At 33.7% G+C, this 72,089-nt stretch overlaps 1 protein-coding gene, 1 long non-coding RNA gene and 2 pseudogenes across 6 annotated transcripts; all 4 read left to right on the top strand.

Annotated features, from left to right (window-relative positions):
• The first annotated feature begins 2,296 nt into the window (after positions 1-2,296).
• LOC118031521 (receptor-like serine/threonine-protein kinase SD1-8) lies at positions 2,297-8,104 on the top strand (annotated as a pseudogene).
• A 6,767-nt stretch (positions 8,105-14,871) lies between these two features.
• LOC140956172 (uncharacterized) lies at positions 14,872-66,265 on the top strand. The gene is made up of 2 exons (XR_012171258.1): positions 14,872-14,980; positions 66,012-66,265. It is a non-coding gene; the product is annotated as an uncharacterized lncRNA (long non-coding RNA).
• Positions 25,226-37,489, top strand: LOC118031468 (G-type lectin S-receptor-like serine/threonine-protein kinase RKS1; annotated as a pseudogene).
• On the top strand, positions 40,295-43,526 carry LOC140956169 (G-type lectin S-receptor-like serine/threonine-protein kinase RKS1). Of its 5 annotated transcripts, XM_073412677.1 has the most exons (8): positions 40,295-41,687; positions 41,777-41,794; positions 41,887-42,018; positions 42,109-42,149; positions 42,241-42,451; positions 42,519-42,756; positions 42,852-43,002; positions 43,112-43,526. In XM_073412677.1, exons 1-8 carry the CDS (start codon positions 40,424-40,426, stop codon positions 43,418-43,420), a joined length of 2,364 nt encoding a protein of 787 aa, XP_073268778.1. In that variant the 5' UTR covers positions 40,295-40,423; the 3' UTR covers positions 43,421-43,526. The 5 variants fall into 5 exon arrangements, with proteins under 5 accessions (XP_073268778.1, XP_073268779.1, XP_073268777.1 ...); XM_073412678.1 differs by lacking the exon at positions 42,109-42,149 and having other exon boundaries at positions 41,887-42,032; XM_073412676.1 differs by having other exon boundaries at positions 41,887-42,149; positions 42,241-42,373.
• Positions 66,266-72,089: the final 5,824 nt, after the last annotated feature.

Here is a 72,089-nt window from a genome sequence, read left to right as displayed (position 1 = left end):
GAGATGAATTTAGATTAAGATATTAAATTACATAGAATAAAAAAATTTATCCAATTGTATTTATTGAACTTATTTATTTATTTAAATAAGTAAAAGATAATAGAAATAGAAACACAAATGAAATTAATTGACTAAATCCACACCCTAAAAAAATATTATGCAAGACCAAACATATAAAACATATTATTTAAAAATAAATATTTTTATTTTGAAAAATAAAGTTTATTTGTATATAAAAAAAAATTATAGTAAAATCAGAATAATATCTTCAAAAATAAAACATAAGCAAAAAAAATAAACAAAAAATCTATCCAAAAAAGCTATGTAAAACTCATAACCTAGACCATGAGATTGAGATAAAACTCATAAATGTTTTTTTAAAAATAATCACAAAATCAATATTAAAAAAAAAATATAGAACGATAAGATTGTAAAAGAAAATGAGAAAAAAAAATGTCGAACAACATTAATTTTTCAAACTCGTGACTTGGGTCGTTAGACTTGAAGCACTACAAATGGAAAAAAAATAAAGCCAAATCTCTAACAAATCAAATGTTGAAAGATAAAATCAGAAAAAAAAAAAATCAATCACTCAAAAAGATCTAAAAAAAATTAAGTAAAAGAATGGAGGTGAAAATAAAATAAAAAATTAATTAGAAGGAAAACAAAAATTTTCAATTGGACGGTTATATGGAATTGAAAAATAGCTTTAATAAAAGGGAAAACAAATCAAAAGAATAAGGGTTGAATTAGAAGAACTAATGAACGATAAAATTAAAAGGAAATAAAATTTTAATAAAAGGGCCAAGAAAATAAATTAAAAATAAAAAGAATGAGGACCAAAAAAAAAAAAACATATGAGAAATTTTATTTAAAGGACTTAATTGAAAACAAACAAAACTTTTATAAAAAAGAGTAAAAATGAATAATAATAATAATAATAAACAAATATGGACTGAAATTGATAAAATTAAAAACAAAGAACTTTAATTGAAAGATGAAATTGAAAACTAATAAAATTTTAAAAAAGAGCTAAGAAAATAAATAAATAATAAAAAAGAATAAGGACTGGAATGAAAAAAAAAACATATGAGAAATTGTAATTAAAGTACTAAATTGAAAACAATTTTTGAAAAAAAAAAATTAAAAGAATGAGAACCCAAATTCAAAAAAAAAAAAGGACAATTGTTATCTTTTTTTGGTAAGAGAGAGAAAATAAAAGAATACCATTAACAACAATTCGATCATTATATGCCGTCACATGCAACACAATAAGAAAAATAACATGGCGGCGCTTTCAAAGACATGATAAAAGATCATGTTTGAGCACTAGATGGTGTCACATTCGCTACTCAAATAGCGTGAACGTCACTCACTTGTTGATACATAATAAGCACGTACCAACAATTTTATTAAATAAAATAAATATAATTTAAAATACCAAAACACCTCCCTCCCGTGACCCTGCTAATTAAAAAACAAAATAAACCTTGTGTGAAAGTACAAGAGTATGTATAATACAATTTTTTTTTTTTTGTCTTTTCCATAATCAATAACGTATTTTAATTGTATAAGACTACGGAAAAAACCAAAAACACTCTTGAGAAAAAAACCACTACTTTTTTGATCCCAGTCAAAAGTATGAAAAGTAAAAAAAGTATGCTTACTGTTTAACAGCCTATGAAAAATAAAAAACTTTAACTCAACAATTCTAAATTATATTGATCATGAAGTAAAATTATATTTTTATTATTAAAAATTTTAAAAAACTAACATATAACCCAATAATATTTTATTGACCAATGAACCAATAAAAAAAAAAGCTAAAGCATCCCCACTTTTGTAGCTCTTTTTTTTCCACCCAAAAATAAAAAAATAAAAAAAATAATTTTATTATAACAATTCACATTAAATTATATCTAGCGTTACAATGAAGCATCCATGCCTTATATATATTTTTTAAAATATTATTATTAGATTATATTTTTGAGGAGTTGAGAATGAAATAGTAATTGCTTTTTAAAATATTTTTAATTTAGAAATAAATTAAAATAATTTTTTTTATTTTAAAAATTATTTTTAATATTACTACATTAAAACAACTTAAAAAAATTATAAAAATCAAGTTGTCATAAAACATATCTGTAACACAATTTCAAGACAACTCTTTTGTCTATCTTAATGTAAAATAAATAAAAAATAAAAAAAAATGCGTTCAACTCTTGTCTCTTATTGGAACACGTTCAAAGAAGATATAAAATAGACCAAGACTTTAAAGAAAGCAAAAGGGTAAACAATCAAGTAAACATGCATCCAAGTCCAAAACAGTCTCTGCTTTTTTCTCTTCCTATCAACCATTACCAAATGTCTTCAAGATAAAGAAAGCAGAACAGCTCAAATCCAAATGTCTGTAAGAACACACAAGAGAGAGCAAACAACACCAAAGTGAAGCATGGAATCTATAACAACAAGACACCATTGTTACATCACCACTTTGTTGTTCTTCACAATCCTTTCTTTCTGCACCTCAAAATTTGCCTCATCCTTAGACACCTTAACAGCAACAGAATCTCTTGTTAATGGCCAAACCCTCATCTCCACAAGCCAGGATTTTGAGCTTGGATTCTTCACTCCAGGCAATTCAAGAAACTGGTATGTGGGGATATGGTACAAGAACATACCAAGAACTTATGTCTGGGTTGCTAACAGAGATAACCCCCTCACAAACTCCTCTGGTACCTTCAAAATCTTAAATCAAAGCATTGTTCTTTTTGATCGGGCAGAGAATCTCATATGGTCATCCAATCAAACCAATGCAAGAAACCCAGTTATGCAGTTGTTAGATTCAGGAAATCTAGTACTAAGAGATCAAGAAAGTGACAGTGGTCAGTTTTTATGGCAAAGCTTTGACTATCCAACTGATACTTTATTACCTGATATGAAGTTCGGTTGGGATCTAAACACAGGTCTAGACAGGTTCTTGAGTTCCTGGAAAAGCAGTGATGATCCTGGTACAGGTGATTTTTCTTTCAAGCTAGGGTATCATGGATTCCCTGAAGCTTTTTTATTGAAAGATCAAGAAAGAAAGTATAGAAGTGGACCATGGAATGGACAAAGATTTAGTGGTGTGCCAGAAATGGAGCCTGTTGATTACATGAGCTTCAATTTTATTACCAATCAAGATGAGGTATACTATTCCTTCCACATATCGAACAAGAGTTTATATTCAAGATTGAGTGTCACTTCATCTGGGCTTCTTCAAAGATTTGCCTGGGTTCCAGAGACACAACAATGGAGTCAGTTTTGGTACGCGCCAAAAGATCAATGTGACTATTATAGAGAGTGTGGTCCATATGGTATATGCGACTCAAATGCTTCACCAGTTTGCAAGTGTATGAAGGGTTTTCAGCCCAAGAATATTCAAGCGTGGAATTTGAGAGATGGGTCAAGTGGGTGTGTCAGGAGGACAGATTTGAATTGCTTGAAAGATAAATTTTTGCACATGAGGAACATGAAATTGCCAGAGAGCGAAACCACATATGTAGACAGGAATACGAGTCTCAAGGATTGTGAATTGATGTGCTCAAGGAATTGTTCTTGTACTGCTTATGCTAACTCAAATATCAGCAATGGAGGCTCTGGCTGTGTGTTTTGGACTGGTGAACTCTTTGACATGAGACAATATCCAGGAGGTGGACAAGATCTCTATGTAAGATTGGCAGCTTCCGACATAGGTATGTTCATAACTCTCTTTGGTAGTTTAGTTTCTACCACTTCCTTTTGTTTTACTATTATTATTCTTCTTAAAATCCTCTAATTTCTCATAAACTGTTGAGCTGGGATGTCAAATGTATATTATTTGACAAGGAATTGTTTCACATAATCAAGTTAAACCACATATGCGACATTAACATGAATTAGATTCATGGATTTATTTGTTTTTAAATTTTTTTCCAAACTAGTGAAATACATGAATTTAGATTATCAAAGCTGGTGTATGCAAGAAATGGTGTTAGGTCAGAAACATTATAAATCTCTCATGTTAGGTAATAAATGGTGGGGATGCGAGGAAACTACCATTGCATTAGTGGGTCTATGAGTTTGCACTTACCTTGTAATCCAAGACTGGTATTGTTGCCTGTTTTTGAAGACCAAAAAGGCCAAAGACATCTTGTTCAACTCCCAAGTGAACATTGACAAGAAAAAACCAAATTGTATTGTGCCACACATGTTTTTTGTTTTAATTGCAATTAATAATCACATTGACATGGGTATGAACGAGTCCTTTTTTTTTTCCCTAGCCGTCCATTATTTGGTATTTTGGATCCTACCGTTCAGTGGGATCCACTTGTTTGAATAGGTCGATATCGTTACTTGCCAGTTTTGATGGTCCCTGGCAAAAGGGGCAAAAAAAAAACCCTTTAGAATCCTAGAAAAAGAATTAAGTATGTTTAATTTTTTGATATTAATATATATTTAAATTATAAAAAATACCTAAAATACCTAAGTTTTTAGTCTATGGAAGCTGGCTTGACTTGAAACCGAAACCAGAAAGTTTGCTAACAAGTGTCTATAGTGGCTAGCCACCATCGGTTATTAGACCATGTTTAGGATGTCGCTTAAATTGGACGACGACGGAGTTGGCTGCGATAGTCAAGTTTTTTGTATAATTGTATAATTGTAATGGTGAGAATATATAGCTGTCCCTTTTATGAAAGCTCAGGTAATAATAGTTGCTTAAGTAAGTGTGTTATCCCCACCTAAAAAAGGCAAATCTGTGATATGAAAACGAAAGAATTTTTTTAAAGCATATTTATTAGATGCAACCTACTCGTGAATTGATATGTTAAGTTTTAACTTAAAAAAAATATATATTTAAGATGTTATTTTAGTAAAAAATTCAGGTTTTTCTATTAAGATAGGGTTTGAGAGTGATAACGGTTGTTTTTTAAATATTTTTTATTCAAAATATATCAAAATGATATATTTTTTTAAAATTATTTTGATATCGACATATCAAAACAATTTATACACATTAAAAAAAAATTAAATTTAAAAAAAAAACGTTTCAATTACTTACCCAAAACAACCTAACTCTTGCTCATTCAAACCTCGAGTTTGGAGTTTGGTGGATTATGGAGTTGATGTGCCAAGCTGAGCTTTCTTACAGCATATTATGGTCAAGGGGGCCCCATTTGATCGGTTCAATAAATCCCAACACTCAAAGCCCGGCATTATTGACTTGGGAGGTTCATACTGAGCCAGGCTTGATAGTCCTTTGCATTCCCTTGCTTTTCAAACTTGAGATTAATGTTAAATACTTTAGGCGGGTATAATTATTGATTTCGACCCCACAAGCTGTTTTTCCTTTCCATAACGTCAGCCTTGTAACCTTTGTAGATGCTTAGAGCTGACAGCTACATATGAATTGTAGGGAAGAACATAATATCTCAGTTGTTTAGGCAATTTGTGTTCCTGGATTTAGTTGAGTTAGGTTGATGTCCCGCCACATTTCAGGGTTACCTGGCTAGAATAATTTGGAAAATGTTGTTGTCCAAACGTATATTCTGTTCAATTGTAATCCCATCTTGCTCATTTGCTAGGAAATTGCATGCTCATAGTCAAAACAGTGAATTGTTTAGGATCTGAGTGTAACCCCATGTAAATTTGGCCCTTGCGTTGCTGTGTTGTGAGGAACTTCTTTGATATATGGCCTTAAATGACCTTAAAGTGAACTGTATATGGCTAGCAGAAATCACGGCTACAATGAAGCCTTTTCCCACTGTGGAAGAAAGCAACAGCAGAAAAGCAAGTAGGTGACCAACAAAGGAGCCTTGTTTCCACTCTCTCATGCCCCAGAATTGTAAAAAATTACTACTTGTTAGTCAGTGTTAGGTCAAGTGTTCACATTTCTAACATGGTCTTAACTACGTTGGTGAGAATTTGAGGGTGTGATGGATTTAGAGAATGTTAAAGTGAGTATCATACGCCTTAGAGGATCTTCAAGTCAAGGCCACGAACACCCTTGACATTAAATTGTGGAACTTATCTAGGTTAAAACATAAACTTGGACTTACTAATTTGTTGTTTTCAGGTGATGGAGGCAGTGCTGGCACTATCATTATTGGCATTGCTGTTGGCATTGGCATTTTGATATTAGCACTGAGTGGCTTTTCCATATGGAAGAGGAAGAGATTGCTGAGTGTATGTAATGGAAATACACCACAGAAAGGTGACATGAAATTTAATTTCAAGAATCAGTAAGGAAAAGTTTTGCATATCTACATAGCTGTAATAAATTTATCCCTCTTGCATTTGTCTTCCTATGTCCAAAACCAGGTCCTCAAGATAGAAGCCAAGATTTCTTGCTAAATGGGGTGGTTATAAGTAAGAAAGACTACACAGGTGAAAGAAGCACAGATGAATTAGAACTGCCACTGTTTGATTTTAGCACAATAGCAACTGCTACGAACAATTTTGCTGACGAAAATAAACTAGGAGAAGGTGGTTTTGGTCGTGTTCACAAGGTAAATTCTTTGTAATGATACCCTAACGCAGTAAAAAAAGGAAGGAACAAATTTCAGTAGCTTTAATGCAGACCAATCATTTGATCCTGACAGAAAGTATGTGTGACAATGCCAGGGTAGGCTAGTAGAAGGCCAAGAAGTAGCGGTGAAGAGGTTATCGAAGAATTCTGTTCAGGGAACAGAAGAATTCAAGAATGAGGTAAGGTTAATTGCAAGGGTTCAACACAGAAATCTTGTTCGACTGCTTGGTTGCTGCTTTGAGAAGGATGAGAAGATCCTTATTTATGAGTTCATGGAAACAGAAGCCTCGATTTTGTTCTTTTCAGTTAGTCCCTTCTAGCCTTTGGTGTTTCTGTGCATCTCATAGATAGGATTTGAATTGAAGCAACTTAATTTGGTAAGCATATTTTACAGACAAGGCAAAAAGCTCTTTACTCAATGGCAAAGGCGCTTCAACATAATTTGTGGATTGCTAGAGGACTTTTGTACCTGCATCAAGATTCCAGATTTAGAATTATCCACAGGGATCTCAAAGCAAGCAACATTCTACTTGATCATGATGGACTCCAAAAAATATCAGACTTTGGCATGGCTAGAATATTTGGTGGAGATCAAATACAAGCAAACACCGTGAGAGTAGTGGGAACATAGTAAGTACCTAAATACATTTTCTTTAAACTCATTTCAAGGCCGCAAACCTCGCTTTCCTCTTTTTAGCTGACTGCTGTATTGTTATGTAAGTGGTTATATGTCTCCTGAATATGCAATGGATGGACTATTCTCAGCAAATCTGACGTTTTCAGTTTCGGTGTTTTGGTTTTGGAGATAGTATGTTGGGGAAAAGAAACAGGGGGTTTATCATTCATTCAGTGAACTTAACCTCTTGGACATGTAAGTATCATAAGGCTGCAACTTATATGGTATTCAGTTTTCTTTGAAAATGAGAAATTAGTTATCAACGAAAAATTGAACTGGCAACATTGCAGGTGTGGAGGCAGTGGAAAGATGGGAAGGGATTGGAAGTGTTAGATACATCAGTTGGCAATTCATATAGCCCTTGTGAAGTTTTGAGATGCATACAAGTAGGCCTCTTATGTGTCCAAGAGAAAGCAGAAGATAGACCAACAATGTCTTCTGTAGTGTTGATGTTGAGCAGTGAAACCGCAACAATGCCCCAGCCTAGAACCCCTGGTTATTGCCTTGGAAGGAGTCCTTTCCAAACCGATTCATCTTCAAGCAAACAAGATGAATCATTCTCTGTAAACCATGTTACAGTTACAGTGCTAGATGCTAGGTAAAATAAATTGCAGACCTCTTCTAGCATAATTGTATAATCATAGATTTTGGTATACCTCACTAGCTGTTGTGATTTACAGTTTGTGTATCAATGCATCTTCTTTTGATAACTAGTTTGGAATATTCATTTCTAATTTATAGTTCATACAAGCTATAAGCTACTTTGGAAAGATTGTTTTGTCACAAGTGTATATATAAATTGACACACAGACATGAAGTTATGAAATGCTATAATTTTCCTGTCATGACTTGTAAATCAATAATACAAGGTATTTCTGAAAGCATCTAGCACATTCATGTTTCTTGTCAATTTTTGTATGCTTCATAAGTGCTGTGATTCACAGTTTTTTTATTATTACCATAGGCCCAAGATGCTAAATTACATTAAAACACTCTCCAATTTAACACAAACTATCGAATGATTAAAAAGAATCAACAATTTATTAGAAAATATTAGATTGGCTGAATGATCAAGAAAGAGTCAAAAGCTCCTAATCTTGGCAGGACAAAAGAAGCAAAAGAAGAAATTAAGGGCAACAATTATACCTTTCCATTTAAATCAGTGGTGTTATCTCCAGTGCTTAATTTCCCAGCTTCTTCTTCAAAATTACATGGCTTTGCCCGTACTTCATCATTATCCGGCATACTTTCATCCCACCATTGATTCATCTCCTTCATGCTGTCCTCTTCTTCAGCCACTGTTATTCGCCATAAATTCCAAAACCCAACAGCTCTAATCATCTTAGAGAACCACAAATTATCTCTGTTTATATCACATCAGAAAGGAAGGACTCCATGGGTGTTTTGGCGCCAATTGATAACAGGAAGTAATTTAGTTAGGTTAGGTGGGCCTATGAGGGAGGTTTGAGAATTAATGGGCTTTTCATGGTCTTACATGGTATGCAATGGAAAAGTTAAGTGAAAGTGATTCCTTCTCTTTTGTTAATGGGCTTTCCTAGGCACTTCAAAATTTCTCAAAAAAAAAAAAAAAAAGACAAATATCACAAATAAAAAAAGCATATGATTTTCAAGTTCCAATTACAAACTAAATATGTGACCCGTGATCCGTTATATGTTAGATCAAAAAAATTGAGAAAAAAAATTCAATCAACACAAGCATGTTTTAAAAAGAAAAAAAAATTAATGTTAAATAAAAAAAAAAGCAAAAAATAAAAATAAAAAAAAATGATGCCAAACCATGCTAACTTATTAAGTTTATAAACTTGATTTCATTTGACCAGAAATAATAAATTTGAAAAAACTTTAAAAATTTAATTTTTTAACTAATCAAATGTTGAAGGATAAAAAACCAATTATAAATAAAAATTAAGAGATAACCATTTAGATTTTGTTAATAGTTACAATTATACTAAAGTGATTAGATATAAGAATGAGAGAAAAAACACATCTATGTTATCCACTAAAAATAATAAAAATATCTCTTTTTATTTTTTAATAAAAAATTATTATTTTCAATTTCAATTTTCTTCACATTATATCTTTTTTTATTTTGTAAAGTACGAATTGATAACAGCCTTTATTACTATAATTTTTTTAAATAAGCTTTTTTTTAATAATCAAATTCTAAGAAGAAACCGAAAAGATAAGCAAGCTTGGATTCCAATAACATGCTAAGGAAAAAATTTGTATTCATAATTTTTTGTTTGGGATGAAATTCATATCATGGGCCTAATGTCCTTTAACACCCATGTAAGTAAAGGCTTTAAGCTAGCAGGACTCCCCTCAGGAATATGGTTCAACAATGTTTCTTGATCAAACAGTTGTTGGGTGGCCAACAGGACTCCCCTCTCACTGATTTATCTGGGGCAGTCACCATAGTTGCAAACGGAAGCATTGTCATTTCTCAGAACTCAATGAAGCACATTGTCTTGTCTTCCAATCCATCCACAACCTCAAACAAATCCAATCTTACAGCTCCTGAGCACAGAAATTTTGTTCAAAGATATTTGAAAGAGTTTGAAAAGATTGAAAAAAAAGAAGTGAAAACAGAATGCAGATTTTTGCTTTGAACCAGTGGAAGTTTTTTACTATTTTATTGAACTGAAAAATATCGTTGATTGCTTACTTGTTTCAGCAATCTTTACACGTTTAAATAGACTTGAAACAAACTGAAATTGCTGGTTTGTAGCACTACAATGTGCCATGTTCAGCTGACCACTAACATAAATGTACCATGTTCAGCTAACAACATAACTGACTCCTAAAGACTAGTTCACGTCCTGAAGACTAGTTCACGTCGTGAAGACCAGCTCTAGTCTTTTATTTCAGCAGAATTAAAATAACAAAGACAGACAATACTAAAATAAAACAAAGGCAGCAACTTAAGGCATAACTCCAACACTCCTCCTTGCATTAAGGGCTGCATACTCCTATCAGCCTTGTGAGAAATTCGAACCTGTTAGCAGGAAGTGCTTTGGTAAACAAATCAGCCATTTGATCTTCAGTCCTGCAATAAAGTAGCTTAACATCTCCATTTTTCTGCACCTCTCGGATAAAATATAATTTGATGTTGAAATGTTTGGTTTTCCCATGAAACACAGGATTGTTAGAGATTGCTATAGCTACTTGATTGTCAACTGAGATTTCAGTTGCTTCTTCCTCTTCCATATGTAGATCACGCAGTAACTTTTGAAGCCATAAAGCTTGGTTAACTGCAGCTGTGGCAGCAATGAACTCTGCCTCTGCAGTTGATTGTGCAACAATGCTTTGCTTCTTGGATGACCATGAAAATATTGCTGAGCCTAGATTGAAACAAAAACCAGAAGTGCTTTTCATGTCATCAATGAATCCACCCCAATCACTGTCAGAAAAGCCTTGCAATTTCAGTGTTTTACATTGCATAAATTTAACACCAAAACTGCATGTTCCTTTGATGTAATGCAGGATACGTTTGGCTGCCCTCATATGTAGCTCACTTGGACAATGCATAAACCTTGATAGAAGGTTTGTTGCATAAAGAATGTCAGGTCGGGTTGCTGTCAAATATAGCAAGCAACCAATAAAGCTTCTGTACTTTTCTTCATCTACCCTGGCAGTCCCATCCTCTTTGCTGAATTCATCCTTCTGATTCATTGGAGTAGTAGTTGGTTTGCAATTCTCCATTTGGAATTTCTTCAAAATCTTCTTCGCATATTTTTCTTGACCAATGAAGATCACTCCTCTGCTTTGTTTAATCTCCATGCCAAGAAAAAAACTCATGAGTCCAAGGTCACTCATTTCGAAAGCTTGCATCATGTCCTGCTTGAACCTTTCAATTTGCTGCAAATTACTTCCAGTTACAAGTAAATCATCAACATAGAGGGACACAATAAGAACATCATCATCAATTTTCTTCACATAGAGGGTTGATTCAGAAAGACTTTTCTGAAATCCAAACCCTGTCAAGTAGTCATCAATTCGGCCATACCAGGCCCTTGGTGCCTGTTTTAATCCATAAAGTGCCTTCTTCAGCATGTACACCTTGTCTTCTTCTCCTTGAACAACAAATCCAGCAGGTTGTTCAACATAAATTTCTTCTTGTAAATCGCCATTGAGGAAGGCTGATTTTACGTCCATCTGGAACACTTTCCAGTTTTTGTGTGCAGCAACAGCAAGCAACAATCTGATGGTGTCCATCCTTGCTACTGGAGCGAATGTGTCTGAATAATCCACCCCATACACTTGAGCATACCCCTTGACAACCAGCCTTGCCTTGAATTTGTTGATGGAGCTGTCAACATTTAGTTTGGTCCTGAAAATTCACTTGACGCCAATAATGTTCTTGTCTGCAGGTCGATCAACAAGTTCCCACGTATGATTTTTTTTCAATCATGTGTATTTCCTCCTTCATTGCTTCCTGCCATGCTGGATTCATCTGCGCATCTTCATAATTTTCTAGTTCACAAACAACCACATTGCTCTTTTGATTGATTTCTTCAAGTGATCTGGTGCCTCGTACTGGTGATTCATCAATTGATTCATTTTGCAGGGGAGTAATAATTTGATCATCAAGCACCGTGATCTCTTGTGTTTCATCCCAGTTCCATTTGTCGTCTTCATGGAACTGCACATCCCGTGTAATTGTAATCTTCTGGGTTTGAGAGAGGTATACTTTGTAGGCTTTAGAAATTGTGCTATAGCCAATAAAGATACCTTGCATTGCCTTCTTGTCCAGCTTGTCCCTCTTAATCTGTGGAATGTGAACAAAACATGTGCTGCCAAAAACCTTAAGAAAACTAAGTGAGGGTTTGTAATTATACCACACTTCAAAAGGAGTTTTTTCTGTCAAAAGCTTTGTTGGGAGACGATTTTGCAGGAATACTGCTGTGTTAACAGCTTCTGCCCAAAAAACTTTAGGCAAGTTCTTCTCATGTAGCATGCATCTAGCCATCTCTATTATGTATCGATTTCTTCTCTCACTAACCCCATTCTGCTCTGGAGTGTAAGGGGCTGTGAGTTGATGCTCAATGCCTGCTTCTTCATAATAAAGATTGAATTCTATTGATGTGTATTCTCTGCCATTGTCTGAACAAATTGCTTGAATTCTGCAGTTGCTTTGATTCTCCACATTCTTCTTGAATCTCCAGAAAATTCCAGCCACCTCTGATTTGAATTTCATGAAATAAATCCAGCACATTCGAGAGAAATCGTCAATAAACAGCAGGTAATATTTACTGCCATTTAATGATGGTGTGTTTAGAGGACCAGCCACATCGGTATGAATCAGCTGCAGCTTTTGGGATGATCTCCAAGTTGATCTCGGAAATGATTTTCTATTCTGCTTACCAAACTGACAAGCATGACAGTTCAATGTAATTTTAGTAAATGAAGGTATACCTCTGACAGCCTCAGAATTCTTCATGGTAAGCATCCTTTGTTGATGGCAGTGCCCCAACCTTTTGTGCCATAATGTAGTATAATTGAGTTTTGTTGGGAAAGCATTATGCTCCTCCTCAAATGGCAGAAACGAGAAACTTTTGCTCTTCATTCTAACTTGTAGAATTTTACACCCAGCAGCATAAAAAATACAGCAATGTTGATTTTCAAAAATCACCTTCATTCCTTTCTCAATTAATTGCCCCACACTCAACAAATTCTGATCTATATTAGGCACATAAAGAACATCTGCAATTGTTTTTGTACCTGAATTTGTTGTGATGGCAATTGTTCCCTTTCCCTTCGCTTCAATGCATTCACCATTTCCAATTCTGACTTTTGCAGCTTCTGTAGGCTGCAAATTTCGGAAAAGACTTTTATCAAAAATCATGTGGTTGGTGCAACCACTATCAATTAGCCAATGGTCCGAGGTGGTTTGAACCGAGAAGCATGCAGCCACAAACATCTGATCCTTATCATCTTGGTTCGCGACTTGAGCATCTTCTTCTTGTTTTTGATTTTTGAATCTGCAGATTATTGCCTCATGTCCTAGCTGATTGCACTTGCTGCACCTTGCGTCAGGCCTCTTCCAGCATTTGAATGGTGGGTGACCACTCTTGTTGCAGTGTTGACAAGGTGGAAAATTCCTTTTAATAAATTTTCCTTTGTTGTAACCTTGATTTGGTTTAATGCTGCCTGAAGCTGCGTTCTTCCTGAAGAACTTCTTCTTGTCATAGTCTGCAAATTTTGCTTGCAAAGCACCTTCAATTGCATGATCCTGCCTCATAAGCCTTCTCTGCTCCTGAGCTTGTAAGGCATTTAGCAACTTTGTCAATGTAATTTTTGACAGGTCTTTAGTATTCTCCAATGTTGTAATTGAAGCTTCATACTTTTCTGGTACTGTGACCAGAAGTTTTTCAACAATTCTGGAATCTACAAATGATGTTCCCAGCAGCCTGACTCTGTTAGCAATCCCCATCAATTTGTCTGAGTACTCCTTTATAGTCTCAGAATCCTTCATCCTTTGCAGCTCAAATTCACGTATCAAGTTTAAGCTTTGCATTCCACGAATTCTTTCATCTCCTGCATATTCCTTCTTCAAGTAATCCCAAACATCCTTTGCTGATTGAAGTGACATGATCCTGGTGAAAATGGTTGTGGAAACAGCAACAAACAGACATGCCTTCGCCTTCGATTTCTTGGTCTTTCTCTCCTTATGACTTTTGATCTGAGTCATAGTTGGATTATTAGGCAGTGGTGGCACCTCATAATCCTCTTCAACAGCTTCCCACAAATCTAAGGCTTCTAGGTGAGTTTCCATTCTTACTGCCCATAGTTGAAAATTCTCTCCATTGAAGATTGAAGGAGAAATATGGGTGAAACTTGATTCAGAATCCATCACAGGCCCTTCAAGAAAATTGCTCTGATACCAATTGAAAGAGTTTGAAAAGATTGAAAAAAAGAAGTGAAAAACAGAATGCAGATTTTGCTTTGAACAGTGGAAGTTTTTTACTGTTTTATTGAACTGAAAAATATCGTTGATTGCTTACTTGTTTCAGCAATCTTTACACGTTTAAATAGACTTGAAACAAACTGAAATTGCTGGTTTGTAGCACTACAATGTGCCACGTTCAGCTGACCACTAACATGACCACTAACATAAATGTACCATGTTCAGCTAACAACATAACTGACTCCTAAAGACTAGTTCACGTCCTGAAGACTAGTTCACGTCGTGAAGACCAGCTCTAGTCTTTTATTTCAGCAGAATTAAAATAACAAAGACAGACAATACTAAAATAAAACAAAGGCAACAACTTAAGGCATAACTCCAACAATATTGGCAGTAACGATAGTTCAAACAACTATATCTGGCAGAGCTTTGATTATCCATGTGATACTTTGATACCAGGCATGAAGCTAGGATGGGACCTAACAACTGGCCAGAATTGGTTCTTGACTTCGTGGAAAAGTCTTCAAGATCCATCTGCAGGACTTTATACCTATAAATTGGATATCAAGGGGCTTCCACAGGTACATCTTCACAGAGGATCAGATATAGTATATTGAAGCGGGCCATGGGATGGTGTCATGTGGGATGGTCTCAGGTTGGGAGGGGGTCTTCAAATGAAAGGTTACCAGATATTCAAGTCTATATTCATCTATAACTCAAATTACATATACTTTAGCTTTGACAACAGCGATAATAATATGATATCACGGTTCCATGTTGACAGTTCTGGCATGCTTAATTACTTCACATGGAACCAAAAATCCAATGAGTGGTTTCTAATGTTCTCTTTGCAGAAAGATCTTTGTGATGCATATTCAAGATGTGGTCCAAATGGTATTTGTAATGAAAACCAGGTGCCCATTTGCCATTGCCCAACTGGGTTTGTGCCAAAGGTGACAGAGGAATGGTATTCAATGGATTGGTCCAGCGGATGTGTGCCAAGAAAACCACTGAATTGTAGCACAAATGAGGGATTTATGAGGTTTCCAAACTTGAAGTTGCCAGATAATTCATATGCTATGCAGTCTAGTACAACTAGTCAGGAGAACTGTGCAGATGCTTGTCTGAGGAACTGCTTATGCGTTGCTTATGCCGCAACTGAACTTATTGATTGCGTGATGTGGTTTGGGGACTTGTTGGATGTTAGAGAATTCAATTACGGAGGGGATGAACTGTATGTTCGGATGGCTGCTTCTGAACTTGGTGTGTTCTTGTTCTTAACACAAAGCAGACTTTGCATAAACTTTGCATTCACTCATGCAAGCTTTAGATACTAAAATCACAATGTAAGATACATCATTCTTTCTTTATGCATGCTTTGGTACTAAAATCACAATGTAAGATATAGCATTCTTTCTTTATGCATGCTTTGGTTACTTTTATTTCGTTTCCTTGCTGGTCCTAGTGAGTGTATGCTCCATGATTTAACATGGGCAAAGAAAATTTATTAAAAGTTGTTTTTGGGTGCCCACATAGATCAACTTTGATGATATATTCCCTTTTCTTTTCTGAACACAGGCATTAAACTTACCATCCTGAAATTTTAGTATTTATAGGTCACTTTGCTCTGAGACAGTACAAAGTATTTGTAGTCGGTGTATTTTTAACATGCCTTCCCAGTTTGGGAAGACAACCTCTCATGTGAACGATGATATGAAAGCTTTTGCTGGGCTCTACAAACTAGGTCCTCTTTGAATGCGAAAGAATGAGAACTACAGGTACACTAGATAGCTGGTCCTCTGTTTATAGGAACAAGACCTTAAACTAAGATTGTAAGATAGTCTCTGCAATGACCAAGTGGTTTAGTCAGTTAGAAGCACAAATTGATTTCAAAAACAAACTGATGATTCTTATTTCTTACTTGTGGATGCATCTAGAAAGCAGTGCAATGGACAAAGTGACACTGATCATATTCTGGGCCTCAACAATTTTAGCGGTTCTTCTGTTGGTTTTAGTTGCCTTGTACGTTTTATGGAAGAGGAAGTCTGGCAGAAAGATAGGTAAATATTCAACTACTTCTGTGTTAGATAAACATTTTTTTTTCTCATCTTAGTTACATTTTTGTTATCAGATGAATGACTAGTTTAACAGAAACTAGACATAATAAGAAAATGATTTGTGATGATTAACAGGACTTTAATTGTGTTGCTTCGATGTTCCACCTGCCTTTGGTAATCTAGTGTTTTTTTTTTTCTTTTCTATCCATAATAGATGTTTGATTTGCACTGTTATGTGTGGAATAACTTTTATTTTTTTAACCGTACAAAGAAAAAGAAGTCATGGATAAATCAACCTTCTTAGAGATCATAGGAGATTAATTTGATTTTGAAGGTGAACTCCTATGATTGTTTAAAGTTCTATTGAAACTAGTTGTAAGCTCTCTCATAGCAAGATAAGCTAATTTCTCCATCTTTTTCCAATAATCCCTTTGCTTTATATTATTTATTCTAAATAATTTTTTAAAAAACAAATTTAAAAATCTCTATTGATGGATTTACAGATGGATATAGTCCATCGGTATTTTATAGAGAGTTGAAAAATATTTACTAGAAATGCCATAATCATCGACGTCTTCACGGACGGATGGAGTTTGTCGGCATTTTACCTAGAGCTAAATTTTTTTTATTGGATATGGCACTATCACCGATAGAATAAATCCATCGGTATATTTCCAGCGGGAATTTTTTTTTTGCACGCATTTTCCGTTTGCAAAACCATCAGCAAGTTTTTTTTTACCGACAAAGTTAGCGATGGAATGTGGGATTACCAATGAAAGGCATGCCGATAGACACTTCCCGTCAATGATTTAGTCGGTAAAAAATTTACCAATGGAGTATGAATCTTACACCAACAGATTCGGCCTGTTAATAAAACTATGAAATCTTGTAGTGTATAATACATGCTAATATTCATTTTAAGATAAGTGAATATGGTTACATAAATCAAGTATAGAAAAAAATAGGTATATCAAATGTATCATATCAAAATAGGTATATCAAATGTTTCTGTTAGCATGTGGAGCTTGTTGAGTGTTCCTGCTTTTTCAGTTTTGGTTTGTATGCCTTGCTTGTTTCGCAAGGTTTTCCTTTTAGTTTTAATTCAATGTCTTAGATGTTACACTATTACCTTGTTTTAATTAAGTTTGGATTTTGAAAATGTAATGAGTATTATGGTTTAATGTTTTTGCTGTAATTACCAATGAGAAGTTTTGAATTATTATTTGGTTTCATTTGTTTCAAATAATATAATATTTCTGAAGATTATGAAATGTTACATAATTTTAAATAACATGTTTTTTTTATATGTTCGTTAAGAGGCTTAGTGTAGGTGGGATGTCTTTTTAATACTGTTTTTACGTTGCCAGTCATGGACCCGATATTCGGGTCGTGAGAAAGGTGGTATTAGAGCCTAGTTTTGATAAAACCTCGTAATTAGTTTTTGTTAAAACCCCTGTAATATATGGAGCTTAAGATCTATCTTGTCTTGATGTTATTCCTTTTATAATTCTTCAATGTTGTGTTTGCTATGTCATTCTTAAAACTCTTTTATAGTTATGTTGATATACATGAGTTCTTTTATGAAATATGCTGAGAGTTAGATATGTAGTTAATACCAACCATGACGGTAATGATTAGAAGGACATTTCTATTGCTCAACTTAGGAATGAGAGGTGCAAAAGGTGGTTATGAACTGGTATAAATCTAAGAGGAGTGAAAGGGCAGTTAGTTCTCCACTGATGGCATGAAAGGAGTTCTAAAATGTTTTTGGAGTGTTTTTTGCCGAAAAGTGTGAGGGATGCCATATCATATGAATTTGAGAAGTTGGTTTAGGGTGACTTGATTGTGATAACATATAAAATGGAGTTCAAACAGCCGTCCAGATTTACTAGGTATTTGGTACCAACTAAGGAGAGGGAGATCAAGAGGTTTGTTCAGAATCTTAATAACTACCTATTCAAAGTTATTAGGGCTCATGAGTTTAAGATGTACCCGACCATAGTGGATCATGCCCGAGCTATTGTGGTACAAGAGTTAGAGGATGAATTATCAGTGGGTTCGACCAAAAGGCCCCAAGGTGGCAAATTAGTTTTTTTTCCAGCAATGGTCTGATATAGGTCCTAATAGCGAACATGGAGGTTGATAAGGCCAGTTTAGACAGTCCAAGAATTTCTCATAAAGGTATTGTCAAGGGAAATAATAGACATAGTATAAGTGGAGGTGCTAGAGTCAGAGTCAAAGTATTGTTCAGTTAACACCATAAGGTTTAGATAGGAGGCCTTAATGTCAGTCTTATGGATCTAGGCATTATGCCACAGTTCATTATTAGGTAGATAGAGCTTTGTTTCAGTTGCGGACAAACTAATCACTTATTGAGGGATTGTCCAAACAGGCGGTTGTCCACGCCTGGTGTATTTGTATCAGTTGCATCTCCTGCTCAAACTCAATCATTAGCCATTTTATGTTTCAAGGTGGTTGTGGAGCTGGTGGGCGCAACTAGTAGGGCCGTGGAGTAGGTGGTAGAGGTTTTGCACCAAATATTCAGAGACAAGCACAAGTTTTTGTCCTTACTTAGAAGAATGCCCAAACATCCAACACTGTTATCTCAGGTACACTTCAATATGTTCTTTTGAGGCTAGAGTTTTGTTTGATATAAAGGTAACTCATTCTTTTGTGTCGTCATATTTTGCTTGAAGGTTTACTAAATAACCCATTTTGTTAGAGAGTCCTTTGTGTGGCTATCTTTTAAGATGAGGTTATGTTTGGGGAATATATTTGTGTTGATTGTGAGGTTGAAGTGCAATGTAGAAAGCTATCGGGTGATTTGTTAATTTTAAAAATAGTAGGCTTTCATGTGATATTAGGTATAGATTGGTTGTCAAGGCATCATGCCTCAATTGATTGTTGGAATAAGACATTGGCTTTCAAGCTTGATGAGGAGATAAAGTTTGCTTTTCATGGAGATAGGTTATCATCTCCATTGAGTATTCTCTTGGCCATCACGAGAAGGAATAGTAACAAAAGGGTATGCAAAGGTTTTTTTTTTCGGCTTATGTGCGAGATGTGAGCATGAAACCTCCTAAGGATGGAATAAGTTTTGATGGTTAAGGAATTCATCGATGTTTTTCCCTATGATTTACCTGGACTACCTCCTAATAGGGAGATTGAATTCTATATTGATCTAGTTTCGGGAACAAAACCAATATCTATAGTAGCTTATATGATGACACTAATAGAATTAAAAGATTTAAAAGATCAGATTCAAGATTTGTTGGATAAGAGGTTTTATCTATCATAGCGTGTCTCCATGTGGAACACTTGTTTTATTTGTAAAGAAGAAGGATGGGTCGATGAGGATGTGTATAGACTATAGGTACTTGAACAAGGTCACTTTTAAAAATAGATATCCACTCCCTCACATTATTATAGCCGACTTTCATCTCTGTTCGACCAGTCAGTCTCATAGTCAGGCGGACTTAACCATTACGCTCATGAGCAGAATCCTAACTTGAGCTTACCTTCGCACACCTCCGTTACTATTTAGGAGGCATCCACCCCAAATAAACTACCCACCTCGAAGTGTCCCGCCCCAGCCAATGTTTCTCAAAGATTGATTTGCGTTCAGGATATCACCATTTGAGGATTAGGAAGGAGGATATTCCTAAAACTACTTATAGGACTCATTATGAGCATTATGAGTTCTTAGTGTTGTCTTTTTGGGTTAAGGAATGCACTAGTGACCTTATAGACCATGATGGACATAGTTTTTAAGTTGTTTATTGATAAGTTTGTTATTTGTGTTCATTGCATGGTATCTTGGTTTATTCAATGGAATGAAGAGGGAACATGAAGAGCATTTGAGATTGGGTGCTTCAAACTTTAAGAGATCATTAGTTTTATGGAAAGTTTCTCACAAGAGTTGAGTTTTGGTTTAGAGAGTGTTGGGTTTCTGGGACATGTAGTGTCTAGAAATAGGATAGAGGTTGATCCACAAAAAATGGAGACAGTTAAGTAGTGGCCTAAAACTGATTACGGTATCTGAGATTGAGTTTGCCTGGGGTTTTAAACAGGATTACTACAGGAGATTCGTAGAGAACTTTTAATGAATTACTGCTCCATTCGACTAAAGGGGACACAGAAAAAAATGTCAAGTTTTCAATGGTTAGAAAAATATAAGAAGAGTTTTCCTAGAGTTAAAGGAAAGGTTTATTAACAGCTTTTAATTTTGACATACCTTTAAGGTTTGGTAGTTTTATCGTGTACTGTGATGTATGCAAGAATGGTTTGGGCTATGTTTTGATGCAGAATGATTAATGTGATTACTTCGCCTCGAAAAGTTGAAACATGAAGCAAAATTACCCCACTCATGATTTGAAGATAGTTGCAATAGTGTTTGCCCTTAAGATTTGGAGACACTACTTGTATGGGGATACATATGAGATTTTCATATCATAAGAGTCTTTAGTATATCTTTTAGTAGAAGGATCTGAATTTGAGACATAGAAGTTGGATAGAACTGTCAAGTGATTATAATTGCACGATTTAGTATCACCCGGACAAGGTGAATGTTATTTGTTGATGCCTTGAGCAGAAAATCTATGGGTAGTTTTGGCTCAATATTCATGAGATGAGGAGACCCTTGATTAAAGAGTTACACAGGGTTATTAGATGAAGGTTGTCAATTTGAGATTTATGAATCAAGAGCCTTTTTTTTGCTATTTTCAGGTTAAGTCAAACTTGATAGACTAGATTAAAAGTAACTAAAATAGAAGGATGATATACCTTGCAAATTGAGATGAATTGGAGTTAAGGGAGAGCTCCGGGTTTTATTATCTATAAGGATGGCGTTTGAATTTGGTTCCAGGGTTGTGTATTGAATTTGAAAAAGATGTTGATGATGGATAGCACACCAAACTACCTATACCATACATCCTGGTTCTAACAAGATGTATAGAGGCTTGAGAGAGTGATAATGGTGGAAATGGTATAAAGAGGACATTGCCGAGTTTGGTATCTCGATGCTTGACTTGTTAAAGGGTTAATGGTGAGCATTAGAAACCACACAAGGCTTTTGCAGCCATTGTTGATTCCTAAATTGGAAAATGAGAGAGATCCACTATGGACTTTGTGCTAGCGTTTTCCCTCAAAGTTAATAGGGCTACGATTTGATTTGGGTAGGTAGTTGATTGTTTGACCAAGTCAGCTTATTTCTTGGCTAGTAAAGGTGACTTATGGGTTTGCTAAAACTAGCAGAAATTCTATATTAATTTGAGATCATAAGGTTGTATGTGTGCCCGATCTTAATTGTGTCTGGAAGAGATCCACAATTCACTTCTAAGTTTTGGGTGAAGTTTCAGAAGCTTTTGGGACTAACGCTCAGTTAAGTACTACTTTTCATCCTCTGACCTTAGGACAGTCCAAGAGAATTATACAAATTCTAGAGGATATGTTAAGAGTTTGTGTGATTGAATTTGGTGTCAGATGAAGCAAGTATTTGTCTTTGGTGGAGTTTGCACATAACAATAGTTATTAGGCGAGCATTGATATAGGTTCTTATGAGACTTTATATGGCTGGAAGTGTGGATCACATGTATGTTGGTATAAGGTTGGTGAGAGGAGATTAAAGGGTCCCAAGTTAATACATATTACTTTAGATTAGATTAAGGTGATCCGAGATAAGTTTTAAACAACTCAGAATAGGCAAAAGAATTATACAAATAGAGAGGTATAATCTAGAATTTTCAATGGGTGACAACGTGTTCTAAAAGTTTCCCTAACTAAAGGAATATTCAAATTTGGGAAGAAAAGGTTAGTTGATTCCAAGGTTTATAGGACCCTTTGAGAATCGTTGGAAAAAGTAGAGGCAGTGGCATATTGGCTTGCCTTGCTGCCTAATCTATCCTCAATGCATCTAGTGTTCCATGTTTTGATGTTAAGGAAGTATTTTTCTGATTCATTTCATGTGCTGGAAGTTCAACCAGTTGAGTTGAGGGAAGATATGTCATACGAAGTTCATCCGATGGAAATAATGGATCGATAAGGTGGAAAACTTCGATCGAAGGAAATCATATCGGTTAAGGTTGTGTGGAGCAGACACCAGCACGAAGAAGTGATGTGGGAGCTTGAGGAGGAAATTCTCAACAAGTATCCATACTTGTTTGAACTTGATGGTAAGATTTCGGTTCTTAAAGTTTAAATTCAAGGATGAATTTTGTTTAACATGGAAAGTATTGTAAAACCCAACTTTTGGCTCAAATCCAAGCCCAAGCCAGCTTAAACCCAACTTAAGTTAACCTAAATATATAAGAAAAAAGTTGTAAGAGAATCTTTTTTCTCTCCTCTAATTCTTATTCTTGTGGATGTTGTGACCCTCCCCTTATCAAACCAAGGATTTTAGTTTTTGATATTGAGTTTTTAGGTTCAAAAAAGGTGGAAGTAGCAAGTGGTTCTCTCTCATGTTACTTTTGATTATGATTTGTTTATGGAAGAATTAAAGAAGAAATTAGGGTAAATAAGGATTTAAAGTTTATATTGTTAAAGATTGATTCATGATTATTAGAGGTTTAAAGTCAAGTAATGGATTTTAAGTGTGTTGTTAAAAATAAACATTTGTGAGTTGATTTGTTTAAATTGATTTTTATGTGTTAAGAAATTCATTTCAACCCTTCTAGAAAATCTGGACAGAATGGTCTTGAGGTTGAAGATGATGAAATTTTATTTTGGTCATTGATTTATAAAAAATTATAATTTAGTCCCTAAACTTTAGAAAAAAAATTATAATTTGACCCTTAAATGTATTTTGAGATTCTGAGCAGTGTTGTTATGAGGTTAAGGATGATGAATCTCGGTCTGATAATTGATTTGGAATATTTTCAATTTGATTCCCTTAATTTTGGGAATTTTACATTTTAGTCCATGAAATTTTAAAAAATTACATTTCGGTCTTTTGGTTGTGTTTTGGACTGAACCAAGGATGGTTTATAGGTGAAATTTTCAGTATGATTATGTATGTAACAATTTGCGTCCCTCTAATTTTTGATAAAATTATGTTTTTGGTCCTTATTTTGAAAAAATTATCGTTTTAGTCCTAAACATAGGAGACTAAACCTGGTTTTTGTTTCATGCATTGGAATCTTTTAAATTTTGTTGTGTTTTTAGCACATTTCGTAAATTTATTGTACGGTTCTCGTAACGATCCTTTAATAGTTTTTTTTTCGGGTCTTTCATATATATAATATTCTTTTTATTTCTATTATTTCGAGTGGAGTGAGATAATCTTTAATATGCATGTAATGTAAATAATTATGTACAATTTGATATATGATGAGTAGCAATCTAGTTAATTTCTTGAATATTTATATATTGTTGCTTTATTTTCTGAATACTTATATATTCTTGAATTTTACACTCGTATTTTTGAATTAACTAAATTTTATTTCATTATGATATATACTTTCCTTCGATGATTCTGCAAATAATTGAAAGTATTGTTTGATATAGAATTTTATCAGTTAATGTCCATGCTAACAGAGAGTAGTTAAAACTATGTGCAATATAGTATTTTGTATAACCTTAGTTGGTTGAGAAGAGATTATTAACCCTGTGGCGATTAATCCTCCTGAAGTGGCCACCTTTGGGTATCATCTGATCTCTGACATGTTATTTTCAATTACTTTATGACTATTTGCTTAGTATATATATGTTTATCCAAAGATAAATCGACTTGCAAAACTGGTTAATATCTAAAATGTGTATTAAATATTATTTTTCTTATTGAGTTGTTTGAACTCATTTTAAAAAAAAAAAATATTTATTTTTAAGGGTTCTTTAGTTTCTATTAGTTAGTTGGAGCTTGTTTGAGTGTTTTTTCTACTCTTTAGTTTTTGGTCTATAATGGCCTTGCTTGTTTCACAAGGTTTTTTTTTTTTAGTTTTTGATTCAATTATCTTTAGATGCTCAACTAATTTACCTTGTTTTAATTAAGTGTTGGATCTTTGCACAATGTAAAGAGTTTTAATTACTAATGAGGAAATTTTTAACTATCATTTGGTTTTATTAGTTTTGAAAAAATATAATATTTTTAAAAATTATAAATATATTTTATATAATTTAAATAATTTTTATATATATATTTTCTTAAAAGATTTTAATATAAAGTGAAGATGTTTTTTTCCAAGTAACTCTTGACATCGCTAGTTATGAACGGAGATTCATATGGTGACAGATTAATTCCTGGCCAATTTACATCCTCTCCCAGGAACTAACTTTTTACTGTTGGAACATGACAACCAACAACCCACCGAAAAGTTTGTCTCCACCATTTCTCTTACGTTTGAAAAGGGTTTGTCTAAGAAATTCAGGAGAAGAAATTTTAAAACTAAAGTCACATTAATTGCAAAGTTTCACGGCATTGAACTTGTGAAGCTTCTAGGCTGTTGCATTCAGGGCGGAGAACATATGTTAATTATAGAGTTTTTTTAGTAATAATATATAATTTTTCATGATAATTTTTAATTTTTAAAAAATAAAATAAATATTTTATGATTTTAATTATCACAAATATAAAATATTAAAATAATAATTATAAATTATGGTATTGATTTTATAGGAAAAGCAGTTATAGTTTTAAGGTTCTTTTTTGAGTGGAAAAAAAATGTTTTTATTTTCAACAAACAAAACATGTTTTTCAATTTATATTTTTTAAATAAATTTAAAATAAAAAAATAATTTTATTTTTTTATCACTAAACACAATTATTGTGTCTTATGTGGAGTACATTTTGGTATATCTAGTATTGTGGTAGCGGTTAATTTTTTAAATATTTTTACTTGAAAATAATATAAAAATATTTTTTTATTATTTTTAAAAAATATTTTTAACATAAACATCATCTAAAACATGAAAAAATTAATTAATTTTAAATAAAAATAAATAAATTTTGCTACGCAATACCAAATGAGGGTGTAGTATAAGAAGGACTAGACAAGTCATGGTCTAGATCTTGAAGGCTGCAAAGAAAAACCCATGAAAAAATGCCTAGTCAAGCGAAGTGGATCCCAAAATAACTTCTCTTGTCAGACTTTTCTGCAAGCAATATTTCACTTGTCCAAAAGCCAAGGTCCAGTTTGCCTCATCATGGAAGCTGAAAAACTGTTCCTGCTTTGTTCTCTTATAATGCTCCATTTCTCATCTTGTACATCGCAAGACTCCTTAAAGACCAACCAAACCTTTAAAGAAGGTGACCTTCTTATCTCCAAAGGAAATATTTTCGCACTAGGATTTTTCAGTCCTGGCAGTTCTAGCAATAGATATCTTGGAATTTGGTACCATAAAGTACCAGAACAAACTGTGGTGTGGGTTTGCAACAGGAACGATCCAATCATTGGTTCTCAGGATTCTCTTTGTAAACCAATTTGGTAACCTCGTTCTCTATCGTAAAGATGACCAAAAGCTTTTAGTGTGGTCTGCCAATGTTTCAGTGGAAGAAAATGATACTTGTGAAGCTCAACTCTTGGATTCTGGGAATTTGATATTGGTCTGCAAAAGAAGCAGAAAGATTGTATGGCAAAGCTTCGATTATCCTACTAACACAGGGCTACCTGGAATGAAACTGGGGCTGGATCGAAGACTAGGAAATGATCGGTTCCTAACATCATGGAGATCAGCTGATGACCCTGGAATTGGAGACTTTTCAATTAGGATCAGCCCAAATGGCTCGCCACAATTCTTTCTCTATAATGGTACAAAGCCAATTACTAGAGCTCCCCCTTGGCCATGGAGAAGTCAGATGGGCACATTCAAAAGCGTTTTTGTAAATGATCCAGACGAAATATACTGTCAATCAACAGTTCCTGATGGTTATTATCTGGTAAGACTAATAGTGGATCATTCAGGACTTCTAAAGATGTTAACATGGCGAGAAAGTGATGATCAGTGGAAGGAATACTGGAAGTCCCCTCAGTTACAGTGCGACTATTATGGATACTGTGGTGCTTATAGTACGTGTGAACTTGCCAATTATAATACATTTGGATGTGCCTGTTTACCTGGGTTCGAGCCCAAGTACCCAATGGAATGGTCTTTGAGAGATGGGTCCGGTGGTTGTGTCAGGAAGCGGCTACAGACATCCTCGGTGTGCGATCATGGAGAAGGGTTTGTGAAGGTGGAAAATGTAATTCTTCCGGACACTTCATCTGCAGCTTTGGTGGACATGAGCAAGAGTCGTGCAGACTGTGAACTGGAATGCAAGAGGAATTGTTCATGCTCTGCATACGCAGTCATTGTGATTCCCGGAAAAGGGGATGGTTGTTTGAATTGGTACAACGAATTAGTAGAGATTAATTATGTTAGGATTGAAAGTCATGATCTGTATGTTCGTGTTGATGCATATGAATTAGGTACCCTTTTTCTTCTCCGTAACAATTTCACTACAAATATTGATTTATATGAGCTTTTCAATGTTTGCCACTACTCTAGGATGTAGTTAATATGCTCTGTACTACATGAAAGAAACCATTGATATTGATACTTATTAGGTGCCGAAGGGGACAGCCTTTGCCATGTTTCCATAGGAGAAGGGACTGGTTTTTCCTCTGTAGTTAATCGTTATTGTTTTCATTCCCATGCAGCTGGTAATAAAAGGAAGCTAAATGGTTCTCGGGAAAAAACGATGCTGGCCATTTTAGCACCATCAATTGCATTATTGTTGTTTCTCATTAGCCTAACTGCTTATTTGCGGTTCAAGAAGAGGGCAAAAAAAGGTAAGACAAGACTCTCTAACCTCTATCTGGATATGACTTCCCTAGTCATGTATTTATTCTGCTCTGGTTATGAGGAGAAGTTCACTTTTTGATTCATGAATGGCAAAACAACCAGGTACTGAGCTGCAGGCAAACAGCAATTCTACTGAATCGGAATGTTTCAAGCTCAGCACCATAATGGCGGCAACAAACGATTTCTCTCCAGCTAAGGAACTCGGGCAAGGTGGTTTTGGCTCGGTTTACAAGGTAGAGTTTCTCAATTCTTAATTGTAGTTTAGATGCTTAATATGTAAGAAAACTTTAATATGCCAAGCGTATAAACATGGTACAAAATTAATAGGATACATATCTCGTGTGTAATGATTGATTAAGTGTTGAGAAAATTGCATGTCAATAAAAAAAATCTTTTAATTCATGTTAAGTCTTAGAGTTAGTATATAGATGGAAGACACAAGACTTTTCATAAAATTTTTTTGGCTAGACTATGGACCTTTTATAGATAACCTAAATTTTTACTCCTCCATCTATCATGGATATGCTTGGCCTACTGCTAGAGTTCAATGAGTTCTAAGCATTAGTTATCACTTAATTTAAAATCTACATGATATATAGGTTATTTTAAGAATATTTTTCTATCATTCTCCCATTTAGCCCATATGACAATATCTTTATAGAATTCAAAATATATAATAAATAAAAACACATATTTAAATCAAGAATACAATATATAAATCATAATTATCGCATTTTATAATCAAGTATTTCCTTCCATGCATTATAATATATTGTATCCTTAAAATAAACACTTAATGCTCAAATAAATCATATGAATGATGTAAGATCGCACATCGACGGGTGAGGGATGTGTTGCTGGCCTTATTAGTAGTGCTGGTGCTAACATGTTGAACGCGTCTTGGGAAGCCAGGCCCCACGGCGGGCTCGCTTCTGCAAGGATAAACCCGTGCGGGCCTGTGGGACCCAAAGCGGACAATATTCGGTGGGAGGGCCAGGTTCCGCTGCGTAACTCTGCCGAACGCGTCTTGGGCAGTCAAGCCCCACGGTAGGGCTTGTTTCTGCAAGGACAAACCCGTGCGGGCCTGTGGGACCCAAAGCGGACAATATTCAGCATGTTGGGCCGGGCTGTTACAAATGAACTTCCAATAAGTTATGTGAGGGTCCAACTTTATATATCCCAATAAATATAGAAAATAATACTTTATGTGCACAAAACATCAATTTAATATCTAAGAATAATAAAAAGAAAAATGTCTAGACAATTAGCTAAAAGAAAATAAAGCCACTTAAATGTCTAGACACTTAAATCTCTCTCTTTGGTTTTTTTTTTGTCTTACTCTTCTTATTTATATTTAACAAGTTTTGTGCAATTATCAAAATCTCTCCCATTTATTTATACCTAATATCTACTCATTCAAGGGCATTGTTGCCATTTTTTATTAAAACCTTTCTTTTCTTTCAAAATATTACACTAAAAAAGCTGAAAGGAAATGAAGAAGATATCTATTCAAGAAACTATATATGCTTTAAAGTTGAGGTTATGGAGACTTTTAGATTAATTTTAAAATTTGGACTTATTTTGGATTTGAAAAATTTCTTCTATGTTCCACCATTTTCTAGAAATTGGATTTTTGTTTCTAAACTTTGTAATATTGGTTATGGATTCTTGTTTGATGAATTTTTTTTTAATATTTTAAAAACTAAAGTTTCTACTAGTGGTGGAATATTAATTAATGATTTATATAAAATTAATCTAGACTCTACTTTTGAGCTCAACTATTTATCAATGCATGTTTGATTCGATAATTAAAAGGAGCAAAATAAATGAGAATTCCTCTATGTTTTTGGCATAGAAGATTAGATCACATCTTCATTGAGAGAATTAAAAGATTAGTGAATGATGAAGTTTTAAACATTTTTGATTTTACTGATTTTGGTACTTGTGTAGATTGCATAAAGGGATAGCAAACTAACAAGACCATTTAAGATGCTACGAGAAGTTTTGAAATTTTTTAAAATCATATGTATTGACATTTATGGAGCAGTTAATACTATATGCTTAAATGAACAAAGATATTGTTGTAGAAACACAAATTTTTTACCAATCAAATTTCACCAAGTGTTATTTTATTTTTTAAAAGAAAGGATAAAATAAAATTGAAATAAATGACATGGAAAACAAATGAGCCTTCATATATTTCTTGGCCAATGAAAAGTTGACACTTGGGATGAGATATTCAAGATATCTTGTCTTAAATATAAGATCCCATCAGATATCTTGTCATAAATGCAAGATCCTGTCAATAAAGACCAACTAATAAAATTATGCCACGTGGCATTGGAAAAGGACCTGAGAGCCCCTACAAATCTCTATAAATAGAGGGCTCAACCTAAAGGCAGGGGATTGGATTCCTGGAGATACAAATTTTCTTCAAGACAAGCTCTTCAAGCAAGGAAGCTCTCTCTCTTTCTCTTCAAGCAAGGAAGCTCTCTCTCAAAGAGTTCTCAAGCCTCCTTCATCTACGCTTGAAGTCTAAAAAGAACAAAGCTCTGTTGGATCAAGCCAAAACGCCCCATAAGAGTTCTTCAACAACACTTTGAAGACAAATCAAGGTACTCTTCAAAGCATCAAATCACAACATCTCGCTTTGCAATACACGCTCAAATTCGCGTTCTTGCAAAGCACAAATCTTGGCTTGATTACTCAAATAAATCAAGTCACCATACATCAAATCCAAAGGAAGAATCAGAGGATTGCCATATTCTTTTGAAAGAATATATTACATAGAGATTGTACTCGTTCATATATTTAATAAAATCATATATTTGTACACGTGTACTTGTTTAATTTCAGGTGCATAAAATTGTGTCTACAATTGTACCTCATTTATTGATGATCATTCTAATAGATTTATGCATCTTTGTCTTTTATTGAATAAAGCCGAAGCATTAGATGCTTTTAAGACCTATAAGGTTGAGGTGGGAAAAAAAAATACTATAAAGATTGTAATGTCAGATAGGGATGGAGAGTTATATGATACATATATAAAAAAAGGATAAATATAAGGTTCATTTGAAAAGTGCCTTAAAGAAGATGGCATTATCGCACAATATACAATGTGTGACACACTACAATAAGATAATGTAGATGAAAAAAGGAACCGTACCCTTATAGACATGGTAAAGAACATGAATAGTACTTTTAATCTACCATTATCTTTATGGAGTTAGAATTAAAGATTGTTGTGTATATTTTAAAATAGAGTTTCATCCTAAAGTTGTGTCTAAAACACCTTTTGAATTATGAAATGGATGGAAGCTCAATTTAAATCATACAAATGTATATGGTTGTCTTGTTGAGATAAGGATTAATAATCCTCAACTATAGAAATTAGATCCAAGAACAACTAGTGGATATTTCATTGGTTATATAGCGAACTTTAAAGTCTAAAGGATACATGTTTTATTGTTCTTCTAAAAAAAAATACATGAATAGTTAAGGCAAAAAATGCTAAATTTCTTGAGGATCTTAATTTCAATAGGAGTGATTTTATTAAAATGATAGAATTTAAGGAAACACAATATTTAAATGAGTTGCATAAAAATAAAAGAAAATTAGTTATTGTTCAAAAAAATTATTTAGATAATTTTGAACAACAATCAATTTAAGGAAAACCAGTTCAAGAGTAGTAAACCCACATGAGAAAATTTAATTAATAAGTTCTTTAAGAACAAGGTGACCAACAATTTTTGATGACTATGTTGTATATTTTCAAGAGTTTGACTTTGATGTTGGACTTAAAGATACTTCAAACTCATTTTATGGAGAAAACTATACTCTAATACAACATCTAGGATAACATCAATATGGCATGCATATATACATAATAGAAAATTAATAGGATACATGATTCATTAAGTGTTGAAATAATTGTTCTAAAATCTTTGTGGGTATTAAGAATAAAGAGTCTTTTAATCCATGTGAAACTTTAGGTTTACTATGTGGATGGAAAACACAAAACTTTTCATAACTATTTTTTTGGCTGGATTAAGAACCCTTTATATAGAACTTAATTTTTGCATCTCCATTTATCATGGATGTGTTTGGCCGTCCAATGGTTTTTAAACCTTAATTGTTATTGACATATGAATTGCCTTAAAGGTATTTTTTTGCCATAATCTTGTAACATGATTTTAGGGTCTGCTAGCTAATGGACTGGAGGTTGCAATAAAAAGGTTATCTAGAAGTTCAAGACAAGGAACAGAAGAATTTAAAAATGAAGTAATGGTAATTGCAAAGCTTCAACACAGGAATCTTGTGAAACTTCTAGGTTACTGCAATCAGGATGGAGAACAAATGTTAATCTATGAATACTTGCCAAACAAAAGCTTGGACTCGTTTCTTTTCGGTAAGTCTTTTTGAAGTATTTATTGCCCTGATTTACTCTAGTTGTCAAAATATTATACCTGTCTGAAAAGTAATCCTTTCAACAGATGAAAGCAGAAGATTGTTACTGGATTGGCGAAAACGCTTTGATATTATTGTTGGAATAGCTCGTGGGATTTTGTATCTTCACTAAGACTCCAGGTTGAGAATCATTCACAGGGATTTAAAATGTAGCAGCATTCTACTGGATGCAGAGATAAACCCAAAAATATCAGATTTCGGAATGACAGATATTTGAAGGCAACCAAACCGAAGATAGGACAAGGAGAGTTGTAGGAACATTGTAACGACCTTTGCCTAAAACAAAGACCGAGTGACAAAGTACTATCATTGATTACCAGGAATTCTAAACTTCAGACTCTTGTTTTCCTGATTCAGTGGCTATATGTCGCCAAAATATGTCGTGTATGGAAACTTTTCCGCAAAATCAGATGTTTTCAGTTTTGGGGCCATGTTGCTAGAGATTTTGAGTGGCAAGAAGAACAATAGATTTTAACAAAATCCTCCCTTGACCTTGAATGGATATGTGAGTTATAAGAGAGCTTTTAGTGCTCTTGGTTGAATTTCAATGTTCACAATTTTAGATGATTTTATCAACAGAATCCTGCTCTCATTTCTTGTATTCTAATTATTTATATGTGTTAGAGTACAGTGCACTCATCCTCAATCTGTTAGTTAGTTAGCTCTTAGTTAGTTAGTTAGTTAGCAAAGTTAGTTACATGCAGTTAAAGTTGTCACAGCTGCATGTATAAATATATAACTAACTAACTAAAGCAGATCAAGACGTATGAAATAATAGAAAGCAAAGATTCTTTCATTTTCTCTCTTTCTTGTCTCTCACTCAATCTCTCTGCATATACAACAACATATACATATTAACATGGTATCAAAGCTCTTAGCTCACACTTGATCATCCATTTCTTATTGCTTCCGCATAATCTCTGCTTCTTCTTCTTCGTATTTTGCTTCTTGGTTGATAATCTGATAACCTTTCAATGGTGACTGCCTCACAACTTCAACTTCTGCAATCTCCAATCACAGCTCTCATTTCTTCTATTCCTACATCAGTTAATGTCAAGCTGGATGATTCCAATTGAGATAATTGGAACTTTCAGATGCAACTCTTGCTTGAAAGCAATGACATTATGGGATATGTTGATGGATCAACTCATTGTCCACCTTAGCTCAGCTCAACTACATGTGAATCTGGCACCACTTCTTCTTCTCAAAATGATGAATTCATAGTCTGGAAAATGCATGACAGAGCCATCATGCAATTGATCACTGCTACATTATCACCTATTGCTATGTCTTGTGCAATTGGCAGCACTAGCTCCAAGGATCTGTGGAATCGACTGAATGAACAATTTTTAACGGTATCCAGAACTAGTATTTTCCAGATGAAATCAAATCTTCAAACAATCAAGAAAGGAGCAGATTCAGTTTCATAATATCTTCATCGTATCAAGGAAGCTAGGGACTATCTCTCTGCTGCTGGTGTCTACTTTGCTGATGAAGATATAGTCATTCTTGCCTTAAATGGCTTGCCTACTGAATATAACACATTCAGATGTGTTATAAGGGGACGTGAAAGTGTGATCTCCCTACATGAGTTTCGTTCACAGTTGCTTGCAGAGGAAGTGATGGTAGAAGCATCAACTAATTCTCCTTTACTGACAGCAATGGCTGCAACTACAGGTTTTCCTGTAAATCATAGCTCATCTTCAAATGTTAATAGAGGTTTTAAACCTTATAATGGGAACAAAAACATTGGTAGAGGTCGATTTAATCAGGGAACTAGACACTCTAGACCGATGTTTTCTTCTATGCCACATGAACCCCCACACTCTAATCCTAGACTTCTTGGTCCTTCTCCTAATCAGCAATCTCGCAGTCATTCTCCATCTATGATGCAAATCTGTCAATTATGCAATACTGAGGGTCATACTACCTTGTTTTGTGATGCTTCTACTTATCAAAAACCCAAGTGTCATATATGTGGCAGTCTTAATCACATTACCTTGTTTTATTTCTATAATGACAAATGACCAAACTATATTGGAATGAATCTACTACTGCTTATCCTTCTCAGCAGTGTTATCTTATCCAATCCCCAGTTATCTTATCCAATCCCCAGCTATGCAACATTACTCATATCGAGCTCCTTCACCTCTGCAACATTATGCTTCACCTCAGCCTACCATGCAAGCCATGCACACTATGCTTCACTCTGCACCTATAACATCCCCTTCTTCAGGATCATCTCAAGTTTGGCTCACTGATTCTAGTGCAACCAATCATATGACAGCTGATGTGAATAATCTGACATTGGCCTCACCATATCCAACAGCTGACATAATCCATACTGCCAATGGTGAAGGTTTGACAGTATCTCATGTTGGTCAATCTATCATCAATTCTTCTATGTCTTCACTCAAGTTAAATTTTGTGCTACTTGTTCCTCAATTAACTCAGAATTTATAATCAGTCCATCGGCTATGCCTTGATAATAACTGCTAGCTTATTTTTGATGCCTCTTGTTTTTGGATTTAGGACAAAGCCATAAGGAATTCTTTACAGAGGCTTATGCAGTAATGGCCTATATCTTATCCATGCATTTTCATCCTTATCTTCCACTCAGCCTTTGCTAGCTCAAGCTTTTCTTGGCCAACTAGTTCAGTCCAATCTATGGCACCATAGGTTAGGACATCCAATAAATTATGTTGTCTCCCTCATGTTGAATAAAGCTCATATTCATGTTCCCAAATCTTCTTCCCCTATGATGTGTCATCCCTGTCTTGCAGGGAAAGTTAGCAAACTGCCCTTTCCTCTGCATCATCACAACTCTACTACTCCTTTTTCTACTATCCATATTGACTTATAAGGACCTGCACCGTGTATCTCAGTGGATGGTTATGGATATTATACTATCTTTGTTGATGAATGTACACGTTTTTGCTGGTTGTTTCCCCTAGTAAATAAGTCTGATTTGTTCTCTACGTTTGTTGCATTCTATTCCTTTCTGGTTACACAATATTCAGCTACTATTAAAATTCTACAGTCTGATGGGGGGGGAATATACCTGTAATCGCTTAAAACAATTTCTTCTTGACAAAGGCATTGTCCATCACCTTTCTTGTCCACACACCCCTGAATAAAATAGGGTGGCTGAGAGGAAACACAGACATATTATGGAAACCACAATCACTCTATTGCACATAGCCAAACTACCATCTCAATTTTGGTCTTATGCATGTTTAACAGCTACATACCTCATCAACCGTATGCCAGCTCCTGTTCTTCTTCACAATTCTCCTTTTAAGATGTTATTTGGGTCTTCTCCAGATCTTAATCACCTTAGGATATTTGGTTGTGCATGTTTTTCTCTTCTTCGTCCTTATAACCATAACAAACTACAACCCAAAACTTCCAAGTGTGTGTTTCTTGGATACGGCATCAAGTACAAAGGTTATTTATGTTATCATGTGCCTACTCTACATTTGTTTGTTTCCAGACATGTTGTATTTGATGAAACACACTTTCCATATCTTGAATTCTCACAATCCTCGCTCACTGCTCAGTCCTCACCATCCTCTTCTTCCTCCACATGTCCTGTGCTTCTTGTTAATACAGAGAACACAGTTATTTCTCCCAGCCCTGGTTCCCCTTCCCACCATCCACCTAGTTTATCTGCAGTTTCTCCTAGTTCTCAGTCCATTACTGCTTCCATGCAAGCTTCTTCTCCTCCTTTTGTGGCACCTGCTTTCAGTATAAGTTCTTCTATGTTTAATCCTGATAACTTGCAAGTGGTCCTGACCATTCCTCCTCTTAATTTGCATCCCATGCAAACCAGAAGCAAAAGTGGCATTCATAAAAGGAAGGTTTTCTTAACCAGTATTCAGGATTCTAACCTAGTTGATATATCTTTGACACAGCCAACAACTTACAAATCTACCATCAAAGCTCCTGTGTGGTTACATGCCATGCAAGATGAACCTAATGCATTACATACTCAAGGCACCTGGAGTCTTGTTCCCTTACCAGCACAGAGGAACTTAGTGGGGTGCAAATGGATTTTCAAGATCAAGCATCATTCGGATGGGTCTATTGCTAGACACAAAGCACGGTTGGTCGCTCAAGGGTTTAGTCAGGAACATGGCTTGGATTACGGTGACACTTTTAGTCCAGTGGTGAAACCTGCCACCATTCACCTAGTTCTGGCCCTTGTTGCTCATTTCAATTGGCCTCTCCGCCAATTGGATGTCAAGAATTCTTTCCTTAATGGCATTCTTCAAGAGGAGGTTTACATGTCCCAGCCCCCTGGCTTTGCAGACTCATTACATCCTCACCATGTGTGCAAACTGCATAAATCCCTCTATGGCTTAAAAGAGGCACCTAGGGCCTAGAATGATTGATTTACTCAGTTTCTACCTTCCTTGGGGTTTTCCACCACCTATTCTGATTCATCCTTGTTTGTCAAACATGTTGGGTCTCAAATTGTGGTCCTGCTACTATATGTGGATGATATTATCCTCACAGGCAGTGTGTCTGCTGTCATTCAACAGGTTATTCAAGCTCTCACCACTGAATTTGATGTCACTGATTTAGGCTCCCTTCATTTCTTCCTGGGGATACAGATCACTCATACCTCTACTGGTTTGTTTCTATCACAATCCACATATGTTGAGGATTTGCTACGTAAATCTGAGATGGTTGATGCTAAACCATGTGATACTCCCTGTCTTCCTTATCATCGTCTACTTAAAGATGATGGAGCACCGTATCCTAATCCTATAGTCTATCGCAACATTGTAGGGGCTCTGCAATACTTAACCTTCACTCGCCCTGACATTGCGTTTTCTGTGCATCAAGTTTGCCAATTTATGCAGAATCCAATGGTGTCTCATTTCACTACTGTGAAACAAATTTTACGCTACCTTAAAGGCACCTTGCATGTTGGTATTTCTTACACTAAAGGAGATTTGCAGCTCAAGGCATTTAGTGATGCTGACTAGGTAGGGGACCCTAATGACAGACGCTCCACTACTGGCTTGGTCATGTTTTTGGGGAACAATCCTATATCGTGGTCCTCCAAGAAGCAACAAATTGTGTCCAGATCATCAACAGAGGCTGAATATCGAGCCTTATCATTTACTATAGCTGAGGTGGATTGGCTCAAGCAGTTATTAGCTTTTCTAAATATTTCACTACCTCATGTTCCTGTTCTTTTCTGTGATAATCTCTCTGCCATCCTTTAATCCTGTTCAACATCAACGAACCAAACACATTGAGGTTGATGTGCATTTTGTTCGTGAACGAGTATCCCAGAAGCAATTGTCAGTTCAATTTGTTTCCTCACAGGATCAATTTGCTGATATTCTCACCAAGGAGTTAAGTGCTCCTCTCTTTGGCACTCATTGCTGCAATCTCAGACTTAGTTCTTCACACGCCTGATCTTGAGCGGGGATGTTAGAGTACAGTGCACTCATCATCAGTCTGTTAGTTAGTTAGCTCTTAGTTAATTAGTTAGTTAGCAGAGTTAGTTACATGCAGTTAAAGTTGTTACAGCTGCATGTATAAATATATAACTAACTAACTAAAGCAGATCAAAACGTATGAAATAATAGAAAGCAATGATTCTTTCATTTTCTCTCTTTCTTGTCTCTCACTCAATCTCTCTGCATATACAACAACAGATACATATTAACAATATGAACACATAGGTGTGGGAATTATGGAGAGAAAACAAAGCATTGGAGATAGTTGATCCATCACTGAACGAGTTGTATCATCCGCGTGAAGCCTTGAAATGCTTACAAATTGGTCTATTGTGCGTGCAAGAAGATGCCACGGACATACCATCTATGTTGGCAGTTGTTTTTATGTTGAGTAACGAAACAGAGATCCCTTCTCCAAAACAACCTGCCTTCCTCTTCAGAAAATCTGATAAATTTCCTGATATAGCATTAGACGTAGAAGATGGACAGTGTTCCGTAAATGAGGTGACAATTTCTGAAATTGCTAGTCGCTGAAGCTGTGCTGGCTGAAAAATTGCTAATATGAAGTTCCATTAGATTTGTAATGAAAATACTTGTTGCTAAATTGTGGATTTGAGATTTAACACACACCACCTCCAACAATCCAATTCAATGAAAAGTTAAATGACAGATTTTTGACGATGCATTGGAGATAGTTGATTCATCACTGGACAAGTCCGTCTCTTGTTCCTATGTCAAGTGGTGAAACAACAATTCCTTCTCCTAAACAACCTGCATTCCTTTTGATGCAGGAGCTAGAACTGTACTAGCTTTCATATAATTAGAATTTTTCTTTTAATATTTTATTTTATAATATTTATGAGGGTGGTTTGGACGGCTAAGATTTGTTGTTTCCAAGGCTCGTTTTCCATCCAAGTATCTTAATTAGTAGATTTTTCAACTCCCAACCTGATTCTAAACAACTGATCTTTTCTGCCTAGTGTCAAGGAAGAAATCTAACAGCATCATCATATGGAATGCTATATGGGTGGTGTTCGTCAGCTATTCTTTTATGGATAATTACTCGATCTACCTTATGTTATGATGCTTGCTTTGTCTTACCTTTTTCTCCCCTGTTCCTGAGCCACAAATATGCTAATGAGCAGCCATGATGAACCCACAGTTGGAACAAGAACGGTCACAATTCCTTTTCACGAGAGCCATTTGATCTCCTCCATTCCTTGCATTCTGTACAAGGAGTTAGTAGACATTAGATATGAAAGGAGTGAAAGTTATGATCTGTATGTTCGTGTTGATGCATATGAATTAGGTACCCTTTTTCTGCTCAGTAACTACTTCACAGGATTGTCTTTACAATATTGATTTATGAGAGCTTTCCTGTGCTTGTCAGTTGTCACGGCTCTTGACTGTAGTTAATAAGCTCTTCACTGCAGGAAAGAAACCAAAGATAAATGTAAAATAATGAGCAGCCATGATGAACCCACAGTTGGAACAAGAACGGTCACAATTCCTTTTCACGAGAGCTATTTGATCTCCTCCATTCCTTGCGTTCTTGTGTCCATTAATTCTCCCTATTATGGTTGTTTGACATGGTACAAGGAGTTAGTAGACATTATATATGATAAGAGTGACAGTTATGATCTGTATGTTTCGTGTTGATGCATATGAATTGATTTATGAGAGCTTTCCTGTGCTTGTCACGGCTCTTGACTGTAGTTAATAAGTTCTTCACTGCAGGAAAGAAACCATAGATAAATGTAAAATAATTTAAGATATAAAAAAATTATTAAGTTTAGTGGAATAGATAATCATCACGGGTTTAACAAATTAACTTATAATTACTTAAATTTTATAACATTTTATAATCAAGTATTTTAATTTTGAATTTCATTTTTTTATTATATGATTGCTTTTGGATTGAATATAATTATTTATTTTATTTTTTATGGGGTTTTCGTAATTTTCTAACCTTGATAGCAAATTTTTAATAATTGACTTAAGTTCATATTGTTTTATTTGATATATTATTATTTTAATGTTTTAAAAATAAATTATAATATATTACTATTTTAATTTAGAAAAAAACTGTGCCTTCCAACATGCCTTGAATATTACATTAAGCATTAATGATTGATTTTGTTTTTCCTTAAAAAAACACGATATTAGTACTTAAAAAACAGTGTTGTCCGATAGATATTTGTTAGTTTTGATGCTTGTATCATGCTTATCTTCTCACACTGCCACTTGAAACAAAACTCTAAGGACTACAAGTGGTTGCAGTGCATAGGAAAATTAAAAAATCAAATTTTCTTAAATTTGAAAATTGTAGTTAAACAATAAAAAAAAATCTGATTTGATAAATTTTTGAAATTCAATTATGGAATCCTTTAAAGTATAAAATTGTCTTAAATAATAAATTAAGTTGAATAACTAATAAAAACAAAATTAAATAAATATTATTTTCATCATACTCATAATTGAGATTACAATATTTTCACTTACTCTAAGTAAAAGGTTTCACAACTACATAAAACTTGGACTGAAAAGCTAGAATAAAAAAAAACACCTTAAGGCAAAATTCCTACCCCTGTGGTCTCTACCAAACGATGCGTGCCACCTGATTAGAAGACAATATCTTATCCAAAACGCACCAATATCTGCAATGAATTAAAATACTTTCTCAGGAATGTGTAATTAAGCATAATGTGTGTCCTCATCTAAAATATGAAATTGCACCCTTAACATTTATGCAGTTTAGTCCTTCTAAAACTCTTTATTTTGAAAAAAAAAAAAATCAATTCAACTAGATGAATGATAATTGAAAAAACAAAATAAATAAAAAAGTAATTAGTTTAATTTTTGGATTTTTAAAACTAATCATATCCTTTGTAATATTAGTAACAACAAAGTATCATAACTATTTTTTTTTATTTTACAATCTCAATTATATGATTTATGGAGTCATTTAAGTTTTTTAAGGACTCCAAACTAGTATTAGAAATTACTATTTTTGAAATCGATTTAGAGTTTTTTTTATTTATTTTAGAAATATTTTATTAATTTTTAAGCTTTGTTTAGGATGTTTTTCTTAATATATAAGAGTCAGGAAGATTTTTGATATTTAAATTTGATTAAAAAAATATTGAGTAATAAAAGTTTGAATTACAATTATTATTATAGTTGAAATATTTTTCGACACAATTCTATCATTCCTTGTGTTTATTGTCTTTTTTTATGTTGTTTCGACACAATTCTACATATTTCTAAAACAAGAGGACAGTATCGTTTCCAAAAAATATGGATTGATATTTTAATAAAAACAAGTCATTGTCTAGACTTTGAAGGTTGAAAGAGTTGCCACGTTAAGCGATGTGGATCCCAAAATAGCCACTTCCGTCACGCAACTTCTCTGGAGACTTGTCTGAAGGCCATATCCATTCTCCACAAAGCAAAATTTAACACTTTTCCAAACGGCAAGATCCAGTTTACCCCATCATGGAAGCTGAAAAACTGTTCCTGCTTTTTTCTCTTTTAAAGCTCCAATTCTCATCTTGTACATCCCAAGACTCCTTAGAAACGAACCAGAACATTAAAGAAGGTGACCTTCTTATCTCCAAAGGAAATAATTTTGCACTAGGATTTTTCAGTCCAGGTAGTTCTAGCAATAGATATCTTGGAATTTGGTACCATAAAGTACCAGAACAAACCGTGGTGTGGGTTGCAAACAGGAACGATCCAATCATTGGTTCCTCTGGATTTCTCTTTATAAACCAATATGGAAGCCTCGTTCTCTATGGTAACGATGACCAAAAGCTTCCTGTGTGGTCTACAGATGTTTCAGTGGAAGAAAATGATACTTGCGAAGCTCAACTCTTGGATTCAGGAAATTTGATATTGGTCAGGAAAAGAAGCAGAAAAACTGTATGGGAAAGCTTCGATTATCCAACGAACATCCTGCTTCCTGGAATGAAACTGGGGCTGGATCGAAAATTAGGAATTGATCGGTTTCTAACATCATGGAGATCAGCTGATGACCCTGGGATTGGAGACTTTTCTCTTATGATCAACCCAAATGGCTCACCGCAAATCTTTGTCTATAATGATACAGAGCCAATTTGTAGATCTCCTCCTTGGCCATGGAGAAGTCAAATGGGCTTATACAAAAGCACTTTTGTAAATGATCCAGATGAAATATACTGGGACTACACAGTTCCTGATGATTTTTATCTGCTAAGAATAATAGTAGATCATTCAGGACTTCTAAAGGTGTTAACATGGAGAGAAAGTGATGGCCAGTGGAAGGATTACTGGAAGGCCCCAGTGTTTCAGTGCGACTATTATGGACTGTGTGGTGCTTATAGTACGTGTGAACTTGCCAATCATAATAGATTTGAATGTGCCTGTTTACCTGGGTTCGAGCCCAAGTACCCATTGGAATGGTCTACGAGAGATGGGTCCGGTGGTTGTGTCAGGAAGCGGCTACAGACGTCTTCGTTGTGCGATCATGGAGAAGGGTTTGTGAAGGTGGAAAATGTAATTCTTCCGGAAAGTTCAGCTGCAGCTTGGGTGGACATGAGCATGAGTCGTGCAGACTGTGAAGTGGAATGCAAGAGGAGTTGTTCATGCTCTGCATACGCAATCATTGGAATTCCCGGAAAAAATTATGGTTGTTTGAATTGGTACAAGGAATTAGTAGACATTAGATATGATAGGAGTAACAGTTATGATCTGTATGTTCGTGTTGATGCATATGAATTAGGTACCCTTTTTCTGCTCAGTAACTACTTCATAGGATTGTCATTACAATTATTGATTTTTAACAGTCACTTCTCTTGACTGTTCCTGCAGGAAAGAATAAAGATATTGGTACGTTTTAGGTGCCAAAAGGGCTACCCTTTGCCATATGTATTGTCATATTTCCATTGGAGTTAATCTTGATTCTTTTCACTCTCATGCAGCTGATACTAAAAGGAAGTCAAATGATTCTCGTGAAAAAACGATGCTGGCCGTTTTAGCACCATCAATTGCATTATTGTGGTTTCTCATTAGCCTGTTTGCTTTTCTGTGGCTCAAGAAGAGAGCAAAACAAGGTACCGAACTGCAGGTAAACAGCACTTCTACTGAATTAGAATGTTTCAAGCTCAGCACCATAACGGCGGCCACTAACAATTTCTCTCCAGCTAACAAACTCGGGCAAGGTGGTTTTGGCTCTGTTTATAAGGTTGAGTTTCTTGCATTTAGCTAAAAACTAAATGGCCTCTCTAATTTGCATAATTGTAGTCCAGAGGCTTAATCTTGTAACATGATTTTAGGGTCTGCTAGCTAATGGACTGGAGGTTGCAATAAAAAGGTTATCTAGAAGTTCAAGACAAGGAACAGAAGAATTTAAAAATGAAGTTATGGTAATTGCAATGCTTCAACACAGGAATCTGGTGAAACTTCTAGGTTATTGCACTCAGGATGGAGAACAAATCTTAATCTATGAATACTTGCCGAACAAAAGCTTGGACTCGTTTCTTTTCCGTAAGTTTCTTTATGTTTTTATTGCCCTGATTTACACTAGTTGTCTGAAAAATAATTGTTTTAACAGATGAAACAAGAAGATTGTTATTGGATTGGCGAAAACGCTTTGATATTATTGTTGGAATAGCTCGTGGGATCTTATATCTTCACCAAGACTCCAGGTTGAGAATCATTCACAGGGATTTAAAATGCAGCAACATTCTATTGGATGCAGAGATGAACCCAAAAATATCAGATTTTGGAATGGCAAAAATATTTGAAGGCAACCAAACTGAAGATAGGACAAGGAGAGTTGTAGGAACATAGTAAGTACCTTTGCCGAAAACAAGACCGAGTGACAAAGTGCTATCATTGATTACCAGGAATACTAAAACTTCAGATTCTTGTTTTTCTGATGCAGTGGCTATATGTCACCAGAATATGCTGTGCTTGGAAACTTTTCTGTAAAATCAGATGTTTTCAGTTTTGGGGTCATGTTGCTAGAGATTGTGAGTGGCAAGAAGAACAATAGATTTTATCAACAGGATCCTCCTTTGACCTTGATTGGATATGTGAGTTATAGGAGAGCCATCTGTGCTCTTGGCTGAATTTCAATGTTCACAATTTTAGATGTTGTCTGCTCTTATTTCTTGTATGTTAATGATTTATATGAACACACAGGTGTGGGAATTATGGAGAGAAGAAAAATCATTGGAGATAGTGGATCCATCACTGACTGAGTTGTATGATCCGCGTGAAGCCTTGAAATGCATACAGATTGGTCTACTGTGCGTGCAAGAAGATGCCACGGACAGACCATCTATGTTGGCAGTTGTTTTTATGTTGAGTAACGAAACAGAGATTCCTTCTCCAAAACAACCTGCATTCCTCTTTAGAAAATCTGACAATAATCCTGATATAGCATTAGACGTAGAAGATGGACAGTGTTCTCTAAATGAGGTGACAATTACTGAAATTGGTTGTCGCTGAAGCTGCACTGTCTGAATAATTGCTAATATGAAGTTCCATTAGATTTGTAATGAAAACAAATATTGTTAAGATTCGGAATCAAAACAATTAAAGATTGATTTGTAAATCATATCTTTAGAAGATTTTAGTTTGATTGTAATTCTGTAATTAAGTCTAAATATTAGTTGCTAGTCCTTTTCAATTTACTTATTTAGACAAGATTCCTTTTCCCATATAAACTATGTTTATGGACTGTAGAAATCACACAGAATAATAAGACCGCTTTGCTGTTCTTCAAACTTCTCTATCAAGCTTTCCTTTGCTTTTTTTATGTATCAGAGCAAGTGGTTCAACAACCTAATACTGCTCATTATTTTTGCTATATGCAAACAATCACCATGAACAGAAAACACCATCAAAAAATTACTTGTCAAAAGCAAATGGGATTTTTTATGATCCTTACTACATTCATCCCTCGGATCACATCAATCACGCCATTGTCACCTAACTTTTGGAAGGTGACAATCATGCAACATGGAGCCGCGCCATGATGATGTCTCCGGAGGCCAAGAATAAGCTTGGTTTCATTGATGGCACAATAAAAGCACCTTCAGAGACAGATCCTAAATATAGAGCTTGGAGACAATGCAATCAGATTGTAAAGTCATGGATTCTCAACCCCATCAGTCCATCCTTAACAAATACTGTAATCTTCTCTGATACTGCTGCTGATGTCTGAGCAGATCTCAGTGAGCGGTTCTCACAAAGAAATCTCTCATGCATATTTGAGCTTACACGAGGGATCGTTGAACATTGTCAACAACAACAGACCATTGCAGCTTATTATTCAGCACTCAAGTCCTTTTGGGATGAATTAGGATCATACAATGATCCACCTTTATGTAACTGTGCAGGACTAAAACAAATTGCTGAAAGATAAGAACATGAATGAATTTTCCAATTCCTCATGGGGCTGAATGATATGTATTCTGCTGTCCGTGGACAAATCCTGTTGAATGCAGCCACTCCTTAAACATCAGAAAAAAATATATTCACTCCTGATTATAAGAGGAAAAAACAACAAACTCACTGAAGCCAATGATAGCCCCATTCATGCCATGAATGTGAAAAGGAACACAAGGATCACAGAGAACAGACAATCCACACGGCTACAAAACAACAAGGGCAAATCTTTGTTTTGCTCAGCTGTGAGGGAGATACACATACGGTTGACCGTTGCTATTACATCATTGGATTTCTACCAGGACATAAATTTCATGGTAGAGAAATCAAACCATCAAATCAACACAAACGGTTTGCATTCAATAACACCAGCAACACAATCAAACCCAACAAGGCAGCAAGCAGACATCAGACCTTTCCTCAGTTCACAGAAGAGGAATACAATCAAATAAGAGCATTACTTGGTAAAAATCAGTTATGTGAAAATGTAACAGGTAAACACAATTCTAAATGTTATAAATCATGGATCATTGATAGCAGTGCCAGTGATCATATATCATCTTCTTCTCATTTACTATCTCAAACACCACGTCATGATACTGTTCATTTACCTGATGGATCACATATAAAAACCTTATCAGTTGGTAATGCACGAGTTAACCATCACTTGTACATCAAGAATGTCCTCCATATACCATCCTTTCAAGTTAATCTTCTCTCAGTCAGTAAACTCACCCGTGACTTAAATTGTATCATCACTTTCCATCCTAACTTCTGTATCTTGCAGGACCTGAACACGATGAAGATGATTGGCCTGGGGAAGGAGCATAACGACTTGTACTATCTATCTAAGCACACTGCTATCAAGCCACCATAAAAAATTCAAGCCAACACCATTTCCACCATCCCAGATTTATGGCACTGTCGCTTAGGATGAACCCAAAGTTGGAACAAGAACGGTCACAATTCCTTTTCTTGTGTCCATTAATTCTCCATAGTATGGTTGCTTGATATTATATATGATAAGAGTGACAGTTATGATCTGTATGTTCGTGTTGATGCATATGAATTAGGTACCCTTTTTCTGCTCAGTAACTACTTCATAGGATTGTCTTTACAAATATTGATTTATGAGAGCTTTCCTATATATGCTTTCACTGCACGAAAGAAACCATAGATATTGGTACGTTTTAGGTGCCAAAAAGGGCTACCCTTTGCCATAAGTATTGTCATATTTCCTTTGGAAAATGGGGTGGTTTTTACTATAGAGTTAATCTTTATTCTTTTCACCTCATATAGCTGATGATAGAAATCTTGAGTTCCAGAAACTAAAGTTTAAGTATAGGAGAAACAGATTCCAGATGGTAGAGTTGAGTAAAAAGATCAATATTTTTCATTAATTTCGAATGCCTATATATAGGCTTACATAGAACTTAGAATGGATTGAAACTCTCAACAAACTTGAGAGATTATTGAAATTGAAATAACAAACTTAGCAGAAAGTTCATGCTGCAAATCCTGAAGAAGCTAAACGATTACATAAAATTCAAATAATATAACTGCACATAACTCTATCTCTCTCAAGGCATAATCTCATAATTCTAACACTCCTCCTTGAGACTTTGCCTTGACAAACCAGTTTCATCCTTAGAAATCTCTAAGCCTTGATCTAGGAAGAGCTTTTAGTCATTATATCAACAAGTTGAACATCTATTGGACAATAGTGTAGCTTTATAAGCAGATTCTTCTCAGCTTCTCTTATAGAATGAAATTTCACATTGATGTGCTTGGTTCTGCCATGTTGAATCGGATTTAGAGCAATAGCAATAGTAGATTTGTTGTCACAATAAAGCTTAGTTGGTGAGCTTTGTTCTTGACCCAAATCAGCAAGCAACTTGTTCAACCAAATTGCTTGATTTGCAGTAGCTGTTATAGAGATATACTCTGTAACAACCTGACTTTTCAAGCCAAAACAATAGTAAATTTTTTTATTTTATTTTATTTTATTTATTTTTGCACTTGACACACTTGCTATTTCCTTTGTAGCAACCTGCTATTTTATGTTTGCATGATTAGAAGTTTGCATTTAAAATATACATGCATGGTCATGAGTTTTGTACTTTTATCCTACAAATAGTCATCACGAATTTAATCTAAAAGGATCTAATAATAGTTATACATTCAGTACATTGATTCATATAAAAATATATTATGATTTAGAATGCAACTACATGATTCTTTGCAAAACTAGGTTCCATGTATCGGGTTTCCTGGGCACCTTGTTGGTATGACGTCCCTACTGCAGTACAAAACATTTACAAGAATGCAATTAGTTAATAATAATAATAATAATAATAATAATAATAATAATAATAATACCAATAAGAAAATGGTCTGGCAGTTTAATGAAGCATTAACATTATCTTATGTTTGAAGCGTGACATTTGTAGTTCCTTCATGTTCTTGGTATACACAACTTGCAGTACATATACATGCACCAATTCTTACAATCAACTATAATCTTAAATTCAGCCATTTTTTTTAGACATCATTTGTCATGGTTAACTGTTCACTCACCCTAGCCATCCCCTTCGAAATGGCATCAACCAAAACTAATCAACCGTTTGTCCCGGTCATCCCTTCGAATGCCATTAGACGAAGCTAATCATTCATTTATTCCAGTTATCTATTTGGATGCTATTAGCCGAAGCTAATTATTTATTTGTCCCGATCATCCTTTCGGATGCCATTAGCCAAAACTAATCAACCGTTTGTCCCGGTCATCCCTTCTGATTCCATTAGCTGAAGCTAATCATTCATTTATTCCGGTCATCCATTCGGATGCTATTAGTCGAAGCTAATCAATTGTTTATCCCGGTCATCCCTTCGGATGCCATTAGCTGAAGTTAATCAATCATTTGTCAACATTTAAGCATTTGGCAATATGATATCTGAATTAACACAATACGACAATGATAAGGTATTTCATTGTTCAAGGTCATCTCTTCAGATGCCATTAGTCGAAGCTAATAAACCATTTGTCAACATTTAAGCATTTGGCAATCTGATATCTGAATTAACACAATACGACAATGATAAGGTATTTCATTGTTCAAGGTCATCTTTTCAGATGCCATTAGTCGAAGCTAATCAACCATTTGTCAACATTTAAGCATTTGGCAATTTGATATCTGAATTAACACAATACGACAATGATAAGGTATTTCATTGTTCAAGGTCATCTTTTCAGATGCCATTAGTCGAAGCTAATCAACCATTTGTCAACATTTAAGCATTTGGCAATCTGATATTTGAATTAACACAATACAGTAACATTCATGGTAAAGTATTTTTATTATTCAACATTATTTAAAAGGAAGGTGAAAGTCACCTACCTGCAGTAGAAGCTCTACTCGTGCTTCCCTGTTGCTGCTGTTGCACCACACCGGTGGCCCTTCTGCAGTCACAGACTCATCTCATAAATTTTCCTCATTTAAGGATATGTTTTATAATAATCATATCAATAGCTAATAAATCTTTCTTTCAATCATTTCTTTCTTTATATCTTATGTTTTTCTCATTACACCCATTAATGTTGTAATAGTTCGACTCGATCAATGTAAAAAGTTCTAACATATCCTCTTTATTTAAGGGTAATTTTTTTTTTTTTTTCAAAAATTCTACAGAGTTTCGTTTGCATTTAGGACATCCCAAGTTATCGACTACTATCAGTTTACTCAATCAACCCACCATCACAAGGTCCCATAATTTCGTACCTTATATCAAACCTCATAATTCAACACAATATATATATATATATATATATATATATATATATATATATATATATATATATATCTTACGAGTAAGATCAATATGAACATAGTCCAAACATCATATCATAAAATTTAAAAGAAAAGGAATACTAACATGCAAAGAAAGTATTTACAACATAATAAGTGTCCCTAAATGTTTCAAAAGGGTTAATTACAAGATAACTAAAATACTAAATGCTAAGCTGAACTTTTTGAAATACATCAAGGTTTACACAAAAGTATACTACATAACACGTTAATTCCCTTTTGTTTAAGTTAAATGTTTACATAAGCTTCATAAAGTAGAGTCCTAAACTAATGATCTTCCTGGATGTTTGATGGACCTGTTACATAAATAAACATACCATTATGTTGATAAAGAATATATGTATGCTCATGTAATGAATACGAACGAAGTATTAACTTTCTATCGAATCCATGAGAATTCTAACAAGGAACTTATATTTTTTTGGTAAATCTTTTAAACCCAATTAACAATTATTTGTATATTCTCAGTTGAATAATCTTATTTACTTGCATACATTGGGTGACCTTGCAAAGTGTAATCTTGTAAATCACATCCCGGCAATCCTATCACGGATGCCATTAGCCGAAGCTAATCTTGTAATTCACATCTCGGCAATCCTATCACGGATGCCATTAGCCGAAGTCAATCTTGTATTTACGCTAGATTTTATTTACATTGAACACGACATTTACTATAATTGCATACACCAGAAAAATTTTAAATTATATAAATGCAAATAGGAGGAAAATCACGCACCTACTTTGCCTGTCTCGCGACCTCCCCTTACAGAAGATCCAATCCTGGTTGCTCCTCCTGAATCACAAGGAAGTTTTTTTTTTTGTTATGATTCCTTCAAGCCGATATTATAGAGAATTCATATTTATCCATTATTCATATGTTACTTTCTATGCATGTTCATTTCCTCATAATAACATACATATATATCTCATATATATATTCAGAGTTAGTATCTCAACGTGTAAGCGTTTGTATGACTCAATTCTTTTATATTCTTATTTATAGTATTCACGTGAAAGTCTATTGTTAATGTCCAATTTCCAAGTGTCACTGTCTAACTTTGAACTGTCACTGTCTAACTTTGAATTGTCACTGTCCAATTTCCAACTTTCACTGTCTGAATTTGAACTGTCACTGTCCGAACACTCATCAGGTTTTTAACTATATCTAAAGTTCTAAAACTCTATTTTAAGTGAGATTTATCTCGTTAGAAAGCTAAGACATGAGGCTACCGATTATCTGAGGAAGGTGAACCCAGTTCTGCCTCTAAGATGGTCAAAATTGCTCATCAACTAATCAGTCTTGCTACCCTACATAATCAGTCACGACTTAGTTTCAGTTGGTAACCCATAACTGGAGTTCTACATCTCCAAATTGAGCAAGACCAGTTTCCTTGGTTAGCTAACATTCAAATCTACATTTTTTATCAGGAATCCAATCCTAATTCCCTCATCCTTCTATTCAAAATCTCATCGGAAGTCAGGAGACAAGTCTGTCCAGAGTTGTCTTCCCCTTCCCTTCACACAATACTTTCTTAAACTACATGCCACACACACAAATTAACTTAATCTCAACAATAAATACTTTTTCCCCAATTTATGTCTAAGAACCCTAACCTATGATTCAATATCAAAGCATCAATTCTTTATCGAATTTAAAAAATGATATATATATATTTCTTAAATCATGTTTAGAATACCTTACCCGGTACAAATTAGATCTTGATCTTTCAACCAGTTGAAGATTTTCAACTCCCTCATTTCTTTTTTTTCTTGTTCAATTTCTTAGTAAATCATTTGAATCTCAAGTGGTTATCCCATCTATAAGATCTAAAATCCTGAATGGTTCTTGAAATGTTATATGTTTCTCTCTTGATTTCTCAAAAATGGGGTATAAAAATCTCTATCCTCTCTCCTTATGGTTCCTACCGATTTTGTTTTGGTGAGGAGAGAGTGTTTATACTCTATATTTTCCCTTATTTGCATTTAGGCTCCCTTTTTCCCTAAAGTGTATTATTATTATTATTTCTTTTTTTCTCTTCAATTAAATCCAACCCTCAACAGTACCGAGTTCATTATACTATCTCGAATTATTTCACCCAGAAATTCATATTCAAAAATTTTTGAATTTCTATTTTTTTATTTAACCATATGCATGAATTTCTTCACGTTTATTTATTTATTTTTTTCTTGGGGTTTACATTCTCCCCTCCTAATAGAAATGTTGTCCTCAAAATTTGAGTAATGTACCTGAATTTGTAAACAAGTCGGGGAATTTTCGTCTCATTTCTGATTCTGTCTCCCATGTCTCTTCCTTGATTTGTGAGCTTTGCCATAAGACTCTGATGATGGGAACTTTCTTATTACGAAGTTCTTTCTCGCCCTAATCGAGTATCTTTATCGGTCTTACCTCAAGTGTTAAGTCTTCTTTTACCTCCACTGGCACTTGAGGTAACACTCTCGAAGGGTCTACATCGACTTTTCGCAGTAAAGAAACATGGAATACATTGTGAACCTTGGCCAACTGTGAGGGAAAGTTTATTTCATATGCTACAAGTCTGATACATTTTTGGATTTCAAATGGTCCAATGAACCTCGAGGCTAACTTTCCCTTCATACCAAATCTCAGCATGTGCTTCCATGGTGCTACCTTCAGAAATACTTTATCTCCAGGACAAAATTCAAGTGGTCTTCTTTGAATATCTGCATACTTCTTCTGCCTATCCTGAGCCGCCTTCATTCGATCCTTAATAATCCGTACTTTTTTAGTAGTGATTTGCACTAATTCTGCCCCATACAGCTTTTTGTCCCCAACTTCTTCCAAACACAAGGGTGTCCTACACTTTCTGCCATAAAGAGCTTCAAATGGGGCCATTCTTATTGTTGTCTGATAACTGTTGTTATACGTGAATTCTACTAGTGATAGGTGCTCCTCCCAGTTTCCACCAAATTCCAAAGCATATGCCCTCAATAAATCTTCTAAGATCTAAATAACTCTCTCAGATTGGCCATCAGTTTGTGGATGAAAGGCAGTACTGATACTCAAATTTGTTCCCAAAGCATGTTGTATGCTCGGCCAGAGATGTGAAGTAAATCTTGGGTCTCCGTCTGAAACAATTGATGTTGGGACTCCATGAAGCCTTACAACTTCGTTCACAATAAATTCTTAGCCAACTTGCCAACTGGAATCTGTCATTCTTTACTGTAGGAAAAGGGCAGACTTAGTTAGTCGATCCACAATGACCCAAATTGCATCATTTCCCCTCTTTCCTCTGGGTAGTCTCGACACAAAGTCCATTGTGATCATCTCCCACTTCCACTCAAGGACTGGTAATGGTTGTAGTAGCCCTGCCAGTTTTCGGTGTTCTACTTTTACTTGTTAGCAAATACTATATTTTGCCACATAACTAGCCACTTCTTTTCTCATATTTAGCCACCAGTAGTACTGTTTCAGATCCTGGTACATCTTAGTACTACCTGGATGTACAGTGAATTTAGACTCGTGAGCCTCTCGTAGTAACTTTTGTTTAAGGGCTTTGTTGTCAGGCATATACATACGTCGCCCCAAGACATCACTAATCCATCATCACCCATTCAAAAAAAGAGTTTCACCCCCCGATTCCAGTTTGATTCTTACTTTTAACACCTCATCATCAAGTTGTTGTGCCTCTAATATTTGCTCTCGATATCCTAACTTCACTTTAGTTGAGCCCATTAAGGATCCTTTCTGACTAAACACTTAATATTGCTCCCAATCTCTTTAGTCCAATCATGGTTTCCTCATAAAGGGATAGCAAACTAACAAGACCATTAAAGATGCTACGAGAAGCTCGAAATGTTTTTAAATTATATGTACTGACATTTATGGACCAGTTAATACGATATGCTTAAATGAACAAAGATATTGTACCTCATTTATTGATGATTATTCTAATAGATTTATGCATCTTTGTCTTTTATTGAATAAAGCCGAAGCATTAGATGTTTTTAAGACCTATAAGGTTAAGGTGGGAAAAAACAAATACCATAAAGATTTGTTAAGGTCAAATAGAGATGGAGAGTTATTATGATAGATACATAAAAAAAGAATAAATATAAGGTTCGTTTGCAAAAGTGCCTTAAAAGAGATGGCATTATCGCACAATATACAATGTCTGACACATCACAATAGGATAATGTAGTTGAAAGAAGGAACCATACCCTTATAGACATGGTAAGGAACATGAATAGTAACTTTTAAATCTACCATTATCTTATGAGAGTTTAGAATTAAAGATTGTTGTGTATAATTTTAAAATAGGGTTTCACCCTAATGTTGTGTCTAAAACACCTTTTGAATTATGAAATAGATGGAAGCCTAATTTAAATCATACAAATGTATATGGTTGTCTTGTTGAGGTAAGGATTAATAATCTCAACTATAGAAATTAAGATCCAAGAACAACTAGTGAATATTCATTGGTTATATAGCGAACTTTAAAGTCCTAAAGGATATATGTTTTATTTTTTCTTCTCAAAAATACATGGATAGTTAAGGAAAAAATGCTAAATTTCTCGAGGATCTTAATTTCAATAAGAGTGATTTTCTAAAATGATTAGAATTTAAGGAAACACAATATTTTAAATGAGTTGCATAAAGATAAAAGAAAAATTGATTATTGTTCAAAAAAAATTAATTTAGATAAAGAAAATGAGTTGGAACAAGAACGGTCCAGCAATTCCTTTTCAAGAGAGCCATTTGATGCCCTTGCATTCTACATGAGAATGAGAACAGTACAGAGAACTCAATTGTGATTGAAACAGAACAAAGACAATAACTTTGAAGATCAGAACGCCCTTTTCTCACTAATATTTTTTGTTTATGAAAATGTTTCTGAAAATAGTAAGTTTTTATGGGAAATTCTGCGCAAAAACAAGTAGTAATTTAAGTGCAACGACTCGAATATACAGATCATATCTAATACATCCTTTTCTCTTCCTGGAGTATTGCAGCGCAATGAAACGATTCATACTTGTGACGGTACTTTTTCTACCTTCACAAAACCCTTGAGTTCATACACAGATTGAAATGTACATCAACAGGTGTATATATAGACTTACAAAGTTTTCCTTGTATAATGGCATCTGGCCTCTCCATGGCTATGAGACTGTTCGCCAATAATGTCCTGTACCCTTGGAGAGAGAGAATTGTAGGAAATATGTAAATATTTTGATTCAATAATTTGTGTTTTGGAAAGTAAGAAGTAATTGGAAACTAGAGTTTTAAAAAATAAATAAATTATATTTATAAGAATATTGATCCCAATGCAAGTGTCAAAGTACTCTGAAAGCAAAGCTAAGTTTTATATAAAGAATTTGTTTTTGTCAATTTGTCATGTGATATGTATAAATGAAATTCATTGTCATTTCCAAGTTGACCTAGGCTCAATTTTTCTTCATTTTAAAGTGTGAAAGAAATAAAAATAGTAATAATAATAAAAAAATAATAAATTAGATTTCTATTTTTTTGTTAATTAAGGGTATTATAGTACAATAAATATATTAGTAATTACATAATAATTTAAAGGGTAAAAAATAAAATAAAACTCTATAGCACTTACACTCATCTGTCAAATGATTAAAACCCACATCAAATACCAAGAAGGATAGGAAGCTCAAGGAGAAGGTTTTGATTTACAGCCAAAAATCTTTATTTATTTATTTTTACCAATTTGAGGTACATGTTTTCTATCCATATATTTTAATTGAGTTTTTTTATGCATTTTAGGGTTATTGAGAAAGGTTTAGGAATTATATTTCTTATGATATTATGTTTTTAATTACTTTTAAGGACATGGTATAATACTAATGGTGTCATAGATTAATAGGAAGTCATTACAAGTGATTTTACATGTTTTTAGTAGATTAATTTGAAGTAATAATGAAATTAAGAGATTTGAAAAAAAAATAAAATTTTAGAGTGTCGGATTATGGTCTTCCAATGATTGTTTTGGTTGGAATTTAATACCTAATTATAATATGTTGTAAGTTCTTTGATTTGAAGGGTCACTTGCCCAAATCAAACTTGTGGATTAAAAATTATGATAGTCAAATGCAAGTCAATTGGAATATTTTTTTTTAATTAAAGAGTGCAATTCTCCTTGAATATTTTATAACCCTAAAAATTGTTGTTTCTATTGAACATGTTGCTAAGGAAATTTAGAGTGCTTCTAATATTTTTTTTGAGTATTTTTTTAAAAAGTATTTTTTATTAGTGAAATTTTAGTTAGTTAATAACTAAAATTTATTTTGAAGAGTGATGAATAACTTTTATAATTAAGTTTAAAAACATTTTAATAGACTACTATTAATTTCTTTTCATGTAGAATTTGAATAAGTTGAAAAGTATTTCATAAGAACTTGATTTGTATATGAATTAATTTATTTACTAAATAAATTATTTTGAAAAAAATAGTTGCACTTAATAATTTTTGACACCTCCACTTTAATTATACTTATAATATTGTTTTAGTTGAAATAAAAATATTTATTATCCTTTTCTAATAGATTGTATAATGTTATTAAATTTGAACCATAATAGTGATATGTTTTATATAATTATTTTTGGTATTTAATTATTTAAAAATAAGATATTGTTTTAAAGTAAAATAGGGGGTTGTAATACATGGTTCTAGTATTGGGTGATTTTTGGTATTTAATTATTAAAAATTGATATTTTATAAGAAAAATAGTTGGTTGTAATAACATGGTTCTAGTATTGGGTGATTTTTTCATGGGAATTATAGGGTCATTTAAGCAAGTGATGTAATTAATTTTTTTTTTTATTAAATTAGGAATTAGAAACAAGCTCATATATCATATTGGATATCAGTGAGCATATAATTTATAATGATTGTTATTGTTAGGAGTGCTTGGTTGTCTCTAAGACTAATATTTGATTTGTGTAACACACAAGTAATATTTCATCACTTTTGGTTAATTATTTTAAGTTAGAAAATATATATTTATGTACAAAATGAGTTTTTCAAATAATTATTGTTTTGTAAATTAGGTGAATCATGCATGTAAATGATTTTGTAAATAATGTTAAGTATTTTATAAAAATATGTTTATGATTGCAAAAGTTCTTTGAATATATTTTAAGCTATATTTATTTGTACTGTGATATCGTGATCACACAAATTAATTATCATAGTTTAAACAAATAAGATATATATAAAGCAAACAAATGATCGATCCCAAGAGAAAGATCTAGTTTGGGTCTTTATGCTAAATGATTCAAAGTTAGGGGGTTGAGATTATCTAAGCTATATTAGGGTAAACAAAATAAAGTAATCAAACTAAGTTAAATAAACCAAAAACTTATTATGAGAAAAACATTTCAAGTAAATGTCCAACGACATAAATAAAAATTGATTATTGAAACGATTCGTTAATTTATATTCTGAATATTTATCTTTTTTTAATATTAATCAATTAACCAATCCACAATATAACTAACCTAACCATTAAACAACCATTGCGTCCGCACTAGCAAATTTAATTCAACCAACAGCCTTAAGATCTAGATAGGTTGAGAAAATCTAGACAACATAACTGTCTGCAATCTATGTTCAAATTTAAATTAAATGTTTTTCCTAAAATTAAATAGGCATAGATCTTTCATAATATATTAAACTTAGTCGGCTTCACAAGTTAAATATCACAACTCCAATTTTTTTGATAGAAAACTTAGCAATAGATTGGTTAGCAAATAATAACTTAGAGTCCGTTTTAATCATATCAAACTAAACAATCATAGAAAAAAAAGCATAGAAAAAACATTCATACTCATCATATAAACTGGAAAAGAAAAGATAAAAATAGATCTCATAGTTTTTTTAAAATATGAAGGCTTCTGCATCCTTTCAACAAAGAAAAAATAACGTAGTCTTGTATTACTATAAAGAAATCTAAGGAAAAAGAAAGGATGAAAACATAATTTTGAGTGTAGGAAAAAAAGATGAGAGTTTATTTTCTTTTTTTTAGCCACCTCCGTCTCTCTCTCCTCTCTCTCTCTCTCTCTCTCTCTCATCTCTCTCTCTCTCTCTCTCTCTCTCTCTCTCTCTCTCTCTCTCTCTCTCTCTCTCTCTTTATATGATAGGAAACCATAAATCCTCACATTCCTAGTAGTCCGTTTGTATCCTAAATAATAATAAAAATTCATTTCGAACATAGACATTCTTTATTTAAGTAATACAATAACTACTTTCTTATAAAGAAGGAAAAACAATCTTGCCATAAAATCTTCAAGCTTTGACTTTGGAATTCATTGAAGTTTAATTTGCTCAAATAAAAACCTTTTTCATATGAAAAAATACATTGTTCATGTTGGTTTCAATGTTTAAGACTTATTTCTTCACAAAACTTGGTTTTGTTAATAGAATTTATAGGTTGTCTTAGAAATATCATATCTCTCATATGAGCTTCTTTCTTTTTTTTTGGTGAAATTTGGTAGGTTGATAGGTCTTTAAGTAAAAAAAAAAAAAATTGAGATTACATCAAATAGACTTCTCTAACTCAAGATATTCAAGTCAGAATGATCTAAGGTCAAAATTAGCAAAATGAGAGACTTGTTTTTTTGAAGGTTGTGATTTCAAAGCTCTTTTTTTTTCTTTTTGCCATATATATATAAAAAGGTATGGAATGTTACTTTCTAAATTATAATAGAATTCACTTCATTTCGACCAATACAACTCAAAGTTCTAGCTTAAAAAAATATCGGATCAATGCCAAATATATCAATATTCGAACATTGGCTGGAACAGAGTCTGAATTTTTATAAGTAAATTACTCATTTTTTTAATCTTACATCCAAAAGTAACGTTCAAAACATAAAACAAATAACATCCAAGATATTTTATATATATAAATATGGACAAAAAATACTATAAATATTTCGACATGTAGTATAAAACATGGGCAAAATATTATAATATTTTCAAACATGGGGTAAATTTAGATAAAATTATCGGAATAATATAGTAGTATTAATTTTATTAAGTTTTGAACATATTTGATCTAGTTAAAGCAAATGAGTTGTTATAGTATGTGCTCACCTCTTATTTAATTTAGAAAAGGCTTTAGAATGTCATCTAGTTGTTTTGGAAGTTTATAGTTCATTTCTAGACTTTAATAGTTAAAATAATTAAATCAATTTATTATCTTTGATTCACTACATTTTGTTTTTTATTTGACTTTAAAGTTACATTTATATTAGACTTGATTAATTTAATGATTCCAATGTATTTTCTTTTAATTGAAATATTATTTTAAATATAATTTTTATTTTTGTAGTTCAAATTTCTTTCATGCACATTGAAATAATTTCATGAGTTTGGTTTGAGGCGTGATATTAAGTCTCTCTATATTTTTATGGGAAACAAATTCTACATAACTAAATTTTGGTAAAGACTAGAATTCTTTGATCAAACCGTGTCAATCAACAATAAAACAGTTGGTTTCTATGGTGTTAGGTTTAAATAAAATGAAAAAACTAGTACAGGCGAGGCTTTTTTTTTTTGAAAAAAAAAAAATTTAGGCACCACTAGAAAAGGAAATCATTGATGTTTTTTGAAAAGCCACTGGGGTACGCTGGTAGTGTTTTCTTTCAAGCTATGTCATTGATGTAGTAGACTATTTTTTTTTAATACAAACTTATTTTAATGCGTATACCTTTTAATTCAATCATTGAATTTAGGTTAAACTTTTGTGCCTTTATGTATTAATTATAAGGTAAAAATTTTTATCAATCCAAATGTGGGAAAGGCTTTCAAATAAATCTAAGAAATTATTGTTTTGGGATTTGCAATATTTACGTAGTTGATTTTTTAAAAAAATTCTCCTTAGTTTTTAAACTATTTTATTATTTTTTTCAGTTTTGTTTAAGATGTTTTTTCTAGTATTAAATAGGATTTTTATCTTGTATTTTAGAAGATTACTTGAAGAGAAATATTCCAATTTAATAAAATTTGAATGAAAGTTTTATATACTGTTTGATGGAAATGAAAGTACACAAAAAAACAACAAAAAAATAAAAATACAAATATGGCTAAAACAAAATTCAATAAAAAATCCTAATTTATAATTTTATAACTGGAATATTTTTTTTCAAATAATCTATCACTTTTTTGCAATCCTTCAATAAACCTAAAACTTAACCTAAACTAACAATAAAATCAGAAAAATAAAGGAAAATAATAAAGTAATAAAGAAAACTAGGAAAACATCTTAAATAAAGATATTAAAAAAAAATTAATCTAAATAGAAAAAAAATCTAATAAATGAACTAAGAAAAATATAAAAATTTCCTAAATAGTAATTTTTTTGGCCCCTTTTTGAACCTATGATTGGTATGAAACTTTTTACCCTCAAAATCTTTTTACCAAAGTTATAGCATATCTAATCCCATGGAAATTGTAAGTTATACTAATTAATATTAAAGTTGTGTATTTGAAAAAAACCAACTCCTTCATTAGTCTTATTTGATTAGAAAAAACTCGTAAACGAGTTTTAAATTGCTTCTTATTTTAATCTTATTGCATGTTCAAATTATACCTCTGAGCACCTTCGACTTCTTTATTTTGAGTATATATTAATTTTAATACATCAATTAAAGTTTTTTTCATCTTAAAATTTTGTATATATAAAAAAACAATTAATTGAACAAATAATTTTTTTTTGCTTTAATACTCAAGTGATCTCAAATTTTTTTAATTAATATATATATTATATATATATATCAAGAAAGCCCAAAAGTCTTCATATCCAAAAATTTGAACCCTCAGATTTTCAATTTCTTCCCATTAAAAATCTAAATTGAACTTTTAAAACTAATTTTCATTGCAATTAAGCCCTTAATTAAATACCAATTTAAACCTTGAAAATTTCCAAATGAGTTATAACATCTAATTTTTGATTTTTTCCTCCCAAATTGAATTATTTGTTAATAGGGCCTTCATGAATTCAAAATTGAAACTGTCAAATTTTTTAAACTTTGGATATTTTGATTCTCCCCCAACTAATTTGTTGGTAATTTTCTGGATATTTTTCATGTTCTTTCCCATTGCATTGTATATTTTTTTTCATTTTTAAAATTTTTTTTTGTATGTTTATGTGAGGTCCAAAATAAATAACAACACATGCTATGCTCAAAACTCAATACAGATTTAGAAAAAAATAGAGTGCAACAAAATACAATAAATTAAGAAAGCAAGAGAAATCTTACAATATTAAAAAAACCTCCTAAGATCATGAAGCAAAAAAGAGAATCAACAAGCCATACCACAAGAAAACACGAAAAAAAAAAAGTTAGAAAAGCACATAGCTTAGAATTTGTCAGACCCAAACACATGGAAGATCAAATCCTTCCTTAATTTTTTTGTGGACACTGACAACTCTAATTATTTATCAAGAACCCATAATCAGTTTCTAAAAAAACTCAGAAAACAAAAACGATCCAGAGTGAAAAAAAAAAATAACAAAAGAAAAATAAATTATATATATATATGATCACCTAACCAAAACTTATGAATAATAATAATAGCATAAACAATGTACAATAATGTCATCATTAGTGATCATAATTGATAGGTTAAGAATTAAGTGTAAATAGAACATAGAAGATGCCCACAAATTAATTAAATTATTAATTTAGGTTATATTGATCCTTTTAATTATAAATTTACTATCATCATAAAGTAGAATTATTTAAAGATTATATAGATACAACATATATTAACAAAGAACTAAAGCTGATCTTATTCTAGTATTTTTTTTAATATATCTTTAAGGGGAAGAAAAGAAAGGAGTTTTTAGAGCTTCATTGAGCAATTATAGATCAAACACAAGAACAATTTGAAACCTCCTGAAAAACGAGTTATTTCCAACATGGGTAGACTGACGTGGGAGTTTTTTATCCAGCGCATCATCTTATAATAATGGACGTAAATTTTAATTCTAGAAGCCATAATCTCAGTATAGAAATTACTATTTTGAAAATGTCATAACTTTTTTTTCAAGTTGATTTAATTTTTTTTTCTTATTTACTAGACTTTGAAGGTTGAAAAAGAGTAAGTCATTTAAAGACCTACCAAACTTATACGAATGATTCCAAAATAACTACTTCCGTCACGCAACTTCTCTGGAGACTTGTCTGAAGGCCATATCCATTCTCCACAAAGCAAAATTTAACACTTTCCAAACGCCAAGATCCAGTTACCCATCATGGAATCTGAAAAACTGTTCCTGCTTTTTTCTCTTTTAATGCTCCATTTGTCATCTTGTACATCCCTAGACTCCTTGACGAACCAAACCATTAAAGAAGGCGACGTTGATCTATCTCCGAATTGAAATAATTTTTGCAATGGGATTTTTCAGTCAGGTAGTTCTAGCAATAGATATCTTGGAATTTGGTACCATAAAGAACCAGAACAAACTGTGGTGTGGGTTGCAAACAGGAACGATCCAATCATTGGTTCCTCTGGATTTCTCTTTATAAACCAATATGGAAACCTCGTTCTCTATGGTAACGTTGACCAAAAGCTTCTAGTGTGGTCTGCCAATGTTTCAGTGGAAGAAAATGATACTTGTGAAGCTCAACTCTTGGATTCTGGGAATTTTATATTGATCAGGAAAAGAAGCAGAAAGATTGTATGGCAAAGCTTCGATTATCCAACGAACATCCTGCTTCCTGGAATGAAACTGGGGCTGGATCGAAAATTAGGAATTGATCGGTTCCTAACATCATATATATCAGCTGATGACCCTGGGATTGGAGACTTTTCAGTTAGGATCAACCCTAATGGCTCACCGCAAATCTTTGTCTATAATTGTACAAAGCCAATTGATAGATCTCCTCCTTGGCCATGGAGAAGTCAGATGGGCTTATACAAAAGCACTTTTGTAAATGATCCAGATGAAATATACTTGGTCTACACAGTTCCTGATGATTCTTACCTGCTAAGAATAATAGTGGATCATCCAGGACATGTTTGAAGACCAAAAAGGCCGAAGACATCTTGTTCAACTCCCAAGTGAACATTGACAAGAAAAAACCAAATTGTATTGTGTCAAGATTTGCATGGAACACATGTTTTGAGTTCTTGATCTAATGGTAAAAGGGGCTTGTTTCTTTCCACCCCACCAGAGTTCAAATCTCACCGTGCATACCTGTCACTCCTGCGGTGCTTTACATGTCCACTGGGTTTGCAGGATGTTCAGTGAGCTGTGAGATTAGTTGTGGTGTACGCAAGCTAGCCGAACATCCATGTAAATAAAAAAAAAATCTGCATGGAACACATGTTTTTTGTTTTAATTGCAATTAATAATCACATTGACATGGGTATGAACGAGTCCTTTTTTTTTACTAGCCGTCCATTATTTGGTATTTTGGATCCTACCGTTAAGTGGGATCCACTTGTTTGAATAGGTCGATATCATTACTTGTCAGTTTTCATGGTCCCTGCCAAAAGGGGGAAAAAAACCCGAATCCTAGAAAAAGAATTAAGTATGTTTAATTTTTTATATTAATATATTTAAATTATGAAAAAATACCTAAATACCTAAGTTTTAGTCTATGGAAGCTGGCTTGAATTGAAACCGAAACCAGAAAGTTTGCTAACAAGTGTCTATAGTGGCTAGCCACCATCTGTTACTAGACCATGTTTAGGATGTCGCTTAAATTGGACGACGATGGAGTTGGCTGCGATAGTCAAGTTTTTGTATAATTGTATAATTGTAATGGTGAGAATATATAGCTGTCCCTTTTATGAAAGCTCAGGTAATAATAGTTGCTTAAATAAGTGTGTTATCCCCACCTAAAAAAGGCAAATCTGTGATATGAAAACGAAAGAATTTTTTTAAAGCATATTTATTAGATGCAACCTACTCGTTCGACTTAAAAAAAAAAATATTTAAAATGTTATTTTAGTAAAAAATTCAGGTTTTTTTTTTTATTAAAATAAGGTCTGAGAATGATAATGATTAATTTTTAAAATGTTTTTTGTTTGAAAATATATTAAAATAATATTTTTTTTATTTTTTAAAAATTATTTTTAATATCAACATACCAAAACAATTTATACACATTAAAAAAAAATTAAATTTAAAAAAAAAACGTTTCAACTACTTACCCAAAACAACTACTCTTGCAGCATTCAACCTCGAGTTTGGAAGTTTGGTGGATTATGGAGTTTGATGTGCAAGCTGAGCTTTCTTACAACATATTATGGTCAAGGGGGCCCATTTGATCGGTTTTAATAATCCTAACACTCAAAGCCGGCATTGTTGACTTGGGAGGTTCTTACTGAGCCAGGCTTGATAGTCCTTTGCATTCCTTGCTTTTCAAACTTGAGATTAATGTTAAATACTGTTGTATAATCATAGATTTTGGTATACCTCACTAGCTGTTGTGATTTACAGTTTTTGTGTATCAATGCATCTTCTTTTGATAACTAGTTTGGAATATCCATTTTTTAATTTATAGTTCATACAATAGGCCCATAGGCCCAAGATGCTAAATTACATTAAAACACTCTCCAATTTAACACAAACTATCGAATGATTAAAAAGAATCGACAATTTATTACAAAATATTAGATTGGCTGAATGATCAAGAAAGAGTCAAAAGCTCCTAATCTTGGCAGGACAAAAGAAGAAATTAAGGGCAACAATTATACCTTTCCATTTAAATCAGTGGTGTTATCTTCAGTGCTTAATTTCCCAGCTTCTTCTTCAAAATTACATGGCTTTGCCCGTACTTCATCATTATCCGGCATACTTTCATCCCACCATTGATTCATCTCCTTCATGCTGTCCTCTTCTTCAGCCACTGTTATTCGCCATAAATTCCAAAACCCAACAGCTCTAATCATCTTAGAGAACCACAAAATTATCTCTGTTTATATCACATCAGAAAGGAAGGACTCAATGGGTGTTTTGGCGCCAATTTGATAACAGGAAGTAATTTAGTTAGGTTAGGTGGGCCTATGAGGGAGGTTTGAGAATTAATGGGCTTTCATGGTCTTACATGGTATGCAATGGAAAAGTTAAGTGAAAGTGATTCCTTCTCTTTTGTTAATGGGCTTTCCTAGGCACTTCAAAATTTCTCAAAAAAGAAAAGAGAGAAAAAAAAAGACAAATATCACAAATAAAAAAAATCATATGATTTTCAAGTTCCAATTACAAACTAAATATGTGACCCGTGATCCGTTATATTTTAGATGAAAAAAATTAAGAAAAAAAATTCAGTCAACACAAGCATGTTTTAAAAAAAAAAAATTAATGTCAAATAAAAAAAATTAATATCAAATAATAAAAAAAAGCAAAAAAAAAAAATGATGTCAAACCATGCTAACTCATAAGTTTGTAACTTGAATCATTTGACCAGAAATAATAAATCTGAAAAACTTTAAAATTTAATTTTTAACTAATTAAATGTTGAAAGAGAAAAAAAAATTATAAAATAAAAATCAAGACATAACCCATTTAGATTTGTTAATAGTTACAATTATACTAAAGTGATAGATATAAGAATGAGAGAAAAAACACATCTATGTTATCCACTCAAAATAATAAAAATATCTCTTTTTTTTTAAATTATATTTTCAATTTTCATTTTTTCTATCACATATATCTTTTTTTTATTTTGTAAGTACGAATGATAACAGCTTTATTACTATAATTTTTTTAAATAAGCTTTTTTTTTTAATAATCAAATTTCTAAGAAGAAACCGAAAGATAAGCAAGCTTGGATTCAATAACATGCTAAGGAAAAACTGGGAATGCTTTGTTAGTTTGATGTATCATAATTTTTTGTTTGGGATGAAATCATATCATGGGCCTAATGTCCTTTAACACCCATGTAAGTAAAGGCTTTAAGCTAGCAGTCCAAGCTGCTGGGTTTGGTAAGAGTTTCTGTTCCCCCGTCCTTTTGACATTCTCTCTGTCATTTCAAGAATGTCTTGCCACAGGGTTGAAGCTAAACCTTCCATCAACAAGAAGCTGTTTCAAACTTGTGAGTATTTTCCTGTACTCTTGCCTATATCATTGCAAGATTCTATGTTGTTTGTTGCTGCCTTTTCAACTTCCTCTAGAAATTTTGAAACAACTTTCGTTTTATTTTTTCAATGCTAATGAACATGGTTCTTGGATGCTACAGATGTTCCTATTTTGCCATTATGATTTTTTTGACCTGATCATGCATGTAGTGGTGGTGAAGGAAAAATACCCTGAAAATGAATGAAGCCCAGAGAAGGTTTTTGCTGTTTTTGGCTTTTATTTGGTTGTTTCTAGCATCATTCTTCCTTTTGTCTTCCTCATTTGTATTTCTCTGTGTCTGTCCCTCATCATCATATACTAATTGCCATTTATCTTGGACCTTTGTGAGTCATATCGATGCCTAGATACAACCTGCATCTCACTCTTGGTTTCGTGATCAGAATTAGAAGTTGATTGAAACTAGGACAAGACAAATAAAGTATTTAGGTAGTTAATAGTAGTTAAACGTTCTCCTTGGTTGTCTGAAATATTCCATGATTAAAATTAGTTTCGAGATTCTCAATTGCTCCAATAGTTTTGCTTCCTTTCCTCATTCATGGGAAGGGGTTAGAGAATCCATAATTGTCGGTCTGTTGAGTTTGAACTTTGTATTTTAGTAATCAGGTTTGAAAGTAGCCCAAGTTTAGCAGTCCTCTTAAATTAACATCTAGAGTTTCATCTTTATTCTGTCGACCTTGAATGAAAAATTTGATTATGGGGCAAGTATTTTATTGAGTTTATGCACTACACTTGGCTTGCACGACGAACTTATGTAATATCCAAGCTGCAAAATGATGAAATGTCAGTTGCTTTGCTCCCACTAGGATCATCCATGGAGTGTCTTTCTTCGCTTTCTTTTGCTTAGCTTTCACCACTTTCTAACTTCAAGACCTCAACTGCCACTGACTTCTTAACCTGTCAGCCAGATTCTCAGAGACAAATAGCAGTGAAGCTATTGTTTCGACAAATGGCACATTTGCTTTTGGCTTCTTTAGTCCCTGGAATTCTATCCCGAAACCATTTATCTGGGATATAATTATGGTTTAAACAATGTTCCCGATCAAAACAGTTGTGGGGTGGCCAACCAGGGACTCCCCTCTCACTGATTTATCTGGGGCAGTCACCTTAGTAGCATAAACGGAAGCATTGTCATTTCTTCAGAACTCAATAAGAACATTTGTCTTGTCTTCCAACCCATCCACAACCTCAAAACAATCCAATCTTTACAGCTCCTGCAGCACAGGTCCAAAACATCTTGTTGTCAAAGATATGGCAGTGATGATATTTTTCAAACAACTATATCTGGCACCAGGCCATGAAAGCTAGGATGGGACCTAACAACTGGCCCAGAATTGGTTCTTGACTTCCGTGGAAAAGTCTTCAAGATTGCTTGCTCCATCTGCAGGACTCGTATACCTTATGAAATTGGATATCAAGGGTGCTTCACAGGTACATCTTCAGCAGAGGATCAGATATAGTATATCGAAGCGGGCCATGGGATGGTGTCATGTGGGTATGGTCTCAGGTTGGGAGGGGGTCTTCAAATGAAAGGTTCTCCAGATATTTCATGTCTATATTTCATCTATAACTCAAATTACCATATACTGTTAGCTTTTGACAACAAGCGATAATAATATGATATCGTGGTTCCTTGTTGACCAGTTCTGGCAATGCTTAATGACTTCACATGGAACAATAAAAAATCCAATGAGATGGTTTCTAATGTTCTCTTTGTTGAGAGATCAAAGATCATAGTCTCCTACTTAGAATAGGAGATACGTATATTAGCTTCCCTATTGTAATTTTGTTTCCTACTTAGAATAGGAGATACGTATATTAGCTTTCTATTGTAATTATATTTCCTACTAAGAATAGGAGATCTGCAGAATTCTTCTTTCCTATTGTAAAGCAATAGCCTTGTATTATGTGATACAGTATCAATAATAAATCACTGCATTGAATTCTATCTCTTCTCTGTTAATTTACACTCTTTGCAGAAAGATCTTTGTGATGCATATTCAAGATGTGGTACAAATGGTATTTGTAATGAAAACCAGGTGCCCATTTGCCATTGCCCAACTGGGTTTGTGCCAAAGGTGACAGAGGAATGGTATTCAATGGATTGGTCAGCGGATGTGTGCCAAGAAACCACTGAATTGTAGCACAAATGAGGGATTTATTGAGGTTTCCAAAACTTGAAGTTGCAGATAATTCATATGCTATGCAGTCTAGTACAACTAATCAGGAGAAACTGTGCAGATGCCTGTCTGAGGAACTGCTCATGCGTTGCTTTATGCCACAACTGAACTTATGATTGCGTGATGTGGTTTGGGGACTTGTTGGATGTTAGAGAATTCAATGACGGAGGGGATGAAATGTATTGTTCGGATGGCTGCTTCTGACCTTGGTATGTTCTGTTCTTAACACAAAGCAGAACTTTGCATAAACTTTGCATTCACTCATTGCAAGCTTAGATACTAAAATCACAATGTAAGATACATCATTCTTTCTTTATGCATTGCTTTGGTACTAAAATCACAATGTTAAGATATAGCATTCTTTCTTTATGCATGCTTTGGTTACTTTTATTTCGTTTCTTGCTGGTCCTATGTGGGTGTATGCTCCATGATTTAACATGGGCAAAAGAAAATTTATTAAAGTTGTTTTTGGGTGCCCACACAGAATCAACTTTGATGATATATTCCCTTTTTCTTTCTGAACACAGGCATTAAAACCTTTACCATCCTGAAATTTAGTATTTATAGGTCACTTTGCTCTGAGACAGTACAAAGTATTTTGTCAGTCGGTGTATTTTTAACATGCCTTCCCAGTTTGGGAAGACAACCTCTCATGTGAACGATGATATGAAAGCTTTTGCTGGCTCTACAAACTAGGTTCCTCTTTGAATGCGAAAGAATGAGAACTACAGGTACACTAGATAGCTGGTCCTCTGTTTATAGAACAAGACCTTAAAACTAAGATTTGTAAGATAGTCTCTTGCAATGACTAAGTGGTTTAGTCATTAGAAGCACAAATTGATTTCAAAAACAAATTGATGATCTTATTTCTACTTGTGGATGCATCTAGAAAGCAGTGCAATGGACAAAGTGACACTGATCATATTCTGGGCCTCAACAATTTTAGCGGTTCTTCTGTTTTGGTTTTAGTTGCCTTGTACGTTTTATGGAAGAGGAAGTCTGGCAGAAAAGATAGGTAAATATTCAACTACTTTTCTGTGTTAGATAAACATTTTTTTTTCTCATCTTAGTTACATTTTTGTTATCAGATGAATGAATAGTTTAACAGTAACTAGACATAATAAGAAAATGATTTGTGATGATTAACAGGACTTTAATTGTGTTGCTTCGATGTTCCACCTGCCTTTGGTAATCTAGTGTTTTTTTTTTTTTCTTTTCTATCCATAATAGATGTTTGATTTGCACTGTTATGTGTGGAATAACTTTTATTTTTTTAACCGTACAAAGAAAAAGAAGTCATGGATAAATTAATCAACCTTCTTAGAGATCATAGGAGATTAATTTGATTTTGAAGGTGAACTCCTATGATTGTTTAAAGTTCTATAGTAGAATTCTGATGAAAACTAGTTGTAAGCTCTCTCGTAGCAAGATAAGCTAATTTTCTCCATCTTTTTCCAATAATCCTTTGCTTTATATTATTTAGTCTAATAATTTTTTAAAACCAATTTAAAAATCCCCACTAATGGATTTATAGATGATATAGTCCATCGGCATTTTATAGAGAATTGAAAAATATTTACTAGAAATGCCACAATCATCGACGTCTTCACAGACGGATGAAGTGCGTTTGCATTTTACCGAGAGCTAAATTTTTTTTACTGGATATGGCACTATCACCGACATAATAAATCCATCGGTATATTTCCAGCGGGAATTTTTTTTTTTTGCGCACATTTCCGTTCTGCAAAACATCACAATTTTTTTTTTACCGGACAAGAGTTAACGATGGAATGTGGGATTACCGATGAAAGGCATGCCGACAGACACTTTCCGTCAATGATTTAGTCGGTAAAAAATTTACCAATGAAGTATGAATCTCACACCGACGGATTCGATCCGTCGATAAAACTATGAAATCTTGTAGTGTATAATACATGCTAATATACATTTTAAGATAAGTGGATATGGTTACATAAATTAAGTATAGAAAAAAATAGGTATATTAAATGTATCATATCAAAATAGGTATATCAAATGTTTCTATTAGCAGGTGGAGCTTGTTGAGTGTTCTTGCTTCTTCAGTTTTGGTCTGTATGCCTTGCTTTGTTTCGCGAGGCTTTCTTTTAGTTTTTAATTCGATGTCTTAGATGCTACACTATTACTTGTCTTAATTAAGTTTTAGATTTTGAAAATGTAATAAGTATTATGGTTTAATGTTTTGCTATAATTTACCAATGAGAAGTTTTGAATTATCATTGGTTTCATTTTGTTTCAAATAATATAATATTTCTGAAGATTATGAAATGTGCATAATTTTAAAATAACATGTTTTTTTAATATGTTCGTTAAGAGGCTTAGTGTAGGTGGGGATGTCCTTTTTTAACACTATTTTTACGTTTGCTGTCATGGACCTGATATTCGGGTCATGAGAAAAGGTGGTATTAGAGCCTAGTTTTTGATAAAAACCTCGTAATTAGTTTTTGTTAAAACCCCTGTAATATATGGAGCTTAAGATCTATCTTGTCTTGATGTTATTCCTTTTATAATTCTTCAATGTTGTGTTTGCTACGTCATTCTTAAAACTCCTTTATAGTTATGTTGATATACATGAGTTATTTTATGAAATATGCTGAGAGCTAGATATGTAGTTAATACCACCATAACGATAATGATTAGGAGGACATTCATATTGCTCAACTTAGGAATGAGAGGTGCAAAAGGATGGTTAAAACCCCTTTGCCCTAGCCAATAGAGGTAGAAGTTCAGGATGAGTTTGAATATGAGGGAGACTATGATTTGGATGTTGGTCACAACAAGGAGTAGGAATCCCATAGTAGGATGCCTTATTCTGATAGTGCTTTATACAAGATTGGATAGGCTATGTAGACCTTGGATAATATTTTATATAAGAGAGAGAAAAAGAAGGATAAAAATGCATCTTCGACTTCCTATATTGTGCATGGGGTAAAGGTGCCCTTATTAGAGTTCTTTAAGCTGGCATTTGCTGCCTTTAAAGGAGTTGATAACTTTGAGGACCCATAACCATTTTTGGATGTGGTGTGGCATAGGTGTGAGGCAATGGGGTGCACGGATCATCGTGCAGTGACTTTAGCATCTTTTAGGCTAGAAGGTGAGGTGGTTGTGAACTGATATAAGTCTAAGAGGAGTGAAAGGGCAGTTAGTTCTCCACTGATGGCATAAAAGGAGTTCTAAAATGTTTGTGGAGCATTTTTTGTTGAAAAGCATGAGGGATGCCATATCATATGAATTTGAGAAGTTGGTTTAGGGTGACTTGATTGTGATAACATATAAAGTGGAGTTTAAACAGCTGTCCAGATTTGCTGGGTATTTGGTACTAACTAAAAAGAGGGAGATCAAGAGGTTTGTTTAGAATCTTAATAGCTACCTATTCAAAGTTATTAGGGCTCATGAGTTTAAGACATACTGAACCATAGTGGATCATGCCCGAGCTATTGAGGCACGAGAGTTAGAGGATGAATTATCAGTGGGTTCGACCAAGATCCACTATGGTGCCTATATCAAACCATTGCTGGAAATAATAGGTCCTAATAGTGAACAGGGAGGTTGATAAGGCTAGTTTAGACAGTCAAGGAATTTCTCATAAAGGTCTATTATCAGGGGAAATAATAGACATAGTATAAATGGAGGTGCTAGAGTCAGAGTCAAAGTATTGTTCAGTTAACACCATAAGGTTTAGATAGGAGGCCTCAATGTCAGTCTTATGGATCTAGGCATTATGCCTCAGTTGATTTTTGGAATAAGACATTGGCTTTCAAGCTTGATGAGGAGATAAAGTTTGTTTTTCATAGAGATGGGTTATCATCTCCATTGAGTATTCTCTCGGCCATCACGAGAAGGATAGTACAAAAGAGTATGCAAGGTTTTTTTTGGCTTATGTGCGAGATGTGAGCATGAATGTCCTAAAGATGGAATAAGTTTCGATGGTTAAGGAATTCATCGATGTTTTTCCCTATGATTTACCTGGATTACCTCCTAATAGGGAGATTGAATTCTATATTGATCTAGTTTCGGGAACAAAACCAATATTTATGGTAGCTTACATGATGACGCTAATAGAATTAAAAGATTTAAAAGAGCAGATTCAAGATTTGTTGGATAAAAGGTTTTATCTATCAGAGTGTGTCTCCATAAGGAGCACCTGTTTTATTTGTAAAGAAGAAGGATGGGTTGATGAGGATGTGTATAGACTATAGGTAGTTGAACAAGGTCACTATTAAAAATAGATATCCACTCCCTCACATCATTATAGCCGACTCTCGTCTCTGTTTGACTAGTCAGTCTCACAGTTAGGCAGACTTATACCATTACGCTCATGAGCAGAATCTTAACTTGAGCCTACCTTCGCACACCTCCGTTACTTTTTAGGAGGCATTCGCCCCAAATAAACTACCCACCTCGAAGTGTCCCGCCTTCACCAATGTTTCTCAAAGATTGATTTGTGTTCGGGATATCACCATTTGAGGATTAGGAAGGAGGATATTCCTAAAACTACCTTTAGGACTCATTATGAGCATTACGAGTTCCTAGTGTTGTCTTTTGGGTTAACGAATGCACTAGTGACCTTTATAGACATGATAGACATAGTTTTTAAGTTGTTTATTGATAAGTTTGTTATTGTGTTCATTGATGGTATCTTGGTGTATTCAAGGAATGAAGAGGAATATGAAGAGCATTTGAGATTGGTGCTTTAAACTTTGAGAGATCATCAGTTTTATGGAAAGTTCTCGAAGAGTGAGTTTTGGTTAGAGAGTGTTGGGTTTCTGGGACATATAATGTCTAGAAATAGGATAGAGGTTGATCCACAAAAAGTGAAGGCAGTTAAGTAGTGGACTAAACTGATTACGGTATTTGAGATTGAGTTTCCTGGGTTTAACAGGATACTACAGGAGTTTCATAGAGAACTTTTGATGAATTACTGCTCCATTGACTAGGGACATAGAAAAGTGTCAAGTTTCAATGGTTAGAAGAATATAAGAAGAGTTTCCTGGAGTTAAAGGAAAGGTTTATTACAGCTCTAATTTTGACAATACCTTTAAGGTCTGGTAGTTTTATTGTGTACTGTGATGTATGCATGAATGGTTTGGGCTATGTTTTGATGCAGAATGATAATGTGATTACTTACGCCTCGAGAAAGTTGAAGAAACATGAGCAAAATTACCCCACTCATGATTTGAAGATAGTTGCAATAATGTTTGCCCTTAAGATTTGGAGACACTACTTGTATAGGGATACATATGAGATATTTTCATATCATAAGAGTCTTTAGTATATCTTTTAGCAGAAGGATCTGAATTTGAGACAGAGAAGGTGGATAGAACTATCAAGTGATTATGATTACACGATTCAGTATCACCCGGACAAGGTGAATGTTATTGCCGATGCGTTGAGCAAAAAATATATGGGTAGTTTGGCTCATATTCAGGAGATGAGGAGACCCTTGATTAAAGAGTTATGCAGGTTGTTAGATGAGAGTGTCAATTTTGAGATTTATGAATCAAGAGCATTTTTTGCTTATTTTCAGGTTAAGTCAAACTTGATAGACTAGATTAA

Source organism: Populus alba, chromosome 11 (assembly GCF_005239225.2).
Source record: "Populus alba chromosome 11, ASM523922v2, whole genome shotgun sequence".
NCBI lineage: Eukaryota > Viridiplantae > Streptophyta > Magnoliopsida > Malpighiales > Salicaceae > Populus > Populus alba.
The sequence above is the reverse complement of the archived record's forward strand: the minus strand, read 5'-3'. Positions and strand labels throughout refer to the sequence as shown.

Coding starts and splice junctions, on each gene's coding strand:
- LOC140956169 (XM_073412674.1), top strand. CDS start 40,424: ATGGAAGCTGAAAAACTGTTCCTGCTTTTTTCTCTTTTAAAGCTCCAA. Junction 42,150..42,240: donor GTTTTGGCTCTGTTTATAAG/GTTGAGTTTCTT, acceptor ACATGATTTTAG/GGTCTGCTAGCTAATGGACT. Junction 42,452..42,518: donor CTTGGACTCGTTTCTTTTCC/GTAAGTTTCTTT, acceptor TTGTTTTAACAG/ATGAAACAAGAAGATTGTTA.